This window comes from Oratosquilla oratoria, chromosome 43 (genome assembly GCF_046742065.1).
Source record: "Oratosquilla oratoria isolate Oo_2021 chromosome 43, ASM4674206v1, whole genome shotgun sequence".
Taxonomy (NCBI): Eukaryota; Metazoa; Arthropoda; class Malacostraca; order Stomatopoda; family Squillidae; genus Oratosquilla; species Oratosquilla oratoria.
In genome coordinates, this window is record NC_134819.1 from 34550470 (window position 1) to 34622558 (window position 72089).

The window sequence follows — 72089 nt, forward strand, 5'->3', positions numbered from 1 at the left end:
GTGGAAGTCCTTTAAGGACGAAACGTTAGTAATAAAACTCCTACGGTTTTTTGGCGTTTACCTCATCACCCTTCCCACTCATATGTGTATAGGTTTATCTAGTTTTAATATACAGGACTGAAACTATGCTTATAGAGTCCTGACTCTTTATCTCCATTCATCAAATTTTGTTATACGAACGTGCACGCGGATATGTGGGTCTTGGATCACCTCTTGGATCACCTTGGATCACCTTGGATCACCTCGGTCTTGGATCACATGTTGGACACGTAATCAACAGCATTTGACATCCTGAATGAGAGCTCAAATCTCAAATACGGCCCGATCCATGGATAATGATGTGACCTTGCATACATAAAGTTTCTTGCCCACCGGAGTTGGAGTGCCGGCTCACGTTACAGCGATCTTTTCAGCCTTGACGAGATCCAAACACGGATCGCTGAATATGGACCTTGCGCTGAAGTAGCGTCCAACAGCTGCACCACTGCACCGTCGAGAGTGTATCTGTTTGTGTTTGATGTGAGTACACATGTGTACTTGATATGAGTGTGTGTGTGTGACAGAGAAAGAGAGATATCAGTGAATACCATTTTAAAAAAATGCACCTAACTTGAACTTACCAATACATAATATTTTGTTCGGACTTGTGAGATTGACTTAGGTTTATTCGTAAATAATTTCTTGTTCAACATCACATATCAATCATTAATATATTTATAAACATTTTTGTAAAACACCATGATGCCTTTTTTGAATTCTATATCATGAAGTCAAGGGTTCACATATGTATTGTGATTATTTGAATGTGTTGATCTGCTCGAGGCCTGCGCAGTAGCGACAGCTGAGGGATAGAAAACCCTGAAGGATTGGGAAAGTGTAACCAAATAGAAATTTAAGGAGGACAGTTCTGTGGACTGAATGTTGTCTATGTTATAACAGAGGCTAGGAAGTCCATAAGAATTAATAATTGGCAGATTGGAGTCGTTGTATGGGTAGTAATACGTCCAAGATGGCGTCTCCAGTGGTGATCAATGCTACTTCCAAGCATACAGCCACGGTAAGCTCTTTAAGTATATTATATTACGTATATTATAGTATTTGAGAAGGTTCCTACTGAACTTGGGCCTTGCTTGATGTTGTTTTTATAACATTTATTTTTATGGAAATGTATTTAGATGGTACTTATTCATGTCCCACTATCGTTTCCTCTTACTTCGGTGCGTATCAGTTTTATTGGCATTAATATTGATTGAAGTAGTTTTGATAAGTTAGCCTGGTAGTTAAGGTGAGTCTCTTCCTTAAAGGTTTTGCTAGTAATGTACATAAGCATGTTCCTCATCTCTAGGGATCAGGGCTTTGAGTTACCTAACGACTATGTGGCACTATAGCAGACGAGAACAAACACGGTTGCATGATCCGATGGGGTTATGAAAACTCCCATAGACATCGGTACATGTAGTTTCACTTTATACTGATTGTATGTCATTTGGTCGTTTGGCTTTACGAGTATTTGGCATTTGGCATGAATGAAACAGTTCAGGTGTACTGTATTCTTGAAAAATAACAAAAAATTATACTTTGCATTGCACTTGACTGTCAATAAACTGACACTGACTGTTTGGAGTTGATAGACATTCAATTAAGTTCTTGATACATTTAAATTAAGTTTTCAAAGTAGGTGTAGAGTCATGTTATGCAATGGAGACAAGTTAGGCCAATTTAAACAGGGACGAAAATTATATGACTTGTAATATTTCATTGCTAATAACAACCACATCTGTACTTGGGAAATGTATCACACTGAAGAGGTGGTGAAAGAGAGATTTAAGTAGAAAAAAGGGATATTAGAAGTTATATTTTTTAGTTTGGTTTGTAGTGTATATATATGTGCTATAAACAGATAAACAGGATATGCATTATATTTTCAACATAACAATTTATAACTTTAAAAAGTTCAGATTATTAGCTACTTGTATGTCAGTGATGTCACATACTCCTTTTATATACTGTGCAATTAGTTAACTATGAAAATTGATGTTGGGAACAAAGCAAACGTTAAGGATGTGTCTAGGATATATGCTTTAATACAATAGCTTTATTAATGGAAATTGAGTATATTAGAAACCTGGAAATTTGAAAGTAGGTATGTGCCATACTACCTTATAATGCCCAAATTTTTGTCATGATTCATAATTCTTCTTATGACCAACAATGGGCACTTGTGGTCCAGTGAAACTGATGTTGGGTAGACTCTTCTCCCCAGCACTCGTCCTCAAATTGTATCATCGCCTATGCCTCCATTTGGAGATGCAGCCATAAGAGGATGATACTATCACCTTTTCAGCACTTTATTTTTTCTCTGCCTTTTCAAAGTTTGTAGATGTATTTTATTTTCTTTACAACAAATCATAGAATCTGAATCAAGATTGATTTGTGTGGTGTAACCCTCAATATTGTGAGACAGCTTAAAAGAATATAGGTTAGCTCATGTAAATATGTACAGTGTACTCTGATTGTTAGTTATATTAATTATTTGTATTTATTGATTAGCTTTTGTATTTCTATTTTTAACACTTTGCCTCTCTCACTATGTACTCTAATGGTGATTTTATTCAGCTGTGGGAAGTATCCTGTGTAGGGTTAAGAAGTTAACTTTGTACTGCGGAAAGTGAGATTAATTTTATTTTGACTTATCAGGTACTGTAGTTATTTGCATCAGACTTAGAATCAGAATGGTCTTGTGAGTAATAAATTGCATTAAGTTATTTTTAGTTTATTTACAAATTTTTAAGATTCCTGTTGTAATCTGAACTCAATATGTTACAAAATATGACTTTGGTGTGTGTGGATTTTAAGACGAGGGAAACACTACCCAGGCCATAGAGATTGAGAGAATGAATGAATTGTGTTTGCTTGGGTCCAAGATATCTTACCAGCTTTGATTGATCTTTACCTCACTTTTTTCACACAAGGAAAGCTGACATTCAGCAACTGCTTCCTCTACTTCATATCATCCAGTGACATAAAAAAACCCACACTACTGACAAATACAATTGACAGGAAATCTCATGGTCTGGAATGAGAAGTATGAAATTATGGGTGGGGAAATAAAGAAATGCAGCTTTCCGAGTAGATACATGTGTAGCTATATAGACTAGACCTTGAACCAGTTCAGGAGCTAATATTGTCAAGGGAGAATCCATAAGCTATTTCATAGCTAGGGATGATAGTTGGAGAAAGATGCAGGCTCCCACAGGTGAAAACTGCATATCATAGGTGAATTTCAGATGTATGAAGTAGTCTTGTAAATAGTCTTACTCAGAAAAGCAAATTATGTAATCTTATAATTTTTTTATTTCCAGGTGATCTTTCTACATGGCCTTGGTGACACTGGGTGAGTTCAATACCTTTTCTCCCATACCAGAATTATCTCTTCTTTCCTTTCTCTTCAAGATATCCACCTCTCTCTTTATCTGTCTTGCCCTCTGTCATATATTCTTCAGTTAGTCACTTGATCTATTGTCCATAGTTTCTCTTGCAGGAGGCTCATGGCTACTAGGTAACTGGCAGGAGGCAATGGAGTGGCCTCTAAGTCACTTATGGAAGAAACATTGTTGTTTGGGTGTGGCTAGAATAGGGTTTTGTAAAATGAGGCTCGGTGTCTTGTGTGCGGTAACTGCATCTGGGTCAATTTGCTTCTGTGGCCAGTGTTACTTTTTCCTGAGGGTTATGAGTGTCTTCTGACACCAATGTATAGGAGGAGCTAAATTGTGGAGGTGGGATCTTATATAAGACTGCTTCAGAGATCATGGGTGTTAGCAGACACTATTATTACCTGCCAGAGCTCCACTAAGGCATTGGAATATTCAGTTTTGCTGTCATTTCATACATAAAAAATATGTATCATAATAATAATGACAACTGACAGTATAGGGCTAATGAACTTGTCTTTGACATAGTAAAACAGGGTAGTCCTTTGCTCAAGAATAATTACAAATACTGTTGTAAAGTGAAACACAAGTTATATTTTTGGCCATTTCTAGAATAACCTGGTATGCATGAAAAGATTTTTGGTTATAAAAATAGAAAATATAATACATACAAATATATTATGCTTATAATGTGACATACATAAAATATTTACCAGTCTATCTCGGTATTGAAAGGGAGATAGCCAGCCAAGGCATTCACCCATCCATCACCCATTTGTTTTCCTTTGATCTTATTCTTTTTTGGATGAAGGGTCATCCCAGTGCACTGCCTTCTGTCTGGGTGAGAAGCAGTGCAATGGAAAGAACGAGTGAGGAAAGGCTAGCAAAAAGAATAGAAGCCAGAAGGGGATACAGTGAATTTGGAGGAGAATAATGAGATAGATTGGGTGAAGAGGCTCTTGAGTAAAAAGGGAATATTTATTGAGCAGGGAAGGGAGAAGTCAAGAGGTAAGTGTTAATGGATGATAAGTTGACACAGCCTAAAGGGATTACTCTTTGTCTACTCTCTTTTCATACGAGGAGACATGATGGATGATTGCTAAGTAAATGAAGTGGTGAAGCACTGCTGTAGATGTGCTGCAGCTTGGTGCATTGCTGTTTAAAAGTTAAAGCAAAATAACTCATAAAATGTTAAATTGGAAATGAAAAATATAATTTGCTGATGCTAGAGTTACTATCTGTACAGTTGACATATGTACAAGTTGCCATGCACTTGAATTTTCTTATTAACATTTTCATAAATTTCCAAAGTATTTTGCTTGTTTTATAAAGAGTAAGAGTTGTTAATATCCACAAAAGAGCAAATTGTTTTGAAACCCCCCACCTCCAGGTGGAGTTGGGACACCAGGAAGCCAACATATGGTTTCTGAAACAGGTCCAAAAACTAGTTCTTCCTATAAACAAAAGTCTTGCTAAGCCAGTTTTTTTTTGTGTCATTGGACATACCTAACCTACTGAGTGGGTGGGTAACTTGTTAGTGTAGGTCATGGACTTGGTCATGGATATCCTGCTGCAAAGATGCACGTTTGTTGCCCATATATTTAGATTTTAGAAAAGTCTTTGACAGGACAATGCAAGAGATTTCTGTAGAAAATGGAAAATGAAGGTGGCATCAGTGGTATTCTTCAACAAGATATTGATGCGAAAAGGCAGATGAAACTAATGTCAGAGGATCTGTCTTTATGTTGCCTATGTCTCTCTTGGAGGAGACCCATTGACTTTAGGAAACTGGTCACAGCCACATGTTTACCCCATAAATTGCTATGAAGAGATTGTCACTGTGTTGATCTATGTGGTTAGTGGGTGTAGGACAGTGTTAAGTGCTATGTGTTTCGTTTGATGGTTGTATACAGTTTTATGTTGATACTGTTATAGTGCAAGATGGTGAGTTAAATGTAGGCATGCTACAGGAGTTTTAATTTATTTTGGGAGTGATTTCTCAGCAGGGTTAAGGATGAGGGTTTGAGTTGTGGGTTTTAGGGCCACACATAAGGTGGATGTTGGAGGTTTCAATATCGTCAGGATTCTCTTGGTTTGATTGGGTGAAACTTGGGGGTTTGTTCTATGGATTGTAGTTCTTTTGCGCATGTAACTTCAGGTTATTCTGGACTGCAATTGTCTTTAGGCTACTCTAAAATTCATATGTTCTGAGTCTGAGGCAGAGTTATTCTTTTTCAAATTGGTACAGTATGCAGTCTGATGAAGGTGGAGTGTGATCTTGGTTGCAGTTTGCTCATTTAACTAGGTTCAAGTATGGAGAACCATGTGCAAGTTCTGAGAAGTGTCCACATGTGCTTTCTGAATAGTGACATTATTCTCTAGTGTGTCCAAAATGCTGGTAATTGATACAGTAGTGTGGGCATGGCGAGTACTTTGTCATATACAGAACTCCCTCATCAGTGACAGGTACCTTATACCTTACATATCCATTGCTACCCAAAACTGTTTTTACTGATTTTTGTTTGGAAGGTATCAGCTGATTTCACTGGTTTGCTATTGCTATATTATGCTATGTACCACTTATATATGCAACTTAAGGGTGTTAGGTAACTGAAAAACAAGTTATGCTGTCATTTTGTTGCAGGAGACCCACATTAATGTTATTTGTTTTTATGTATTATTGTTTTTTTTATATGATTTAATGTCACAAATTACCCCATATCAGGAGGCTTGGATGGTGCCCCCTACAGAGGACTTTGTAGCGTGGAATTTAATGAACTATGTCCTTGGTTCAACTTCGCCAGTGGCAGGGTTCAAACTGCCATCCCTCACAGCAAGTAATGATGCCCTGACTCGCTGAGACAGCAAGCTTCCATGTTATTTATACATACATACATATACCAAGGCTTTTTTCCCCTTACAAGGGAGGTAGCCAAAAAGGAAAAGGGATAAAATCATTCCCACCCATTCCATCCCTGAATACACTCCACACCCCTCCACCCTCCCTCTTATCTGAGCACCTCCTGGATGACGGGTCATCCCTGCACCTTGTCCACTGCCCTGGGTCAGAAGCAGTGTCGCAAGACACAGCACATCCACAGCAAGGCCGCTTCATTAAATCAGCGACCCCCCCTCTCCGTCCCCCCATGCATAAAAGGAGAAGATGGGGAGAAATCCCTTCAGGCTGTGTCAAATTTTACTCACCCATACTACCCCACCCCCCATGCCCATGCCACCTCATGCATCACAACATCATCCATATACAACCATTCTCCATTCACCCCTGTCTTCTGTCCTCTCTCGTCCTTCCTCAACAGACATTCCCCTCTTCTCCATAACATTAAAAATGCCTTTATTGAATAAATTAATAGATAAAAATCGAGACTGGTTTGGAGTTTTTTCCCAACATAAAGATAACAGTATGAGGTAACTTGTCAGCATGGTGGTGGGCATGGTATTAGCTATTTGTGCAGTAGTCCACCATATGCCTTATCAGTTTTTCTACTGTAGATCAATTCACTTTGACAGTTACACCAACATTTCTTAAAATGAAGATCTTTCACAAATGTGTGATGTTTGTGATATAAATTTTCTTTGGCTATGTACGTAATATAAGCACTCTTCACTTTGTCACCCAAAGGATTCCTGGTATAATTCCCTCTAGTGCACGTGTGCAGTGCTGTCTTTAAGTTTTTCAGCCAATCAGCTTAATTTATCTTTGGGACTCGCCTCACACTGCACATCCAAATTCATTTCAACCATGGCTATCTTATGCGCTGGTTATCCTCTGATTTGTGCCAAGATTTTTTACCAAGTTTTATAACTAGGTATGGTTTCCTTTTCAAGTTAGGTTGCCAAGGGTAATGTACTCACTCAAGGTTGTCAAAAATCAATATTATATAGTTTTATTTATATGATTTTGGTTTTGTTTACCCATCATCCATAAGGAGCTAAGATGAGAGGGAGGAATGGGGGTGGAAATAGTGGGAGTGGGTATTTGCCTTTTGATCTTCACTACCTTCCTTATAAGGGGGGAAAAGTCATTGGTATATAGATAGATAGTTTTGTTTATATAAAGATTCACTCATTTTCCTGCTAATTATGGAGGAGTATTTTGGAATCACATGAATCAATGAAAAATTTGTATTGAAACCCTTGATTAGTTGGGGGAGGGTAGGATAGGGAATTGGATCTCCATGGGAATTTTGCAGGGTCTGCTACACTTAAACATTCCCTTTCACTTCTATTTCTCATTATTCATGGTGGTTATGTACTTTTTTTTTTCCCTTCAATTGTCAAACCAATTCTTTCTGAGTCAAAACTGTTTTTAATATATAATCCCTGTTCTCACTACTTGGCCTGTCAACCATCATCACCATCATTTCTCTCACTATCACAATTTTCTAAGGATAGATGGAAGCAGTTTGTGGTGGTGGAGTTTGAAAAAGAGGAAAATGAATGTAGATGTGACCAAAAGGTGATTAGAGGTACAACCAGATGATGATGGGTTGGAGGCGAGTTTAATGCATGAAAGCCTGGAGAAAATAGAATACTAAGTATTTGGGGACACAGATGGCAATAAATAGAGTTGGAGATGAATAATAGAGTAAGGAGGCAAGTAAATGTGGAGAGGAATGAAAATGTTTATGGAAAATTATCTTTGGATGAATGCAAAGAGACGGTTGTTTGAAGTAGTACTAGTGCCCACAGTACAGTTTGGTTCAGAGACTTCTTAATATGAAGAAGGCTGAAAGGAAAAGCCTAAACGTGTTTGAGATGAAGTGTTAGTGTTGGGATGGATGAGGTTAGAAATGTGGAAGTGAGGTAGTGATAGGTTGTAAAGACCATTTTTGATAGGGTAGATCATAGTATGCTGAGATGGTTTGGGCATATGGAAAGAGCGAGTGGTGAAAGACTTATAAGAGTAGTGTGGTAGGTAGAAGTGGATGGCATGAACTTGAAGGCTGAGGTGGATGGATAGGGATGAAGGGGGAATGGATACAAGAGTAATGTCTGACAAGCAAGATTGAGAAAATATACAAAACGTGCAATTAATTGGAGAATGGTTGTAAATATATAAAGATATTATATGGCCTGGAGGGATGCATTTGTCTACTCATTAAATTGTTTCAAGTGAACTAGATGGTTTGCCATATGACGAAGTGATAAGGTTAAAAGCTTAGGGTGTAAGACTTTGCTGTGGAAGTGTTGTGTTGCTACGTTGACTTTGATGAAAGTGGTGGTGAGGAGTTGATCTCTCATCTATGAGGTGTAAAGATGAGGGGAATGACAAATGGCCACCCCACTTACAAAGGGGGGGGAAGGATTTTTTGGTATGCATATATTTAATTTAATTTCTTAAGATTCTTAAGATTCATTCTAAAACTTCAATTGTCACTTTCTTTTTTCTTGCTTTTAAATTTATTGAAATTAAATTGATTGATTTTTCTATGTTTCAGACATGGCTGGGCAAGTCCTATGGCAGCTATTCGCGCACCTCACATCAAAGTTGTATGTCCCACTGCGTGAGTATTGTAATAGACACTTTGCATGAACAGTCTTCTAAAGCATTGTATATGTAATTCTCTCTTTTTCTGTCTTCCTATTTTCCTTTTTCTTTCTCATTTTTTCTTTTTCCTTTTGCTCTTTGTTTTTCCTTTCTCTCTCTCTCTCTCTCTCTCTCTCTCTCTCTCTCTCTCTCTCTCTCTCTCTCTCTCTCTCTCTCTCTCTCTCTCTCTCTCTCTCTCTCTCTCTCTCTCTCTCTCTCTCTCTCTCTCTCTCTCTCTCTCTCTCTCTCTCTCTCTCTCTCTCTCTCTCTCTCTCTCTCTCTCTCTCTCTCTCTCTCTCTCTCTCTCACTCTCTCTCTCTCTCTCTCTCTCTCTCTCTCTCTCTCTCTCTCTCCCCCCTCCTGTATATCTCCTGTCTCCCTCTCTCTCTCCTGTCTCTCTCTCTCTCTCCTGTCTCCCTGTCTCCCTCTCACCTTTCTCCCTCTCACCTCTCTCTCTCTCTCTCTCTCTCTCTCTCTCTCTCTCTCTCTCTCTCTCTCTCTCTCTCTCTCTCTCTCTCTCTCTCTCTCTCTCTCTCTCTCTCTCTCTCTCCCCCCCCTCTCCTCTCTCTCTCTCCACCTCTCCTGTCTCTCTCTCCCCCTCTCCTGTCTCTATCTCTCTCTCCTGTCTCTCTCTCTCTCTCCTGTCTCTCTCTCCTGTCTCTCTCTCCTGTCTCTCTCTCCTGTCTCTCCCTCTCTCCTGTCTCTCCCTCTCTCCTGTCTCTCCCTCTCTCCTGTCTCTCCCTCTCTCCTGTCTCTCCCTCTCTCCTGTCTCTCTCTCTCTCCTGTCTCTCTCTCTCTCCTGTCTCTCTCTCTCCTGTCTCTCTCTCTCCTGTCTCTCTCTCTCTCTCCTGTCTCTCTCTCTCTCTCCTGTCTCTCTCTCTCTCCTGTCTCTCTCTCTCCTGTCTCTCTCTCTCTCTCCTGTCTCTCTCTCTCCTGTCTCTCTCTCTCTCCTGTCACACTCCCTCTCTCTCCTGTCACACTCCCTCTCTCCTGTCTCTCTCTCTCCTGTCTCTCTCCTGTCTCTCTCCTGTCTCTCTCCTGTCTCTCTCCTGTCTCTCTCTCTCCCTCTCTCTCTCCCTCTCTCTCTCCCTCTCTCTCTCTCTCTCTCTCTCTCTCTCTCCTGTCTCTCTCTCCTGTCTCTCTCTCTCTCCTGTCTCTCTCTCTCCTGTCTCTCTCTCCTGTCTCTCTCTCTCTCTCCTGTCTCTCTCTCTCTCCTGTCTCTCTCTCTCTCTCTCCTGTCTCTCTCTCTCTCTCTCTCCTGTCTCTCTCTCTCTCTCCTGTCTCTCTCTCTCCTGTCTCTCTCTCTCTCTCCTGTCTCTCTCTCTCTCTCCTGTCTCTCTCTCTCTCTCCTGTCTCTCTCTCTCTCTCCTGTCTCTCTCTCTCTCTCTCTCCTGTCTCTCTCTCTCTCTCTCCTGTCTCTCTCTCTCTCTCTCCTGTCTCTCTCTCTCTCTCCTGTCTCTCTCTCTCTCCTGTCTCTCTCTCTCTCTCTCCTGTCTCTCTCTCTCTCTCCTGTCTCTCTCTCTCTCCTGTCTCTCTCTCCTGTCTCTCTCTCTCTCTCTCCTGTCTCTCTCTCTCTCCTGTCTCTCTCTCTCTCTCTCTCCTCTCTCTCTCTCTCTCTCTCTCTCTCTCTCTCTCTCTCTCTCTCTCTCTCTCTCTCTCTCTCTCTCTCTCTCTCTCTCTCTCTCTCTCTCTCCTGTCTCTCTCCTGTCTCTCTCCTGTCTCTCTCTCTCCTGTCTCTCTCTCTCTCCTGTCTCTCTCTCTCCTGTCTCTCTCTCTCCTGTCTCTCTCTCTCCTCTCTCTCTCTCTCCTGTCTCTCTCTCTCTCTCTCTCTCTCTCTCTCTCTCTCTCTCTCTCTCTCTCTCTCACACACACACACGCACACACACACACTTCAACGAATGGACGGCTTAGAAGACGTTCTGAAGAAAAGTGAAGTCTGTGGATCCCAACGCAAAGAGAAGTGCCTAGTGTTTTTGCAGGGTGGGGGGGAAATTGCTCGTGGAGTAGTGGGAACGTAGGGAAAGAGGAAAAGGGGAGGGATTACTGAGGGAAATGGAAGGAAATGAGGAGGGAGTAGACTTTGACCAGCCAGACAAGCGGAAGGTAAACAAAAGACTTAGCGAGGATCAAATGTCTAATAAAAATGTAAAGATTAGAAGTATAGAGAGGAGCAATACAGAAGAAAGTGACGAGAATATGTTCCAGGGATTTAAAGAGGGTGGGGGGGACACACCCCCCCCCCCCCCCCCCCCCCCCCGACTGATAAGACTAGAGGAGAGAGTTGATAAGGTGATCGAGGACTTGGAGCGTAAGTTAGGTAACGTAGACTCCATTTTTCAAAGAATTGAAAGGTTGGAACAACTAGAGAAGGCTAACAGAAACTTAACTGAAGAAATAGAGGACCTAAAAAGACAGTTAGGAAATGTAAAGGAGGAGAATGAGAAATTGAAGAAGAATAGTAATGAAAACAGAGAGAAACTAGCTACAGAAGCTAAAAATTGGAGAATAACTCAAGAAGGGAATAAGGTTTCATTCACTGACATAGTCAAACAGCAATTGAAAGAACATAATGAAGACTCAGTTATTAAAGTGATGAGACAGAAGGAGAATATAGTAAGAGAATTAGCTGACAAAAAGAAATGTATAATTATATTAGGAATGGAAGAGAAACATAACCCAGATAGAACTGCAAGAATCAAGGAGGAAAATGAAAGAGTAAGCAGTTTATTAAAATTAGTCCAGGAAGATGAACCAGAAATTATAAAGGAAATTGAGGAAAAATTCAGACTCGGAAAATATAGTACAGATAAGACCAGACCAATTAAGATTAAATTCAGGTCACAAACAACAGCAGAGAAAATTCTATCCAAGACAGGGAAACTAGCAACAAATGATCAATATAAAAAGGTATGGATAAAAAGAGAAATGAATAAGGAGGAAAGAGAGGCAGAAAAGCAGAAAAGAATTGAAGCTAAGGCAAAAAACGAGGAAAGAACGGAGTCAGAGAAAGAGAGATTCTATTGGAGAGTAGTGAACATGAAAATGAAGCAGTTCGACATACTAAAGAAAAACATAAGGGAAACAGAGAATACAATGGAAGTGGCAGAAAACTAAGAGTGTCTTACACAAATATAGATGGATTGATAACAGGATTGAATGAACTGAATGATTATTTGAAAGAAAAAGAACCGGACATAATGGGAATTGTAGAAACAAAATTAAAAGGCCCACTACCACCCAACAGTGTAGGACATGATACATACAATTATTGGATTAGAAACAGAGAGAAAAAACAAGGGGGTGGAGTTATGTTCCTGACTAAGAAGGATATAAACGTGAAAGGTGTCATATATGGAAAGAATACAGTAGAGATGATTATGATAGAAGTGGAAGACCGAGATAAGAAGAGCAGAAAATTTGTGATCAATTATGTGCCTCCGAAAACAGCCTCATGGGAGGAGAGTGAACATAAAAGTATGTTAGAGGACACAAAGATAGCATTAACTAAAATAATGGAAGACGGAGGAAGAATAGTTATGATGGGCGACTTTAATTGCAAAGAAATCTGCTGGGAAGAAATGACAGTAAAGAGTGGTGATGACTCATGGGGAAATGCTCTACTTGAGATGATTACTGACCATTCAATGACACAATGGATACAAGAGAACACTAGGTATAGAAATGAAGAAGAACCATCGAGGCTAGACTTAATAATTACATCTGAACCTAGAATAGTGGACAAGATTGAATATAAAACACCAATAGGTAAAAGTGACCACATATTGATTGAACTGGAACTTAATGAAGAAAAATATATGACAAGAAATGAACAATATAGAAAAGGAAGAATGATGTATGAAAAAACAAACTTTGATAAAATAAGAGAATTCTTCCAACAAGAAAACTGGGAAGAAATATACAAAGAAGAAACAACAGTGGAAGAGAAATGGAATATTTTGACAAAAATTTACAAAAAAGGAGTGGAAAAGTATGTCCCAAGACAAAAACAAGAAAAAGAATATGTAAAATGCTGGTACAACAAAAGTTGTAGGGAGTTAAAGGACAAAAGAGACAAAGCCTGGAACAGATGGAAAAAAGACAGAAGACCTGAAAAATGGAAAATATATACTGGTTATAGAAATGAATATGTACAAAAGTGCAGAGAGGAAAAAAGAAAATATGAAAAAGATGTTATAGAAAAGTGTAAAGATCAACCAAAACTATTCTACAGATTTGTAAACAATAAACTGAAAAACAAACAAGACTTAGAGAAATTAAGACAAGGAGGAGTTGAATACACTGAGGAAATGGAAATGGCAGAAATTATGAACAAACATTTTAAATCAGTGTTTACAAGGGAAAATATACAACCTGAAGAGATTGAGTGGAAGGAAAAAGTCCCCCCTATGGAAGAAATAGAAGTAACAAAGAATGAAATATTGACACACTTGGGTAATTTTGATGTCAGAAAATCGCATGGGCCAGATGAAATAGCAAACTGGATTCTGAAAGAATGCAGGAATGAACTGGCAGACAAAATACATAGCATAATAAGCAGTTCCTTAAAAGAAGGAAAAGTTCCAGAAGATTGGAAAAAAGCAAATATAGTACCTATATATAAAGGAGGAAATAAAGAAGAACCTACCAACTATAGACCAGTCTCACTAACAAGTACAATAGCAAAAATATGTGAAAGAATTATCAAAAGTAGATGGGTAAAATACTTGGAAAAAAACAACGTACTAAATCCAAGGCAATTTGGATTCAGACAAGGACGATCATGCGTCACCAATTTAATATGTTTCTATTCAAGGCTAATAGATATAATACAAGAAAGAGATGGATGGGCTGATTGTGCATTTCTAGACCTAAAAAAAGCTTTTGACAAAGTACCACATAAGAAGTTGCTTAAGAAATTAGAATATGAAGGAGGAATACAAGGTAAATTGCTAAATTGGATGGAAGACTTTTTGCAAGAAAGAAAAATGAGAGTAGTGATAAGAGATCAGCACTCAAAATGGAATGAAGTAATAAGCGGTGTCCCGCAGGGAACAGTTCTGGCCCCAATAATGTTTGCTATATATATTAATGATATGGATGAAGGAATTGAAAGCTATATGAGCTTCTTTGCAGATGATGCAAAATTACTGAAAAGAGTGAAAACTGAAGAAGATTGTGAATCACTACAGAGAGATCTAAATAAAGTACAAGAATGGAGTAGGAAGTGGGAGATGGAGTTCAATACAAAAAAGTGTAGTATAATGGAATTTGGAAAAAGCAAAAACAGAATAACAGGATCATATAATTTGGGAAAAGAAGGAATAAAAAAAGTAGAAAATGAGAAGGACCTGGGAGTCATTGTTATGAATAATATGTCACCTGAGAAACATATAAATAAGATTTTTGGAGAAACTTATAATTTAATAAGAACAATCAAAGTGGCATTTACATACCTGGATGAAGAAATGGTGAGGAAAATCCTAATCACCCTGATAAGACCAAGATTGGAATATGCAGCAACGATATGGTCACCAAGTACAAAAAAATGTATAAAAAAACTTGAAAGAATACAAAGAGCAATTACAAAACTGGCACCAACACTCTCAAAACTATCATATGAAGAGAGACTACAAAAACTTAAACTACAGACACTAGAGCAAAGAAGAGAGAGAGGAGATTTGATAGCTATTTACAGAATCATGAAAGGCATAGAAATTACTGATAGAGAGAATCTGATAAAATGGGATGACAGAAATACAAGAGGACACGGAAAGAAAATAAAAAAAGACAGCTATAGAAGAGATTTTAAAAAGAACAGCTTTCCTCACAGAGCAATAGACAGTTGGAACAAGTTAGATGAGAAAGTGGTGTGTGCAAAAACAATACATGAATTTAAAAATAGTTTAGATAAAATGAGATATGAAGACGGGACCCCACGAGCATAGCTCCCCTTCCCGTAAAATACAACTAGGTAAATACAACTAGGTAAATACACACACACACACACCATTTTTTATATAGGTGATACTTTAGGAATTCATTGCCATTACTATGCACCAAGTTTTGGCAGAGGGAACACTATTTGAACACAGCCTCTATTGATTGTACAATGTTTTGCTTTTTGAAAAAGCTCCAATGCACAAAGTGTTGTACAACCAATAAAAGTTTCATCCTTAGATGGTGTTTTCTCTTTCAAAATTGTTAGTAGTGACCATCTTTGAACATATACACCAGGCACTTTTTTTTTTTTTCTTCTCCTACTGTCTTTCAATTAATTCTACTTCTGTTACTTCTATGACAACACCTGTTCAGTACAATGCTCTCCGTCCCTCCATTCCTCCATTAGGTCAGAAGTAAATCATGATGAGTTGGTCAATAGTTAAACAAATAATTGTAGTAATTTGTGTGTTCTTGTTTAATTTTAAAGTATCACAACCTCTAGTTAGTTTTTGAAACTTTTGGTTTTAATGAATTTTACATGTTTTAATGTGGTGTGTATGTTAAATGTGGTATTCTTTCTTGCAGACCGGAGATGCCAGTAACCCTGAATGCTGGCTTCAAGATGAATTCATGGTAAGTATCAGAAGTATATTTTAGTTGATAAGGTGTATATACCTAGTTGTGTTTACTAAATTGTAGTACAGACATATACCATGGGCTTTTCCCCCTTACCAGAGAGGTAGCCAAAATCAGAAGGCATAATTCCACTCCCATTCCACTTCATGTCCACCCATTTGATCTGTATCTCAGCTTATCTTTCTCTGAGAGTGGGTCTAAATTTTATTTTACTCGTGCTACATCTACGTCATTTAATACATGTGTTATACATAATAAAGTTTGATATGTAGCTACAAATTGATGGTGAAAGAAATGGGTTGAAGGATTCTATCCAATGTTGATACACGTAATAATTATTTTTCCAGGTTTGATCTCATGTCGTTAGATGTAGATGGTAATGAGGACACTCAAGGTATTAAGAAAGCTTGTGAAAATGTTCATCATCTGATTGAAGAGGAGGTGAAGGCTGGTATTCCTCATGAACGTATTCTTCTCGGAGGTTTTAGCCAAGGTGGAGCTTTAGCTCTTTATTCTTCATTCAGGCACACTAAAAGCTTAGCTGGAGTTGTAGCCCTGTCATGCTGGCTGCCATTGAGATGTGACTTCCCACAGGTAATTATTTATTGACCACAGTTGTGTCCATCACAATGGCCATTCCAAATTAATTTATTTTTCAACATTATCAACATTACATCACCCTGTGTGATACCATTGTTATATAACTTCACTTGAAATATGAAATTTCAAGGCATCTGTTTCTTAATATGATAAGACCTTTAGTATTGTTGCTTATGCACAAATTTTGTCACGGTTAATGGTTATTGGTTTTATAAAGATTAGTAGAGCCTGGGCTAAATGGGGTTGCTCTATAGCTAATAAAATTGTTTTATGGATGTATAGAATATGAGTAAATTTGATGAAGGTGGTTACAAGTATTTTATGTTATTATTGAGGCATATGTGCAAGTTGGGAATGGAGAGTGAATGAATGATTGAAAGTAAATGTAGGGTTTATCAGGGTTGTGTGATGCAAATATTGTTGTACAAGGTATATTTAGATGGGGTAGTAAGGAATTTAAGGATGTCGGAAAGGAGAAATTTAAATGTGCTTAAGAAGCATGGTGGATGTTTTGAGGATGAATAGAGTGAGAAATGAGGAGGAGACCAGGGTTGTTCAAGGAACTGGCAGATAGGGGTGATGAAAGAACACTGAGGTGGTCTGGGCATATGGAAAGAATGAGTTAGAAAAGAGCAACAAGAGAGTGGAAGGCAGAGGTGAATGGGGTGAACTTGAAGGGAAAACCAAGAATGAGATAGATGGAGTGAAGGAAGCTTTGAGTAGAAGGTGACAAGAAGGGGGGGTTGCTATGTAAATGAAACTGCTATCCCTGCTGTGGATGTGTTGTGTCTTCCTGCACTGCTGTCCCCCAACCAGACAGTTGATGGGGCACAGGGATGACCCTTCATGTACAAGGAGCTAAGATAAAAGGGAAACAAATAGATAACAGATAGGATTGGGTTTGGGTGGATGATTTGGGTGGCTACTTTCCTTATAAATGGGAAGAAGCCTTGTGGTATATAGATAGGAAGGAAAGTAAGAGCAAAAATGTTGAGTGCTAGGCAGAGGTTTGGGGTTGGAGGGATGTGGGAGATGAGACAGTTGTTTGTGAATGACACTGCTTGTATAAACAGGTGGGTAATAGTTTGGAGAAAGATGTATTGTGGAGACTAAGGTGATGGCCAGTTACATAAATTCAAGTAGGAAAAAAAAGTGTTGCTTTAGTAGATTATGATACAGGTTACTTTTGTTTTTATTTTCAGGCTGCAGTTGGCAATACTGGAATGGCAATTTTGCAGTGCCATGGTGACTGTGATCCTATTGTTCCCTACAAGTTTGGCCAAATTACCAGCCAAATTATCAAGAAATTTGCTGGTAATATCGAGTTCAAAACATACAGAGGGATGATGCATTCTTCAAGTGAGGAGGTGAGAAGTAATGCAGATTAACTTTATAGTTTCAGGGAGGTACTCAGTTGCTTCATATCATATTTTATCAGTTCTTTTTATTTAATTTTTTATACCAAAACTGTCTGACAAGGGTAATGTATTTAATTATATATCCATACATATATCAAGGTTGTGAATGGAGAATGGTTGTATATGGATGATATTGTGATGCATGAGGTGGAATGGGCTGAGGGATGGGGGGTGAGGAAGTATGTATGAACAAAATTTGACGCAGCCCGAAGGGATTTCTCCCCGTCTTCTCCTTTTATGCATGGGGGGGACGGAGAGGGGGGTCGCCGATTTAATGAAGTGGCCTTACTGTGGATGTGCTGTGTCTTGCGACACTGCTTCTGACCCAGGGCAGTGGACAAGGTGCAGGGATGACCCGTCATCCAGGAGGTGCTAAGATAAGAGGGAGGGTGGAGGGGTGTGGAGTGTATTCAGGAATGGAATGGGTGGGAATGATTTTATGCCTTTTCCTTTTTGGCTACCTCCCTTGTAAGGGGAAAAAAAGCCTTGGTATATGTATGTATGTACATATATCAAGGGCTTTTTCCCCACTTACAAGGTAGGTAGCCAAAGTTGAGAGGCATAATTCCACTCCCTTCCATTTCATCCCCACTCACTCCACTCATTCACCACTCCTCCATCCCTCCTTTCTTAGCTCCTCCTGGATGATGGGTCATTCCTGCATCTTGCCCATTGCCCTAGGTCAGAAGCAATGTAGCAAGACACAGCACATCCACAGCAAGGCTGCTTGATTTAATTGGTGACCACCTCTCTCTCCCCACCTGCAGAAAAAAAGAAGACTGGGAGAAATCCCTTCGGGCTGAGTCAAAATATCATTCACACATAACCACTCCCTAACCCCTCCATCCCCTACACACTCCCTTCCATGCATCACAGCATCATCCATATACAACTATTCTCCACTCCCCCATATCTTCTGTCTTCTCCTTTCTTTCCTCAACAGACATCCCTCTCTTTCTCAGTGCCCCTTTCACCCTATCCACCCATCTCATCCTCGGTTACCCCCTCCTGTTCACTCCATCCACCTCCTCCTTCCACACTTCTTTTACTAATCTTCACTCATTCTTTCCATGTGTCCAAGTCATCCTAATACTCCTTCATCAACCCTATTTCATAACTTCTTTTCCACCCCTGCTCTCCTCCTCACCTCTTTGTTTCTTACTCTATCCAACCTAGTAACCCCTACCATATTTCTCAGACATGTCAAACACATTTAAATTCTTCCTCTCTTATGTTCCATGTTTCTGCCCCATACAGTGCTGTCGGCACAATCACTCCTTCATTCAATCTCCTTTTAGCATCCATTCCCAAGTGTCTATTTCTCATTACACTTTTTAACCACTTCAGTATGATGATGCCCACATAGGTGTCATGAGACGTGAGTAGGTACATGAGGATGTTGACATCTTGATTATATATATATATATATTTTGTAGTTATACATGAGTTACCCCCAGATTCTGTGAACTGGTTTGATCATGTTTTTTTGTGTTTATTATTACTGAGGGGGGTCACTGATTTAATGAAGCAGCCTTGCTGTGGATGTGCTGTGTCTTGCGATACTGCCTCTGACCCAGGGCAGGACAAGGTACAGGGATGACCCATCATCCAGGAGGTGCTAAGATAGGAGGGAGGGTGGAGGGGAGTGGAGTGTATTTAGGGATGGAATGGGTGGGAATGGTTTTATACCTTTTTCTTTTTTGGCTACCTCCCTTGTAAGGGGGAAAAAGCCTTGGTATATATTACTCAGAGTTAAAAGAGAATGAGTAATACAGCAGTGACTATATTTTATGATGTGAGTAGTATGATGCATCGTACATATGGTAGCCGATGCTGTGTGCGAGAATTTGACTTATACTGAAGTGGTTAAGAGAGGTGGGGTAATGTGAGTAGTATGATGCATCGTACATATGGTAGCCGATGCTGTGTGCGAGAATTTGACTTATACTGAAGTGGTTAAGAGAGGTGGGGTAATCAAGGCATACACCCACCCTTCGTCTAGTTCATGTCCATCCAACACAAATTTGTTGCCCCTCGTATTTTACCTCAATATGAATGAAAGGTCATTACTGCCTCCTGCTCACTGCTTCAACCAGAAGCAATGGAGTAATACACACCAACTCCAGAGAGTAGACGAAGAAAGTCCATAGGGCCATGTATCCAAAGCTTCCTTCACTGTAACCATCCATCTCCTTCAGTCTTTCCCTCAAGTTCACTCTATCTTTGATCAGCCCTGTCTTTTTTTCAACCATGTTCTCCACCTCGCCTTTTCATTTCTCCCGTTGATCCTCAGAACCACCACACTTCTTAACCCCTTCCATACGGTGACGCCTACATAGGCGTCATGAGGAGCAAGTGGGTATGTGAGGATGCCGACGTCAGCGTCTTGATTATATCTATTGTAGTTGTACCTGCGTGACCCCCATATTCTGTAAACTGGCTTCATCATATTTTCTATGGTTATCAAAATTCACAGGTGAAATGATTAATACAGCGGTGACTTTATTTTTTATAATGCGAGTATTATGACGCAACATTGTACGTCTGGCAGCTAATGCTGCCCGCGAGATTTTGGCCTGGAGTGAAGGGGTTAAACACTTAATCTTAAACATTTTTAAACTTGTTTCTGCCTCTCTTAAATTCTAAGTCAGGGAGGAATGAATTGTCATCAGGGGTATGGGCACAAAGAGATTACATGAAAGGGTGACTGCCCATGATTCTTTATAGAACAGACTTTAAATTTAAAGAAGGCAAAAAGGAAGAGCCTAAACATGTTTGCAATAAAATGTTTCAGAAATATGGTGGGGATTATGAAATGAAGTAGAGATCTAGCCGATAGGATGGTTTGGGCTTATGGAAAGACCTGGTGAAATGTGTGGAATGCAGTGGTGAATAGAGTAAATTTGAGGGGTAGACTGATAATGATGTAGATGGATATGATGAAAGGGGGCTTTGGATACAAGAGGAGTGTCTGTTGAGCAGGGAAGGGAGAGACAAGAGATAGTTGGGAGTGGAAAATGGTTGTGAATAGATAGATGATGAAGTGTGAGAGGATTTATTCCTTTCTTCTATCTAATTTCTCGAGTGAGTAAAGGGGGGATTGCATTATGAAATGATGGGGTAAACCAGCTTTGCATGTGAGGCCTTACTGTCAAGGTGCATTGCCTCTGACACGAGCAGTAGGCAAGGGACAGGGCTAACCCCTCATCCACAAGGAGGTATGATGGGAGGGACAGCAAACGGGTTTTTAGATAGTGTATGATGAGTGAAGAGTGGGTATTTACTTAGACGCACACACACACACACACTCTGTAACTGGGAAAAAACATTTTTGGTATATCTTATTATAATGTGGACTTTTAGTTAATGTTGTGGAAACAAGCCCAAAATTCATCTATTTTCCAGTTGCATTGATTTTCTTTTTCATTTTCAGGAAATGAATGACATCAAGGCATTTATTGAGAAATACTTGCCACCAGTGTAATGATCATCAGTTTAAAGATACTTGAAAATTTTGGAATGTTATAAGAATGTTATAAATGATAAAAATGTAAGAGAGTTGATATATTAGAGTATATAAAATACAAATACTGCATCTTGGAAAAGTTCCAAAGAAGTGGATGTAAGAGCAAGAATGAAGAGCTGCGGAAGAAACGGATTGCAAAGACTGTGCTGCTCTTTGGTGTTCATGTGCTCAAGTATGCTGGTACACTGGTATCTCAAAATGCTTGGTGTGGTGCTTCACTGTAATACTGGTGGTACACTGATATCTGAATATACGAGGATATAGTGGTACAATGGGTATGAAAGTATGTTCACCTAAACTCCTGTATCTTGAAATACTTAGGCATGGTAAGGCATTGGCAGGCATGTTGAGTTGATCATGTACTTTGGTATACTTCCATGCACAGTAGTGTTGAGTCTTTGAACGTACCATGCACGTACTATACTGTAGCAGATGAGTCCTAATGGAAAGGCATACTTTCCACAACCCGTATGATGTATGAATCAAGGCTAAGATGCCCAATTTTATATGAATAATGTGTGCACCATTTGAAATACATCACATGCTCATCATTAAAGTAGAGGCAGTATTACAGATTATGTTCTGGGTAAGGATGTTAAAGTTTGAGGAAATTAGTCCTATTTTTTTGCGAGATAATCATAAATCATGTAAAGCTGTACAATCATGCTACTGTTGCAGTTGATATTTTGGCCAACTCATTTCCGTTACAAAGCAAGAATTTTATTTTTTTACGATCTTGGGCTGTAATTCAGTATTTGTTTCATGTGTTGAAAACTTGTGTGTAGCATGACCATGTTATAGTTCAAAACCTACTTCAGACTGTGCAGGCACCCTAATAAGTGTTGTCACTTCTTACAAAACATTTGTTCAGTGTAGGAGTGACAATACTTAATAATGTGACTGCATGTTTCCATTAAATGATAGCTCTATGAACAGGATAAATACAAGTCCGTTGGATTGCCCACATCCTGTTGCTGTAACTTAATTGTATGACCACATGACTGAAATTGGTCACATTGCTGCCATGTCAGAGGATGACATTTGAAGATGTCCGTTAAAGTTCAAGCATGTCAGTATCGACTAGAACAATGTCCAATAGTCAGTGGGATTTGTCTTGATTTGAAATACATCAGACACGTGGATTTGAAGTATTTCAAGCAGGTGTCTTGCATCAGAGGTTAAAGGACAAATGTTTAAAATAAAAAGCATGTTTCCATTATTGTAAACCCTTGATTTGAATTAAAAATTGTGCACTTTTCTCAAGTTTTTGCCCCCTTGGTCTTTATTTTCACTTCAGTAGATAGACAGTATTAATTTGGTAGTCCAAAATATGTTCTTATAACCTGGTGTTTGGTGATCTCAGCTGTATCCTCAATGTACTGCACTGGTGGGAGATAATGTACAGTCAGATACTTAAGTCTGTTTGGCTTCTTTGCATTACTACCACACTGATGATATTTCTTGGTGACCAGTCTAAAATGGTAGATGTGTGCAAATTGTTTCCAGCAGACATTAATTTGAAGCTCTGCTGTCTTAGATTAACCACTAAGGAATTGGAGTAGTGGTAGAAAAGGGAGGGACCAATAGGCTGTAGTAGAGTGCTGGATCTAAATTTCACACAGTGACAAGGCATTGATTTAGTTCATTGAACTTTACCCAAAACCGTCGCTGATATACAAATATCTACCAGTTGTTTGGAATGGGTGTTGTGGACCACAAACTGTTTGCCTCGTCCTTAATGTAACCCATCCTTCCATAGACGGAAGTATTTCCTATTCACACGTAAGAGAAAAATGTAAACAAAGTAATATAATGTTTTCACAGCCTGCATTTTAGATCTGAGCATTCCGTTGACTTTTGGCATAAGAATAGATATGTTATATGGATTAGGCAGACCATGGTTGTCCAATCAGTAGTTAAACTTATCCACTTGGTAGGCCTTGTTTGCTGTCAGCATTGAGTGGTGTTGATTGTATAGTCAACCGTTAAAGTGCACAGTCAGCTGGTCATGACTGTATTGAGCATGTCGATCTTGTCCAGTCTAAATGTACTTTTCACCAAATGTGATAGCTCAGAGATACAAATCTAATTGAATATTTCCCTGGCAGTCCCATAGTAAATTGTCGTGTTGATGAGCATAGTTTGTAGTTCAGTTCAGATGTTAATGGAGGTATAACACAATGTACTGACATGCAATACTGTAGGAGTGTTGAAGTCTTGTGAATTTGAAGGCCTAGAGTTTGAAATAAATACAGGTTTCATATCCCTGCTTGTATAGGAAATATATAAGGGAATGAGGCTTACCAATTTTTTCTTTAGCCCAACATATAGCAATATGAATTTTAACTCCCTCAGGACAGTGATGTACAGAAGAAAAAGAATTGTGGAGAGTGATTTTATTCTGTTAGGGAGGGGGGTGCTCCCCAAGTATACCGGATTGATCCTTTATATATTGCGGTGCACACCATAAGTTTTGTGGCAAACTGATTACATCTTGCTGAGAGTAGACTCCAGCATGGATTAAGCTCCAACTAAGACCCAGTTTATATAAGAATTGTCTATCGCATGTCAAAGAAAATATATACAATGTGCTGTAATACTGAAGGAGCTAAAATGATCAATGTGCTGTAATACTGAAGGAGCTAAAATGATCTTGGTCCTTTCAGAATGTTAATAAAAGATTTTATGGTTTATTCAGATTTTCATCAGAAAGGTGGCCATTGTACTGAAGGAGTTAACTAACAATTTCCTCTTGACACTCGCAAAATCCAACTCTGTAAATCAGTCTGCTGTTAACCCCTTCAACATAGACTAGATTTTGATGTGGCAAATGGCAGTCACCCTTACATTAAAGAAAAGGTTAAACTAATTGTTACTAGCTCCATCCACACTGGGCAGTCCACCTTTACACTAGCTGGTGCTATATTTTATTTCAAAGGCACCCCTTCAGTAAATAAGAAATTATACTTGGTTACCCTTATATCAACTGATGGTACATATGGTAGCTAGTAGACTTATTTTGTTTGTCACCATGGTAAGGCCCAATAGCAAGTACCTACCATGATCTTGCAAGATGGATAACAGAGTCATCTTACTGTTGTCTGTAATCAAAACCCATCAGTTGCCCTCGCCACTGTCTGGAGGTGCGACACTTAAGATTGGGCCCAAAATCTTGTATTTACTTCATTTCCAGAGAACTGACAACTGGTAACTTCCAGACAATGACTTAGAAATGGTCTTTCACTAATACATCACAGACAACACTCCAGTGTTTTTCCCCAGAAATCTGTGGGACTTAACCACTTTAGGGCTACAGGTTTCCAGTCAGCAAAATTTATGGCAATAATTATATCTCCATGGTACCACCTTCTAGAAAGAAGTGGTGTTAAGACTGGAGGAGGGTGAGAGGTGGTGGGACTAGGACTTCATCAAGACTTCTTTCAGGAGGAAGACCAACCCCTTCCTTATCACTTACTTATGGTGCCCCCTGGGATTGACTTTAATCAAGTGTTGTAGTCAGCTATAATGGCAGTTATAACCTTGGGGACCTTATTTCACCAAAGAGGTGGGGAAGTCTTGCTAAATATGAGGTTACTGAGACTGATAGTAAATTCAGCACCAATTTCCCTCTATAATAAATTCTTCCCATCACTAGTCCAGCCCTCAGGTCATAGTGCATGACGGTCAGGGGAAGAGATTGTGACCTCAGGAGGCCCCTAGTCACAATCCATATGGCAGATGATGCAGTCTACAACTGAGCAGCCCTTTTTAGTATTCCAGTATGCTCTCCCTACATGAGAAGACTAGAAATGGTGCCTCAAATGTAGTTCTCATCTTCACCTGGCTGGAGAGCCACCCAAGTAAGATGGTCACCTTTGTTGAACCAAACACTACAGTAAAGAAGACAGCACAGCAAGGAAGGAGCAACACCCCTTCCCAAATTAAAAGCCCCTCTGCTACAACCCTGCTCTGCGACACATCCCCATGAATGAAGCAATGAAGCCTCTCAAACCCAGTAACAGTACTATCCAATGGTGATGGATTCCCCCACCTAACTGAAGGAAATTATTGCCACAGGCATTGAAACCAAATGACACCAAGTAACCATTGACCACCACTCCTCTTTCACTAAGCAAAACTGTATTCCTGGACTAGTCCGACTTTATCATTTCCCATCTTGACCCAAATAGAGATGAAGTAAACCCTGAGTTGGATTGCCCAAAATTCTTGGTCTGAAATACCACCAGTGGACTAATTTATGAAGCAAAATGACCCTTTTATGTGAACAAAGACATCACTAAGAGTAGAAATCCCTAAATGTGGCTCCAAGGAAATGGATCCCCAATTGTGGAACTGGATAAAAAAAAAAAAACTTAGCCCTTGCTGATGCCATAGTCCAAATGAAACTTGCAACATTTAACAACACTATGGGAGTGCAGTAAGCCAATATGCCACAGCTGTGAAAGTGTTTAGTGAATGAACTTTTAGAAGAACCTCCATGTCAAGAAGTAACAAGTATACCAAACTAAGAAAATAAAGAGTATAAAGATATCCTCACACTGATATTGAATTTTGAACTACCAACTCCTAACTCATTTATATTTAGGATACCTAAAGTATGTTATGAGATACTATCTTTATCCATATTGCTGTTTTGACTGCCAGCACTAAATACACAAAGTAACAATGTTGCCATTTGGTAAGCATATTGCATGTACTGTTTAATTCCTGTGCATGGTCCCCAGGGCCCAAACCCAGCTAAATATATGAACTGTGGTCAAAACCACATTATCCTATTTTTATTGTCAATAGTTCACCAGCAATTCTGTTCTTATTGACAGTATTGGGCCCTACTTAGCATCTTCATAGTGCATAATATGTTGCTTTGAAAAAAGAAATCTGTATGTAGTATTGACTACACAAGTTTTATGCTGTCAATCTTTTATGGACTAGTGACATTCTTATGGACCAGTCACACAGCATTCCCTTAGAAATGAAGACTTCATTCAGAAAATGCTATCACAAATACTATTCTTCATTTCTACTGCCTTCCTTAAATTTCTCCTATATTATTTCCATGACTCCATCACTTTTGTATAATATTGTTTATTGCCAATGAATTACTGAGTACTGAAAAAGAAATCATCTGCTTGTGGGACACCTCGAACACCCATGGCTCTCTTCCCACCAACATAACAATTTCTGAGATACCACTATTATGCTTAAGAGAAGGACACATGTCTCACACAGGGCTGTCTCATGACTGGAAATGAGCCTCTCATCTGTCTATGTGGTAGATGCCCTAATACAACATGGTTTACACAACCCCTTGCAACAACCTTCTACCCACTCAAGTACTCATAATTGCAAATCACACCACACCCAGTCCTTTTGAAACAGTAATTACCCCATCATGTAAACTTTCTGACATCAAGGCTAACATAGCTTGAGAATGCTATATTTCCATATATACCTACTTTCTCTTAGCTAAACCAACAATATGAACCTAAAACATCTTGGCTGTGATGCTATATTGTCTATGAGAATATAGATATTGGTAAACTGTCTAATAATGACTACCATCTCTTGATGGTATTATGATATTGTCCATGATGATAGAATCTTGTGAACTGTCAGCAGTTTGAATGGGCTAGTCCTGGTCAGTCACTTGGTTAAATGAAATACTTTGCCATCTGCCACATCAATAACTCGCAATACTCAACAGGTTATAAAAACCCTATATAGGCATAGACTAAAGGCTGGAGTGACTTGAGGAATGTGTTTTGAAAAAATACTTCTGAAGTGAGTATGGAGTATTTTTATCCCTGTTGTGAAATATGCAAGACTAAGGAGAAAAAGGAAAGTTTTAGAATAGATTTTTCTTTTTCAACATTTTTTGGACTTTAAAGTTAAGGAAATGTGTATTTAGATTTTCATATTGGTTTTATCTTTAATCAGTTTGGAAAATATAATCAAGAAGATACAAGTGAATTTTTAGTTTTGACACCATAGTTGATAATGAAACTGTAAACGTAAATTTTTTTTTTAAATCAAGACGGATGGAGTTGATTTGAGAATTCGAAAAAAATTGACATCTATCAAAAACATAATAGTCATATTTCATGTTCTACCAAATGCCTTTTTTTTTATATACGAAACTAGGAATAATCAAGGTGTTCAATTTAACCTCTGATAATGATCCAATACAGGGAATGAATTTCAATACATGAGAACCTGAAGAGCTTCCATATATGTCTAAAGCAATAGCCAATTTGTAATTCCAAAGTATGAAATTACAGTGGAGTATGAGCTTAGTGTAGGTATAATTCATTGTTAAAGAACTCATCATAATAGCTATATACATTTATGTACTATATGAATTTTAAACCATTACAGTGATATCATGGTTAATCACTAACTTTTTGTTGGTGGGCATTGAAGACTGGGCTTCCAGAATTGCTTAACTTGTCTCAAACCAACTTGGCCATTGAGGGTACAAGAGGCTTGCAACCTCACATGTATTTATCTGGAAGATTTAATGCTAATCAAAATTATGATCCTTACATCAGAAGCAAACTCCAATCACTCATGTGGAGGCTGGAATATTTAAATGAAATCTTTAGCACTTTCTGCTATGAAGTATGAATGTAAATCACAACCATGATATCAATCACAGGGGCAAGGCCTTCTTCCCAAGAGGAGTGTCAGCTGGTACTTGACCACCTTGTGACGTCCCCTGAGGATGACTCCCAATAGTGAAGTTAATGCTAAGTGTGAAGTGGGACTGAGACTGATTATATTTAGTTACTGTGAAAATTTTTCACTTGCTACCAAACAACATCTTTATTCTTCTGCACATAACTAATGTAAGTCTGTTGGTGGTGGCACACATTATATTGATACCTGGAAGACCTTGTCATAACCTGTATGGTAGTTAGTGCTGCCCCAGTGCTCTTGCCCTGTACTAAGACTTGGAAGGCTGTATATCTCGGCAGCAATCAGCATAACTGAGCAGCTGTCTTTAGATTCACATTGCTCACTCTGCATGGGGAGAGGTCTAGAAAAGGTTGCCATTTCAAACTTCACCTGCTTGAGGAGCAGTCCTCAGTAAGGTAACTTAAATTGTGGCATAAATAATGATACTGTAGAACCACACCAGAACAAGAGCAGCAGCAGCCCTGCCAGATGCAACAGATCCCCTCTACTCCCACTTTGCTCTGTGTCACTTGTAGATAGGAGGTATTACATGGTGAGGTTAGGGTCATTCACTCCATCAATCAAATGTCACTGAGTTTCTTTTATTAAAAACCAATAAATGGGAGAAGGATTTGTGTGTAGCACCTCCCTCACAATGGGGAATGACACAGCCTCTGTTCCTCACCATGGTGGCTTAATCCAGCTTAATAAATTAGTATGGATAGTGCAAAGTACATGTGAAGTGATGATCATGTAATAGCTGTGGTTGTGAATGGAGTGTGAAACCAGTGTAATGAGCTCGGTTATGATTAGGTGCCAGCACTAGTACAACACTGGTATACTGCACTTCTGATATCTGCTGTTGCAGAGAGGGATTGGGAAGCCATGAAATTTTGACTTTAACAATTTCCTTGCACATCCAGGGGTTTAAAATGGGCCTCCTGTGCAAGGCAATGCTACCCATTGCTCCAAGATGGTTCTGTACATTTACAGATTGAGAAGAAGCTTGTGGCAAAATGGGCAGGACAATATTAAAGGGGTTGGGGGACTTGGAGATGTGTGGTCTGAATGTGTGAATATCCGTAAGATGAGGTGATATATTGTGAAGATATAAGTGACAACAAAATGAAAGTGGAATGGAACTGGGATGATGTGTAATGTCACCATGGATATTCAGTATAATGTATATACCTAGTTCCAGTATACAGGAAGATACACTCATTGAGTCCTGTTTCTTAATCTTCACTTACCCATACCTCACTTTAAATTTGTGTGGTTCCAGCTGTGTCATATTTTCCCCTAGGGTACTCCAGGAGTTATACGTATATATGGAAATTTTTATTTTGTCACATCTTTCAGATAAGCTGTCTTTTAGTTTGTAGTATTGATGGAGTTAAGAGGGAAATGAAAATTATAACTTGTCTCAAGTATCACCTACTGGAAAACTGCAGCCTCACTGGCAGGCAACTGTCCTCAGGCCTTCCCATAGACCTCTTTTGGAAGAAACATCAAATCAATGTATGTTTTGTATTAGTATGGAACTGTTTCTATATCACTGGTTTATTGTAGAAGGAGGAGAGTAGTTGTCAGTTCTTATGTGAAAAGGTGGAAGAAATAGAATTACAGTTTATAGAAAGACCTTGGGAGCTGAAGACTGCATGTAGCATGACTATATACCTTGGGGTTGCACTTCCAGATGATGGGTTTAGATGGGCAGCAAGTAGAGGATACTTGCAGGACCACCATTTGCAGGTACTTGTTGGTCCCACAAAATGAAAGTAAAAACATTTTAAAATATGGAAACTATAGTACAGATCATTTGCAATATGATGCTACTGGGAGTTGGTAGCTGCAGCTGAGTTGCTTGCAATGTCAATGGATTATGTCCTAGAGTTATGGAAAAAAATGCTCATCCTTTTGGGCTATAGCCATAAGTCTTCTTACCTAGTTATGTTACAATTTTGAAGTGTTGGTTGGAAACTAATCTCCACTCAGAAAAGAATGTTGATTTCCTACCTGCAAGGCTGGAAACCAGTTCAGTCGCTATTCTTTGTATTTTCTCAGTCTTGTTTATATCCTTTAATTTATGCAGAGATCATACTACTACTGCATAATAATTTAGTCTAGGGAGTATCAGACATTCTATGGCTTTTGTTATTTGTTCATTCATAGTATGAAAAGCCACTTTTATCCTTATCAAATGTAACTTAAGCTCACTGCAAACCATGATACCCCTGAGGACAGTCCCAGAACTAGAGCTGAAATGTTGGGTATTAAACCTCACACACCAAGTCTGGTGTTTACTTTTTCATATAATATATATATATATATATATATATATATATATATATATATATATATATATATATATATACAGTAGTGGGATTCAGCCTATATTTGTGTTATTAAACTACATTTTATTATAATTATGGACATACATACATACACGCACTCTCATACAATATAATATTGTTAGTAGTTAGAATATTTAATTGATAACAATAATATAAAGAAAATGTATATATATATATATATATATACTGTATATATCATGTACACACACCAGGGGCTTTTTTCCCCCTTACAAGAGAGGTTTTAAGTCAAAAGTTAAGTACCTACTCCCACCCAAGGCATGTATATATATATATATATATATATATATATATATATATATATATATATATATATATATATATATATATATATATATATATATATATATATATATATATAAAATACAGAGAGAAAAAGAAAAGAGTGTTGTCTGTTGAACAGGGAAGGGAGAAAACAGGATATAGGTGTGAGTGGTTGTGTATGTATGATATCTTGATACAGCCCAAAGGGAATTCTCCTTGCATCCTCTATTTATCAAGGAATGAGGAGGGAGGGTCACTGTGTGAATGAAGCTGCTGGCCCTGCTGTGGTTGTGCTTTGTTTTGCTGGATTGCTTTTGACCTAAACAGTGGGCAGGAAACAGGGATGATCCTTCATCCACAAGGAGCTATAATGAGAGGGTGGTAGACAGGGGTGGAATGGGTGGAGATGGGTGCATGCTTTGGCTGGCTATCTCCCTTGTAAGGGGGAAGTAGCCCTTAGTATAGAGACAGATGGAGGTGATGGAATAGCCTCCTGGCTAGTACAGTTGTAGCACACTGGCTTTGTAATCATAGGGTTGGCAGATCGATCCTTGTCTGGGATCATGAGCTTAAGCTGTTTACTGGGGAGGTTACTGCTGTGGCTGGGCACCATGGTGGGGGGTTGAAGCTTGCCTCGACTGATGGTTGGGGCCCCGACGTGGCATCTGTTCAAAACTCTTGCTGTGGTACAGAGGTTAGGAATGACTTAATCCACTCCGAGTCATGCTTCCTGACTGCTGTTCACCTCAGGACCTGTGGTGACTTGGGCATTACTGTGTGTGTAATATACATCAACTCTCTCCAGGTATCATCACTGCAGTGGCATACTGTGGACACCGTCTCCTGCATTCATGTATGAAATGTTCTGGGCCACCGACAAGGTTGAGATCCGAGTTGGTACCAGCTGCACAAACCATAAAAAGAGAGAGAGAGAGGAGGAAGAGAGAAAGAGAGAGAGCAGCTCTGCTCTTTATCGTGCAGGACAACCACAAACAGATACCCATTTTTGGTCCCATATATGTTTATACACTGTTTATGTGTACATGTGCATTTGTATCTACTGATCATAATGTTACATCTTAGGAAGAAATGAAAAATGAGACTTAGACCAAAATTTTCTTTACTAAAAAGATAAGAATATGAGCTGATGAAATAACACTTTTCCAGAACTAGTCTACATATTCTGTAGACAAAAATAAGTCCTTTTCCATTGACATTCTCATCAACTCAATGGTTCATACACATCATTTATTTTGTCAATCATAAACTTAAAGAAGAAAAGCAAATTATCATACTGATGGGTATATGGTAACTTTAGAATCTTGGTATGAATTTCTACCATAAAATAATAAATTGCTTCAATGGTGGCCAGATATGTTTTGGGTTTTCCTTTCTGATATCTCCAGAACAAAGTGTTTTGTGATGTTAACTTGACACACTGTAAACCTGTTGCAAAATAAAATAACATAAATAGGGAAACCAAAAATCTTTTACTATAAATTTTATTAACATTGTATAAAGTTCCTTATACTTATAATTATGGAAAAATATGGAAATGTAGCATGCATCAGCAATTTATATGCTTCCTTATCCTTATTTGGATTTTAAAGCACAAAACAAAATTGGAGTATACTGAGCCCTCTATATGTGGAAGGAATATATTCCATATATTGTGAATTGGCATGTCTTTGCACATCAAACACCCTTCTCCATCAAACCCCTTCACACACTGACCCCATGACAAAATTCATCCCAAGGGAAGCAAGAACCCCACTAGCATAACTGTTAGGCCTGACCACATAGGCAAACTGCCCCAGATGCAACCGTCACACTGAAGACAATGAACACCTCAATTAACGCTGCACCATCCTAGCCTCACCCTGACAACATAATATTTCTTGAGTGGCTTATGGGGTGATCTAATGACTGTTACTAATTACCTGGGAGCCTTGGGTTTCCTGCAAAAGAATTCTGAGGCAACAGATTGACTGATTCATTCATTCATTCATTATCACTAGTAAAGAAAAATCACTAATTTGGATTATGCTGTCACCCCCAAAAAGTTAACTGAAGATAAACTAGCAGTATCACTGGGAAAGTGGTAAGAAGCAGTCTTCCTATGGTTCAAGTGAAAGTCATGAGGATGTGTCCTCTCATCTCACATGCCTTGCCAATTCACTATGCAGGTATTGGATGCTTTGGTTGGGAGATATTATGAAGAAGAAAAAGAAGAGGATTTTTTTTTTTTAATTTATAATTAAGATCGTCAACTATAAATCTAAACTTACCTTTAATTCTCTCATCACAGTATATTCTTTTTGTCTGGTTCCAAGTACAGTCAATGAAAACAACTTTTTCAAATGGCAATATTTTTGCTTTCTTAGTACTGGGCTCTTTTTCGCTTGTTTCTTCTGTATTACTTATTGTGTCTAAAAACTGGTCAAGCTTAATTGCTTCATTGCTGGGAAATGCCAATATAACCTTTAAATAAGAGAAGAGATACAGTGGCAATTAAAAACATTGGGAACAGAGGTTTATATCTGATATAAATCTAGAGGCATTCTCTAAAAGCAGGATTAAAAAGGAGAAAAACAAAATAAAACATGAAGATGAGTAAAGTGATATGGATATCACATGACAGATCATAGATACCAGGTATTGGACTACCAAACCTTGCTGAAAATAAATCCTACCTTTTCTGCATAAATTTTCATGTATAAAAAATCCTATAATTCCTAGAAATCTAACAATTTCCCTTTATTTTTATTAATAATATGACTTTCTCTTTCAAACATAATATAATATTACAGACCAATAATATGATGAATATACATACGTACATATATATATATATATATATATACTAGAACAAATGTTGCTATCACCTCTCGTTACATATTTTGCTTACTATAAGAAAAATTTTGCCAAAATGTTCACTAACATAGTAATCATCTGAATTGTTTCTGAACAGTGTGAAAGCATAGCAATAAAATGTTCAAATTGTAAATGTCACAATGAATTTTTTTTACATAATTATAGTAGTGAGAAGCCTTTATTATATGAGTTTGGACAGTGGATGTTTAGAAGGTGATGGGAGGCACTACATCCACAAAGACAAAAATATTATAAGACTCAAAATTTTACCTTGTTTGATGCTGAGTATTCTGGTATATTCGGGTAGGTGTAGATCTGCACATGCTTTGGTGCTATGATGGCAGCATGGGCAGCTGTGCTCTTTCCATCAATCTCTTTTGGGTGCTTGATGATGTCTACCATACATGGCAGCTGTAGAAACAGAATGTATTTTGTTCAAACTTTTGGTTATTTATAAACTGTTACATCATTTACCTCTCCCTTCAACTTCATCAAATTTTGTCCTATTGATAGGACCAACAATTAGTACATACAAATGGTAGTTTTGTAAGACAGATATCAAAGAATGGGTCCTTCTAACACCCATCTTCAAAACTCATCAACACCTTCACCTCCGTCTGGTGGTCCAGAACCAACCTAGGAGCTGATACTCTCTACCAATTTCTACTGTATTTCCTCCACTTCCTAAAACAAGGAAAGGGCAACCAGTGATTGCTCCCCTCCCAATCCAATAAGGTGGTGATGTAGAAATAGTCTCAAACTTATGCAATGCATACAACAATCAAAATTTTCTTTCCAGTCCCTGATGGTTGTTGCTAGCCACTATGGGGGGTTGAGTTTCTGGTCAATGAAGGGACGGAGAGAGGGGGTAGCTGATTAAATGAAGCAGCCTTGCTACAGATATGCTGTGTCTTGCTCCACTGCTTCTGACCCAGGGCAGTGGGTGAGATTCAGAGATGACCTGTCATCCAGGAGGAGCTAAGAAAAGAGGGATGGAGGGGTGGTGGTGAATGGGAGTGGAGTGGGTGAGGATGAAATGGGTGGGAGTGGAATTACGGCTTTTGACTTTGGCTACCTCCCTTGTAAGGGGGAAAAAGCCCTTGGTATATGTATGTATGAATTATCATTATTATCATTAATAATCATAATAATGGCAATAATAATAATAGAAGTACTAACAATAATAATAATAATAATACCAATAATAATAACAAAAACAATTACAAGTTAAATAACTTGGTAAAAGGGAGTTGTCTGTTGAGCAGGGAAGGAAGAGGGCAAGAGATAGGTGTGAGTGGAGAATGGATGATAAATCAATGCCGTCCAAAAGGATTTCTCGTTGTCTTCTCTAATCATTCAAAAGATTATTCACCAGGAATTCATCCACCCAAAGTACTTATCATTTGAGAATGAAATGTGATCTACAAAACTGGGGATCATCATATTTATTTCAGCCCTTTACACTGCAAGCATGGTAAGGTTTGAGTAAAAATGTTACATAATGAACCCTTTCCCTATGCAGATGGTTTCCAACAGCTGAATTAAATTGCTTGGTGGCAACCAGAACAAATGTAGGTGAAAACCATGATCAAGGTATTTTCAACTGTTCATGCCTGGGCATCCACCTAAGTGATGACGCCACTTTCCAACACCACATCACACAGTCAGTGAAAAGAGCAAGAGGGATGGCCAGCTGGGTACTAAGGACTTTCTCCTCAAGAGAGGTACATGTAATGCTTAATCTCTGGAAGGTGCTTATCCAACCAATCCTGGACTATTGTAGCTAACTCTGGTCACCACACAAGCACTGAGACATCCAGAAGCTTGAAGCTGTCCAAAGGAACTACACCAGGCACATCAAAGGGATGAAAGATCTCAACTATTGGGATCACCTGGGAGCACTGGGTCTCTACTCCCAACAAAGGAGGAGAGAAAGATATAGGGCCATTTATACATGGAAAATCCTAGAAGGCCTTGTTCCGGACCTCACGCCCTCAACAATCAAGCCATGCCACAGTGTAAAGCATGGGCGTAAGTGTGAGAGACAAACTCTCCCACCAAGAGCCCTGGGAAGGCTAAAGACCCTACTGGCATCCAGCCAAGGTCACAAGGGTCCAAAAATCTTCAACACCCTCCCAAAAGAGGTGAGAAAGAAAACCAAATGCTCGGTGGACAGCTTCAAGCATGCACTGGACAGCTTCCTACGGAAGATGCCAGATGAGCCCTCAGTGCCAGGCTACACCGCCATCAGTAGGTTTTCTTCAAACACAATACCAGACCAACTGGCCCTTGCAAGGAGGGACAGCAGGACTGGCAGCAGCGGTAGACCATTACGGTTGTGAGGACTGCCCTCGAAACTCCACCAAGTAAGTAAACCAAGTGGGTCAATTTAACCAAGTGCTCTGCTATTCAGGGTTTCCCTTGTCTAAACTAAAAATCTCCCAGCACTACAGCAGCGATGAGAATAAATGTAAAATTTCAATAGCAGTAAAAAGGTTAAATTCAATCAGTGTGTCACCTATGTATGCAAGTAAATGTTGTGTTAGATTATTTTGCAGATCTAAATGTTTACCTCAAGTTGTGGAATTTTCCCTTCTACTTCTCTAACAGGTACGTAGCAAGTATAACAGAAGTATTTCCTTGATTTATTGCATTTTGGGCACTCACTCCTACTTTCAAGTTCATTTAAGAAAGTACTATCTGCTATAGACAAATCATCAAGAGGACCAGCCCCCTCAACTGGCCTAATCAACTTAATTTGTTCAGATATAAGCTTACGCCGCAGTTCAGCCATAACTTCGCAATTTGTAATTGGAGTATACAGATATTAAAAATCATATGATGTTCTCCCTTTTCTCTTCTTTTTTGTGGGTTATCTTAACACTTCCTTGATACACTGTTTCTCTTGCTGAACATTGTAATTGCCGTGGATAATAAGCTTCCAGCTGATGATTTTGTCTTGTTTGTTTATGTTTACCTGAACGTTACTGTTTCAACCCATTGCGAAGAACACTAAAAAATGCAGAGGACTTGAGGAGGAAGCCAATGTCTTTAGGGAATCGGACGAGTTATTGTTAGAATTTGTCGACCTGGTCTAGGTCTCCATAAGTGAGGCGGAAGAAAATAGAGAAAAATAAGATTATTTAGACAAAGACGTGAAATGTTAGAAATAAATATAGTAAACTTTCTGCCGCCAAAAGGGCAGCCACACTGAAATAAATTTCCTGTCAGTCATTGGGCTACGTTTCTGGCGACGGTTTGCGACGAAGTTCAACAGCATCTGTGACTTGTGTGACAGACAGACAGCATAGATGTAAACAAACCGTTACTAACAATCGGAGAAGGAACAAAGATCGTAATGGTTACTAGAAAGAACAGAGAATTATTGTGTTTGCTTGAATAGATAAGCTGCAGGATAGTTTGGGCTCCACGTCCAATAACAAGGTAAAATTATGAACATCTGAAATGATATTGGATTATAATAGCAGTCTCGTTTTCTTGGATTTGAAATTAAGTTACTAATAATTGTTGCATGCCTGAAACCCAATGGCAACGTAGGAAGTTAATTACTCTTTGTTATCACATATTAAGATCGTGGAACTTGAGTTTGAAAATTAGTATTTTTGTATATTTAACCAGCTCTTTCAGATATGATTAATTCCGTGTTGATATAATTATATTCAACAATAGAATTATTATATTTATAATATTATAAGTAAAGGTATATTTTTTTCTATTCCTAAAGATGAACAATGCAGATTCTAGCAGTGATGAAGAACAGCTTGGTGATGGTATTGGCATTGGTCAGAGTCAGAGAAGAACTGATTCTTTAGCTAGAACAAATGCAGCTGATCAACTTGTTCAGCGCACATTGGCAACATATAGATATGAAAATGCAATGGTCAAAACTGAACTTCTCTCCTGTATGGAGAGACATAAACGAGAAATTCAAGAATTGGAGCTGAAATATAAGAATAAGGTGAACAAGAAGGTTTCGTTTGTTATTTATGTAAGAGCAATGACTTTCATCTTTTTACACAAAATCTTGCCCTATTCAGGAGTGATATTTTTGTATACATGTCTCCGTAGATTAAGTGTATAAAGCTAATGCCATGATATAAAAGGCTGTAGCAAGAACATACATACATATACCGAGGACTTTTACCCCCTTACAAAGGAGGTAGCCAAAGTCAAAGGTATAAATCCACTCCCACCCATTTTATCCCCATTCCCTCCACTCCCGTTCACCACCCCTCCCTCCCTCTTTTCTTGGCTCCTCCTGGATGACAGGTCATCCACACATCTCACCCATTGCCCTGGGTCAAAAGCAATGCAGCAAGACACAGCACATCCAGAGCAAGGCTGCTTCATTTAATTGGTGACCCCCCTATCTGTCCCCTCATGCAGAAAAAGAGAAGATGGGGAGAAATACCTTTGGGCTGTGTCAAAATATTCACACATAATCCCTCCCTAATCCCACCCATCCCTCACCCATTCCTTTCTGTACATCATAACATCATAACTATTAGAAGAACATAACCCTTCAAAAGCCGAATTGACCCCAAAACAACACATTCCTCATGACTCCTGCAGATATCAGCCCAAGAAATCTCTCCCATGATAAGCAAGAGCCACATTTACATGACTACATTCAGCCCATTACCTTGTAATGAAACACTACCAACAAAGAATGTGCCTGCCCATAAATTCCAATTGCCCTAAATGTAATCACCTGCACTACCTCTCTTGCTCTACCCAGACAGCACAACATCTCTTTCTTGAGTGACTTGTGGGTGGGTCAGTCCAGTACCCATTGCCGGTCACACTAATTACCGATATGTAATATAATTCACCGAAATAAGGCATTAGGAGTCTAAAGAATTGAATTTCTCGCCTGTACAGACTGTAATTTGGCAAAAAGAATCACACTTGGACCAATAACCATACCGAGATCAAAACAGGAATTACCGAGATCAATCTGAAATTACCGATACAGAGTATTAAAATCACCGATATGGAGAATTTACCTTTCACCGAGATCAACTTGGAAATTATAAATAGGACTAGGATGTTATTATATTATTATTTATTACATCGGTTTTATTATTATTATTTATTATTATTATGCCCAATGAGGCATCAATGTATCGGCTACACAGGACGTACATGACCTTGAAGCGGGATTGATCTTACAAGAAACGAGTTTCGTGGTTTTCGAGTGGCGTAGTGGATAGCGTGAAGAACGTCGCTCTTATCGAATATATCGGGTCATACCCCCAAACAATCAGTGTCCATGGCAATGCAAGAAACGGGTTTAACGATGAGTATGTCCGTCTAGACCCGACTGTTACGGAAAGGATTCGGGATGCTGTTTGTTCTGGGAGGAAACCCCGTGATATATACACCGACATGTTGCTAGAAAACTCGAACTCGGGTCCGAGAGACTCCCAACAGGTCCAAAACACGAAATATCGGAAAGAGTGCGAGGTCAGAAAGCTAAACGGAAATGACAATTACAGGGTTAACACTTCTGATGACATTCAGGGTTTGATGTCTAGCATACACGACCATGACTTCGTACAGGAAATCATCCACGCCAAGGGCAAACCACCTTCCATCATCCTATACACACCAACACAGATGGAGGATATGATAAAGTGTTGTACAACACAGCACGCTGTAGTTGGTGTAGACAGGACATTTAATCTGGGTCCATGCTTTGTGACGACTATGGTGTTAAAAAATGCAAAACTGTTCAGGAAAAGTACTCAAGCACCCCCCCATCACATTAGGACCAATGTATCTTCACTGGGATGGTTCGTTTGCTACATACCACTCGTTCTTTTCGCACGTAGATACGCGTTTCGAGAAGGCGAGTATTTCGAGTGTTGAGCTTGGCTTCGACGATGTCAACTTCGGCTGTGACGAGGAGAAACCCCTAATTAAGGCTCTGAAGTCGTGCTTCCCAGGAGCCAATCTCCTACTCTGCACCAGACATTTGAAAGAGAATGCGGGGAGACAACTGAGGGACAAAGGCGGAGTCGATCAAAAGGTCCATAAAGGAGGTGCTAGAGAAAATTTTCGGTTCCGACGACTTGATAGAGGTGGACGAAAGTTTCACTTTCGATTCCAAGGTTGAAGAATTGAGTGCGCGATTCGATGAGATTGTGCCACAGTTTGCCAGTTACTTCAGGGGTAAGCTAGTCCCATCAATCCGTGAATATGTGACCAAACCGAGGCTGGAGAACAACATTCCCCTGAGGTGGACGAATAATAACTGTGAGTCAATCAATAATCTGAAGCTAAACCTTCAGTGGAAACCTCACAAAGTTGCCGACCTGGTGGAAAAGCTGCACGCTAATGTCAAGTTGCACTACAAAGATGCGCGTCGCGCACTATGTGGAGAGGTTAATTTCAGACTCGCCGATCCGGTACTCTCCCTTAGAGTGCCTATTGCAGTCTGGAAAGGCATGACATCAGAGCAGAAGGACAGGCATTTTGCTAAGCTGCTTAACTTCCGGTTGGTGGCGAAAGAGGAGGACGACTTTGTTCAATCCACTGATGGCCGCTTCAGGATTCCGAGGACCCCAAACTTGGCAAAAAAAAAAAAAAAAAAAACAGGTCAGAGGAAACGAGCACGTAATGTAAAGACGACATCGTTGTCTAAAAAGCATAAAAGTTGAAGATGCGAATTCTCACGTCAAGATCGATATCAACCCGGTTTCATTTTAAATATAATTTTTTTTTTTTTTTTTTTTTTTTGCTGGGCTTCGGTAGGTCGGGTCCTCGTCCCGCTTGGTGGGTGCATGTGGATAAGCCACAGCCACTTTTAGCCAAGATGCCTACCAATGATCGTATATCGGCGCATTAGGCCACAGGCCTATCTCGGTAATTGCTCGTATATCGGTGAACGGAAAATTCTCTATAAGTATCGGTGATTTTAATACCGGTAAATGTTATGTGTCGGCAAATTCGGATTGATCTCGGCAAGTCCTGTCTCGGTGTTTCCAAGTTAATCTCGGTGAACGGAACCCACGTGGCTATCTGAGCACAACTCCGACTGCGTTTTCGTGCCTCATAAATGGCTGCCACTGCTCGATCTCGGTAAATTGCTACAACGTGGTTTATAGGACATATTACTCCGAAATAAACTTCAAAATCTACATGAAAGTGCATTATATTGTAAAATATTAAGATAAAAACTAGTTTTCTATTTGTTCGACCGCGTGCACAGTTGATCTCGGCGAATTTACTGTACCGGTATAGCGATGGCGATCTCGGCAAATCTGACGCTCGAATTTCAATCAAATTTCGACTTCTGTTGGATTCTTTTTGCCAAATAAGAGTTTGTACAGGCGAGAAATTAAATTCTTTAGACTCCTATGCTTTATTTCGGTGAATTTGACTACATATCGGTAATTTCCATTTCATCTCGGTGATCCCGGTAATTAGTGCGACCTGCCATTGCTGGTTACCTAGGAGCATGTCTCTTACAAGAGAGACTTGGGGATAATGGATTGATCGATATGCCCTGGAAAATGGTGGCAGCACTGTAAATGAAAAGAAAAATACTTTGAATGTATCATTTCCATTGTAGGTATTAGAATTGGAGCAGCATGGTCAAGATGCATCAAAAAGAATAAATGAATTGCAGGACAAGTCAACAACAGACCTGAAGAATTTACAGCAAACCAACATCATGTTACAGCAGAAAATGAATGTAAGTTATTGATCCAAGTTGTTGTTGTTGTTGTTGTTGTCGTTCCCTAGACTGTCTGTCCGAGCAGTCCCGTCTCCCCAAGGAAGGCCACAGCCGAAACTGGGTTTTCCCACAAATCCTTTATAGAGTGTATGTTGTGTTGTTTGCGTGCATGATTGTGTATAATGCAGTCTTCCATTATGTGTTGTATGGTATGGGGTGAAGTGTTACATCCTGGAGCTGCAACGTCTACGTCGTGGGACCACCCCCCCAACCCCAAGAGTTGGGGGCCAATCAGCAGCAACCACCCCTGGCCATCAGCTCTACGCAGATTGATCCAAGTTCATTATTAAGGTTGACAACAGCAACATTGTGTGAGGTTGTTTAGTAAAGGGAGTCATGTGCATGCAGGAAGGCTCATGATGAGACTAATGATGAACACCTGGAGGTCGCTTCACAGGGCAGACAGTAAGAAGGATCATCTCACTGCATGTTTCCAGAGCCCATCAACACCCTCACCTCCAAATTTGAATATAGATCTACATAATACAAATTACATTCAAAACTAACCTAATGAGCATAACATTCTCCATAGCTGCAATTGTTTGTCAGTCATATATTTTTACTCCACATTGTATAGAACTCATGTTTCATAGATGACTCATCCTCTGAAATGATATTAGTACCATTATGGGTGGAGAAGGTGCATATTGAAAAAAGAAGCCTGGAATCATGGTGGAGGCAGAGGAGTTAGAAGGTGGTGGTTTGTTAAGTTTTGTTAATTTCTTAAAAAATGTGAGATAGGAGGTTGTTGAGACTTCATCTTTATATTGTAAAACAGCTGTAGAGGGTGGAGAGCCATGTTGATAATGCATCTAACTAAAAAAAAGGTCAATGACATACACCTGCATGCGGTGGACCTGTAAGAAGGACATTATAGATAAACATCCATTTACTGTCCATCTTCATAACCTGTCAACATCCTTTTTATCAGTCTTTGGACTGAGCTCAAGATCTCTGTCAGCTTTGACTGTATTTCTTTTACCATTTCACATAAAGAGAGCTAACATCTGGTGACTGCTCCCCTCCTACTATTGTAAATCACTAGTATAGAAAATGTCCCACAGTAATACAATACAAACAATCATGCAAAGTTTCTTCCTAGAAAGATCTATGGTTGGGCCTGAGGACCATTATCAGTCATTGTGGGGGTGCAGGTTTCCAGTCAGTGAAACTTAAGCCATCTTCCTCACCAGATTGTGGTCAGGCCATTGGCAGGTTTTGAAAATGGGCAGTTGGGCATAATGCAGAACCATCAGAAGTAGGGACTGGTACTTGTCATTGAATCTGATGATGAATGATATAAGTGGTATTAATAATTTTGTATTTTTTGTATGGTTTAGGCATTAGGGGAAGAGCTAGAGCAAGCTGATAATGCAAAGAAGCTATTACAAGAGGAAAAAAAGCACTTGCAATCAGAAATGCATCGTGCAGAATTGTCTCGGAAACAGGAAGCAGTGGCATGGGAAGTAAGTGATTAATGTGGAATAGATATTTTTCATTCTGTCTGTATTTATTATTATTGTTATATATATATATATATATATATATACAATATATATATATATATATATATATATATATATATATATATATATATATATATATATATATATTTTGCAACCATCTGTATTTGCATGACATTGTTTTCAAATTTTGTAGTAGATCTTAAATTAATTTCACTTAACTAACTACAGGGTGAAAAATCCAGGCTAAATGAGAACTTAAAAAAATTAAAACTTGAATATGATGAAGAGTGCAGTAATGTGCATTCTCTTACCCTTCAGCTGGAACAGGAGAAGCATAAGCACACACTTATGAAGGTACTGTGAGTGATTGGTTTATTTTATTTTATTTATTATTATTTTTTGTTTTAAGGGATATTGAGGTAGCTTCAACCCATTCTTTTCATTCTTATTGAATATGATATAATCAGCATGTTAAGGTCAGTACAGTATAGGTTAGTTTTGCAGTATTTAATTTATTTGCTGAAATAATAGTTTAATAAAGATTAACATTTATCTCTTGTGATCTGCTGTCACTTAGGTCAGTACATTATAGGTTAGTTTTGCAATATTAGTTTTATTTGCTCATATGATGATTTAATAAAGATTAACTTTATCCCTTGCCAGCTGCTGTCACTTATTGTTAACTATAAGAGACAACCATGGCATGAATATTCATTCCCCTGCATTTAGTTGTGCCAGTATAAATATAATGATGTGAATTTTATGATTGAAATATTATAGGGTCGTTTGGATGAGGTGGAACAGCAGCTACAGGTGGAGCTCTTAACAGCTAAAGGAGACGCTGAAAAAGCAGTCAAAGAATTAGAGGAACAGAGTCAGATTTCAAAGAAAACTATTGAAGGTACCTTTTTGATTTAGGGGGGACGTATGTAGTCTTATCAAATGTTTATGATGGAATTTGCTTGTGTGTGTCATCAATAATTTTCTTGTTGGGTATTAAAAGTCTTTCTTTATTTCTTGAATTTATTTATGCACTTCAATACATAGTAGGACATTAGTATGTGGATCCTACCTTGGAGATTAAGAGCAGTGTTATCTTGCTTTAACCTGTAGCACAGATTCCAAACAAAAACCTCCGTCTTCATTTGTAAGTGCAGCCCCAAGGGGCCAGTATATGATCTACGGAAGAATCCCAGAAATTTACATTGTATCACTCTTCAACTTCCATCTTTTCTATCTTCACAATTTTTCTTTTATTTTTTCATGTAAGGAAGTCAGAATGCCAACACCTGCCCTTCCACAACTCCTTGTAGCTGTAAATAGATATATAGACCTATGGGGATGAATTACAGAGTAAAATAACTGAGAAAATGTTATGATAAAATGAAAGATATTATGAAAAACAGGTTTTTGGGGATGAATGCAAAGAGAAGGTTTTACAAAGAGGTGATTGTATTCATTGTGCTGTGTGGAGCATACATACATATACCAAGGGGTTTTTCCCCTTACAAGGGAGATAGCCAAAGTCAAAGGCATAAATCAATCCCCACACACTCCATTCCCATTCATCACCCCTCCTGCTCTCTTTTCTTGGCTCCTGGATGATGGGTCATCCCTGCATCTCACCCACTGCCCTGGGTCAGAAGCGATGTGGCAAGACACAGCACATCCACAGCAAGGCATCAACTATACACAGCCATTCTCCACTCATCCCTATCTTCTGTCTTCTCCCTTTCTTTCCCCAACAGACATTCCCTTCTTTCCCAATGCCCCTTTCACTCCATCCATCCATCTCATCCTTGGTCGCCCCCTCATGTTCACTCCCTCCACCTCTGCCTTTCACACCTCTTTTACTAATCTTTCTTCACTCCTGCTTTCCATGTGTCTAAACCATTCCAAATCTCTTTCAACAACCCTGTCACCCATCTCCTTTTTCACCCCTGCTCTCTTCCTCACCTGCTTGTTTCTCACCCTATCCAACCTAGTAATCCCTACCATACTTCTCAGGCATTTCATCTAAAACACATTTAAATTCTTCCTCTCTTATATTCTATGTTTCTGCCCCATACAGTGCTTTCAGCACAATCACCCCTTCATACAATCTCCTCTTAGCATCTATTCCCAAATGTCTATTTTTCATTACACTTTTTAATCCCCCAAGGCATTTAGTTGCTTCTCTCAATCTACATTCTACCTCCACCTCCATTCCTCCCTTTCCCACCACATTCACACTCAAGTATCTAAAGCTATCCACTTCATCCAGTCTCTCTCCCTTAATACTCATTTCCAATTTGCTGCCTTCCTCTCCCTTTGTACATCTCATCATCTTACTTTTACCCACATCTTCAACTTCCTTCTTTCACACACCTTCCTAAACTCCATCACAAACTTCTTTAATCCTTCCTCTGATCCTGCTGTACACAAGTGCAGTGTCATCAGCAAACAACAACTGGTTTATATCCCACTTTTCTCCATTTTCTTTTACCATCTCCATTCCCTGGCCCACTACCCTTCCATTTACCTCTGGCACCTTGAACAGCCAAGGGGACATGACACATTTCTGGCAAAGTCCCACTTTTACCTCAAACCACCCACTCTCTCCATTTCTGATTCTGACACAGGCTTAATTACTCTCATAAAAATTCTTGACTGCTATTAACCACTTCAGTATGAGTCAAATTCTCGCACAGCATTGGCTGCCATATGAACAATGCATCACACTACTTGCATTATAAAATATAAAGTCACTGCTGTATTACTCGTTCTCTTTTACTCTTGAGTAATAATACATACATACATACATATACCAAGGCTTCTTTCCCCTTACAAGGGGGGTAGCCAAAAAGAAAAATGCATAAAATCATTCCCACCCATTCCATCCCTGAGTACACTCCACACCCCTCCACCCTCCCTCTTATCTGAGCACCTCCTGAATGACGGGTCATCCCTGCACCTTGTCCACTGCCCTGGGTCAGAAGCAGTGTTGCAAGACACAGCACATCCACAGCAAGGCCGCTTCATTAAATTGGCGACCCCCCCCTCTCCGTCCCCCCATTGCATAAAATGAGAGGACGGGGAGAAATCCCTTCGGGCTGCGTCAAATTTTGCTCACACATACTACCTCACCCCCCAGAAAACATGATCAAACCAGTTCACAGAATCTGGGGATAACTCATGTACAACTACAAAAAATATATATAATCAAGACGTGTAACCACTTCCGCCTCGTGACATCTATGTAGGCATCATCGTACTGAAGTGGTTAACAGCTTTCCTCCTATCCCCTCTATCTGCAATACCTCCCACAGTGCCTTCCTGTCTACCCTAAGCCTTTTCCAAATCCATAAAGGCCCAAAAAACATCCTTACCTTTTCCTAAAGCTTTCTCACATATCTGCCTTACCACAAAAATCTGATCCACACAAACCTTACCTGTCCTAAACCCATACTGTTTTTCACCAATTACTCTCTTTGTTCCTCTCCTAATCCTCTCATTCAAAACCTGCCCATAAGCCTTCCCAACTACACTTAAATTGCAAACAATTCAATCTCGAAAGCGGCCAGACTAGACCTCACTATTGGTCAACCTTTGCCCCGACCTCATCAAGGACATATAACCTGAGTCCCCCTTTTCCCTGTGCCCTAAATGTACCCCTCTTAGCTATATTACTCATGCACTCCACACTATGTATCAATCTGCTGAGGAGAACCACAGTCGGTAGTCAAAATATATAGATCTTCTGTCTTTCTTTTATAATTTTCTGACAGTCTCATATATATAAAAAGAAAAATTAGATTTATATAAACTTGAAAAAGAATTCCCCTTTAATCAGACCTGACAAGAACTGTAGAAGAAGAGAGAAGTGCTTTGGTGAGGCAGAAAGAGAGAAGTCTCGAGAAGGAGCGCAGTTTAGAAAAGAAATTGGCAGAACAAAGGCAGATTCACCTGACAAGTAATCATCAAGTTAACCAACAGAACCTACAGTTGCAGAAAGAGCTGAAGGTTGCAAAGTGTAAAGTATTGTTTGTTATGTACACATGTAAAATATTTTATGCAATCAAATTTAAAAAAATTATACTGGGTAGGCTGTATTTGATTAATGTTCTGTCTTATTTCCTTTCTCTGAAGATATATGAAGAAAAGGCACTATCAGAATCTCTGAAACACAAACAGCAAGTTGTGGAACTTGAACATAACATTCAGGAAATCAGGTTAAAAATGTATGAGTCAGAGAAAGCCAAAGCTGTCTTAGAGGTGAGGTTGTTGATAATGTAAATGTAGATTAGTGGTATATACATACATATTCTAAGGGCTTTTTCCCTCTTACAAGGGAGGTAGCCAAAGTCAAAAGACATAAATCCACCCCAACCCATTTCTTCTCCACATACTCCACTCTTAATTACCACCCCTCCTTCCCTCTTTTCTTGGCTCCTCCTGGCAGATTAGTGGTAGGTATCTTAAACTATAAAATATATTATATTTTTTACCATTATTATTTTAATGTTAGTGTGGTTAGTAAAAAGTGTTTATAGTAATGAGGAACAGTTGCATGCAGAAGGAAATTTTCTCCCTGTCTTCTTACTTTTCTGCACGAGGAGACAAGATGACACTTCAGAGATGACACTTCATCCACGAGGGAAACAAAGGTGGTGGATGGCAGTGTAATGGGGAAGAGTGGGTACGTGCCCTTGACTTGGCTACTTCTTTTATAAGGGATAGAATGGAAGGGAGTTAGGGAATGGTTATATCTGAATGATATTTTGATGCAGCCTGAAGGGATTTCTCCCCATCATCTCTTTTTTTTGTGTGAGGGGATGGGGGAGGGGGGGTTGCTGATTAAATGAAGCAGCCTTGCTCTGGATGTGCTGTGTTTTGCTGCATTGCTTCTGACCCAGGACAATGGACAAAATGCAAGAATGACCTGTCATCCAGGCGGAGCCAAGAAAAGAGGGAGGGAGGGGTGGTGAATGATGAGAGTGGAGTGGATGGGGATGAAATGGGTGAGAGTGGAAATATGCCTTTTGACTTTGGCTACCTCTCTAATAAGGGGGGAAAAGCCTTTTCTCTTTCTTTCTCTCTCTCTCCCTCTATATATATATATATATATATATATATATATATATATATATATATATATATATATATATATATATATATATAGATATATATATATATATATATATATATATATATATATATATATATATATATATATATATGGACCATTATTAATGTTAATGTGGCTAGTTAAAAGTGTATACAAAGATGAGGAAAAGTAGGAAACAGGAGAGCCTCATTTGTTATGATTAAACAATTGAATTGTGAGGAAATTTACCTCAGCTGATTGCAGTTGTCAGGCAGTGGCCAAAATGAACATGTAAGACGATGGCAGTACCAAATAAGTTGTGATAATTTGTTTGATAATTGGGCTATTCCACTAATGAATGAAACTGTGAAGTAGTCAAATATATGACAGTACTACTACTGGCTGGGTTAAAGTAGCAGAATTGGTGCTACTTTTTTATATGGTTTAATTGTATATGTGATAATTTACCAAAGTTGTTTCCCACCTCCACAATCTTAACTTTTGATGGAAACTGATCTATGGCAAAGGTCTTGTTGTTGTTGTTATTATTATTATTAATATAGTGGACAAGATGCAGGGATGACCCGTCATCCAGGAGGTGCCAAGATAGAGGGAGGGTGGAGGGGAGTGGAGTGTATTAGGGATGGAATGGGTGGGAATGGTTTTTATGCCTTTTTCTTAAATTTGGCTAATTTTGAATTGATCATATTTTTCTTAGCCATGTTGAAACGATGATTAAACAAAACATTTTACTGTACACCAGGCTAAGGTAAATGAATATGTGGCCTTAGAAGACACAATTCAAAAGGAGAGGGAAGAAGCCTCAGAGTTGCGACAGAAGTTGCATCTTGAGAGAGTGGAGAAGGAGGAGGTTCTCCAGAAAAATAATGATCTGCAAGAAAGTATAAGATCTTGTGATAAGATGTAAGTATTGTTTTATTTTTTCTGAATAGCTAGCTTGATATAATTATTGCAAAGAAAAAGAAGACCATCAGGATACTATTTTGATTGAATTAATGTAGTAGAGATTATAAGGAGAGTAAAGGATGAAGATGATTGTAGGTTGTTACAGGATGATCTAGAAAAGATATGTGAATGGGACCAGGGATGGGAAATGAATTTTAGTGCAAAGAAATGGAAATGGGTAAAAGTAAGTAAAGGCCATCACTCAAGTACTCTGTTGCTCCAGGTCTCTTGCAAAAGACCTGCAATCCTAAAGTGACTGGCAGTGGTCACCAGTTTAGCCTATGTCGCTCAAAGAAGAGATTTTGTGTTGTTATTCATCTTAAATAAATTATAGGTGGATGGAGTGAACAGGACAGGGCAACCGAGGATGAGATGGATGTATGGGGTAAAAGAGGCATTGAGAAAGAGGGAGATGTCTGTTGAGGAAGGAAGGAAGAAGACAGAAGACAGGGGTGAGTGGAGAATGGTTGTGTGTGGATGATGCTGTGATGCATGGAAAGGAGTAGGTGTGGGATGGGGAGGTTAGGGAGTGGTTATGTGTGAATGATATTTTGATGCAGCCTGAAGGGATTTCTCCCATTTTCTCTTTTTCTGCATGAGAGGATGGAGTTGGGGGTGCCAATTAAATTAAGTGGCCTTGCTGTGGATGTGCTGTGTCTTGCTGTATTGCTACCCAGGGCAATGGGTGAGATGCAGGAATGACCCATCATCCAGGAGGAGCCAAGAGAAGAGGGAGGGAGGGGTGGTGAATGGGAGTGGCATGGGTGGGGATGAAATGACTTTGGCTACCTCCCTAGTAAGGGGGAAAAGCCTTTGGTATATGTATGTATGTATGTATTCAGCTAAGGTGGAAAAGGGGCAGTGTAGGACGAGATGTTCAGTGTCTTCTGTGTGATGGTTTCATCTGGGGGCAATTGTCTGTGGCCAGATTTATTCGGTGTTGATATTGTTTTAATGCAAGGTGATGGCTGAAACAATATGTGCTAGAGTAGTTCTTACTTGTCTTGGGAGTGATTCCTCAATAGTGTTGATGTCTGGGAAAATATAGGGTTAGGGAGTCTATCTAGGAAAGCTTTTGTGATTTTATTGTATATGTGTTTTTGTATGGACTTGATGTGAAGTACTAGGGTAGGTTATGGTAAATGTTTGATTAGTATGTTGCTAGGGTTTTTTTTTTAATTGCACTCACTGTGCTTGTGTTATATAGTGTGAGATGTGAGAGGCCATTTTTAATCTGTAAGATAGGATATGAAACAATAAGGGCAAACGAGGAAGATGATTTGGGAAGATTGGTTGTGGAGGGTTTGTCACTGGAATAAACATAAAATCTTCATCTTTTATGAATATCCATCTATTATAAATAATGTGCATGGTAGTTTACTTTTTTTTTTCCAGAATTGAAAATGTCAGGGCAGAGTTGGATGAAAGCAAAAAAGCCAAAACCCAGTATGAAATGACACAAAACCAGGTGTTGGCTGATGTGCAAATTGGACACAAGGAAGAGATTGAACAACTTCAGGGTCGCATTAGTTCACTACAAGAACAGTTGAACCATAAGAACAGAAAATATCTGGAGGAATGCAACCAACTCAAGCAGGTATGGTTTCATATTAGAAAAAAAAAATATTGAGGTTTTTGAAGACCTTTTTATGTGGCTGTAATCAGCCCATGACTGAATTGTTTCAGGTCATGAAAATGAGCATCAGTAGATATATTTCATTGTAGATTCAAAATGGGGTAAAAAAAAATATGATAAAGGTCTAAATTCTAGAATGTATCATTGAAATGTGTAGTTTTCATATTATATTTATAAAGATGTGTATGCAGGTATATGAATGATTTTTTTTTTTTTTTTCTATTTTAGAAAGTTAGCACATATGGAAAGCTGATTAAGAAACTCCGCCATAAGCTTGAACTTGGAACACTCCAAGTTGAGGAACTGGAAGCTCAAAGGGCTGCTTTACAAGAAAATGTACCACCTCATGTATATCGTCAATTGCAACAACAGCTGGAGGCAATGACGAGGAAGCACAATGAATTCTCTGCTTTTATTCGAGGAATGAATGAATTTAACTCTTGCCTACCAGAGGTGAGATAACTATTGTAATTGAATTAGTATTTAAGATGTTTTGTCTACCACCATGGACATGATGTGGGTACTTAGTTTGTGCAGGACTTTGTAACATGAAAAGAATTGATATGAGATGTGCAGGCAGGGGGGAGGGAAGCCATGACACCATGACTCTGAGATGAAATTTAAAAAAACTACTCAGCAACATGGGCAACCATAACTGTTGCTGCTTCTTAGTGGAAATAATATTGAAAAAAATCTTAAGCAGTTCGTGTTTTAGTATTGAATTAGACTTAGATTTGAGTATTATCAATTATATTTCCATTAATCACATTATCCAATATATTATTCTGTATAAAAGTTTGCCATCCATATACAGTAAGTATTGTTACACCTAAAAGTACTCCAAATAAAAGCAAATTAGGCAAATTAGAAAAAAATCCATTTGAAGTACTTTCTACATCTTCATACATTAGTTGTACTTGTAATAGCATTCTTTATATTAGTTATGTATGAAAAATATTTCATATCTAGTGCAAGGCCCCCATTTTGACTAGGAAGTCAAAAGTGGGAGGGAGCACATCTGTGGAAAAATCCTGGATGTGCCACTGGTTCAAATTATATTTGCACTTGACAGAACGGTAATCCAGATATCTGGTTAGATGTTTACCACTTCAGTACAAGTCAAATTCTCACGTACAGCATTGACTGCCATATGTATGATGCATCACTCTACTTGCATTATAAAATATAAAGTCACTGGTGTATTACTTGTTCTTTTTTACTCTGAGTGATATTAAACACAGAAAATGTGATCAAACCAGTTCACTGACTCCAGGGGAGAAAAAATATACAATCAAGAGGCCAACACTGGCATTCTTGTGTCCCTGCTTACACCTTATGACACCTACGTAGGCGTCATCTTACCGAAGGGATTAAAAATCGAATCAAGTGTATAATTGCTCTTGGATCTATACTTGGAGAAGGCTGTAAAGTTTCTGGATAGATAAGAAAACCAAATCAGAGATATGAACAAAATTGTCCACAAGTGAATTATTTGTTCAGACATGAAAGTTGAAAACTTGAATTGAGTGCCTCCAACTAGTTCATGTTTATGCCTATACTAAGGCAATACAGCACCTGCTCACTGCCCTGGTCAAAAGCAATGTAGCAAGACACAGTACATCCACAGCAAGGCTGCTTCTCTTAATCAGTGACACCCCCCCCCTCGTCCCTTCATGCAGAAAAAGAGAAGACAGGGAAAAATCCTTTCAGGCTGCATTAAAATATCATTCGCACACAACCGTGTGCCCCTCCCTTTATTGCATAACAGTATCATCTATACAATCACTCTCCACTCATCCCTATCTTCTTGCTCAACGCTCCCTTCACCCCATCCATCCATCGCATCCTAGGTTGTTCCCTCAAGTTCACTCCCTCCACCTCTGCCTTCCACACCTCTTTCACTAATCTTTCTTCACTCATTCCTTCTGTGTCCAAACCATCCCAATAATCTATCTGCCATCTTCTTTTCCACTCCTGCTCTCCTCCTCATTTCTCACTCTATCCAACCTAGTAACCCTACCATACTTCTCAGACATTTCATCTCAAACAATCTAAACTTTTTCCTCTTTGTCTTTCAAAGTCTTTCAAAGTCTTTGTCTTTCAAAGTCTCTGCCCCCATACAATGCTGTTGGCACAATCATCACTTCATACAATCTCCTCTGCATTCATTCCCAGATGCCTATTTCTCTTAACACTTTTTAATCCCCCACGGCATTTATTTGTTTCTCTCAATCTACAGTTTATCTCCACCTACACTCCTCCCTTTCCTGCCTCATCCAACTTCAAATACCAAAAGCTATCCACTTCCTCCAGCCTTTCTCCTTGTACATTTAATCTCCTTGCTTTTACTCGCATTTACCTTCAACTTTCTCCAATTGCATACCTTCCCAAACTCCATCACTAACTCCCACTACATATTAATTAAGATCCCCTCCAACTTAGTACCTCATGCATGAAAAGTCATCCCCATCCCCTGCCACCACTTGCATTGAAAGCAGTGCAGAAAAACCCTTAATTCAGCTTTATGATATTTCCTAGATCTGACTTCAGTATTAGTTTCTTTAATTTTGTGAGATGAATATTTCAAAATATGCTAGATATGGCTTCATATTCCTTGTTTAATATTTTATTTTATTTGCTTTTGATTACAGATGTCTGATCTTACAGCTAAAATGAACTTGGTTGGACAAAGGTTAGCTCAACTGGAAGAATCTCAAGCACAGTGTTTCTCTGAACTAGAATCAGTCTAATTTTAGTGGTGGTGGTTGTTGACTTTTATTTTAATTTATTTTCTTTTCCTTGCATTGACGTGTGTTCCGTACTTTGATGGTTCAATTATTAATTTGTATTTAACCTTTGGGTTGTGACCCAAGTTTAGGTTACCTAGTCATTTGAGTTAGCCACTATGTGTCTTCAGTCTGTGCAAATACGTAAAAGTTATTACCCGGTACACATAACATGTTACTGATCCACACTTATGGCTTACTTTTATACTGCATTACTGCTAATACCTTACAGTTAAGTCTTACTTCCATTTTAAAGGTAATTCCTCTCTGGGACCAACAATGGATACATGCAAGTGGTAGTCATGTGAAACTGATATCAGAGAGAACCATCTCTGTGCCACCTGTCTTCAAAATCTATCAGCACCCTCATCCATGTATGAAGATTCAGCCCTGAGTGGTTGACACTTATTTTCCAGACTGGTGCTAGGATCTCTCTGTGTGTCACGTTTGTCTGTATTTCATCCACCTTTTCACACAAGGAGAGCTGACAGCAGGCAACTGCTTTTCTCATTATACTACTGTAAGCCAGTGACAGAAAAACAGACCCATATAAATACAACACAGACAAGAGGCCAATGTATATACAGTACATATTTTTCCCAGATAGATCTGTGGGAGGGCCACTGTGGAGCTGTAGATTTCTAGTTAGTGAAACCTGAGGAAACTATTGTTGTTATTATTAATACAGTTCTCCAGATTACTTCTGTATATCAACAAACACAAGGGCCTAGGACAGCAGTAGTGTCCCACACCAAATGCATGCTAATTGGCCCAATCTTGTCCACTCAGTTCTTTCACCAAGGGAAAGAGCTGAGCCCCATGTCATGCTAAATTTGGACCCTGCAGCTTTGTGAAGCATAAGGATAAATCATGCCTTTTCAACATTGGCGTTTTGACCAAATGTGCTGTATGAAAAGGAACATGAGGTATGAAAGATAAGCTCTACAGGGTAGTGACTGCATAAGTTTTATGCAGTCAGTATATTAGGGGACTTCAATGACACTGATACAGACCAGTTGTGCAACATTCTTTTAGAATTGGAGATTAATTTCCACTCAAAGAAGAATGCTGATCATTTTTAACTTCTACTATCCTTTCTTCCTGCTACCCTCCATAAATTTCTCCTTTATCACCTTTATGACTCTACTTCTTTGGTGCGATGTTTTCCATAAAGTTAGAAGTGCTGGTTGTCAACAACAAAATACATTGTGAAATATATAACATTGGGTCACATTTGGTGCTAAAAAGTAGGTTTCAGCCAAGATATAGTCCATGTAATGTTGTAGCTCTCAAATGTAGTTCAGATCTTATTATGTTGGTTATTGCACTTCTTAATTCTATTCATTGTTGTCTCAAGTTTCAATGACTGGAAACTTGTGGTCCCATAGTGGTTGTCAGTATCTCTCAGGCATTCCTTTAGATCTCTCCTAAATGAAACATTGGCCTGCTGTGGAGTGTTAGTGTATGTCTGTATCTCCATCACTGATTAATAGGAAGAGGATGGCTCTTCTGGGCTGTGAGCTCTCCATATGTGACCTCAGAGTTTTACCTCTAAGTGGGAATGAAGATGTTTGTGAAGAAAAGTGGCTGGGAGATAATTCTCTTCATTGGCACTTCTACAGGATCACCACATGATGATGCCCATTGTTGAATCCTTTATTTCCTAATGCATTGAAACAAGAAAGTGATATATGGTTCTTTTTACTAATATACATTCTCCATGTTAATAGTATGATTGATTTAATGTTAAATGATAAGCTACAGATAAAGATTAGATATGAAAGCTGTTCACATAAAGTACAATATAAGTTTAAAAGAAGTCCATCCACTCCAGATCCAGTCAACGGATATTTTACCCAGAAATATGTTTTTTCTAAGTAGCAAACTGTGTATGCCTTCCATGTTAACAGTATGATTGTTTTAATGTTAAATGATAAGCTACAGATAAAGATTAGATATAAAAGCTGTTCACATAAAGTACCTCATGAATCCATCCACTCCAGATCCAATCACTGTGTGACACTCAAATGTTTTAAGTAGTAATAGAGTATATAGCAAAGTCCCTTTCCTTCTTATAAGGGGGTCTGAATAGGCTTAGATCACATGTGCAGCAAACTAAGTTTTATTTTTGTAATTTGTATTGCTATTTGAAAATGTTCTTAGGGAAGTTGTATGATTGTACCTGGTACTCTAGATGTAGTCACCATACAGAAGACACTGAGCACCTTGGCCTATGCTGCCCCGCTCTTGCCCCATCCAAACAACAAGACAGAATTTCTTTGAGTGACTTGTAGACCTAGGATTGACGAGTCTTCTGTAAGAGATCCAGGGGCAATGGATAATTGACTGATATGATTGTATATTTTTTACACGAGTGCAATTGAATGTTCTATATACCTACCAGATTTGTGTTCAGTTTTTATACACTATTTTGTATGAGTTCAGAGTGATAAATGAAAAACAGATAACCATGTTGTTTTATGTTCTATTTTTTTTTATTGTAAAATACATACATATACTAAAAGACCTTTCCCCGTATAAAGGGGATGGCCCAGCCAAGGAATACACCTACCCTTTATCCATCTTATATAAATTTATTTTCCCATCTATTTTAGCTTTAATTCATGTGGATGAAGGGTGAACCACACCTGCTCACTCTTTGGGTCAAAAGCAATGCAGCAAGACAAAGCACCTCCGTAGCAGTGCCTGACAGCCACAGCTGGTTTATTCCGACCACTTCATTACATGTTGAACCCCCCCCCCCCCAGTTCACTAAAAAATTTACAGAACAGACAAGAAGAAATCCCATTAGGCTATGTCAACTTATCATCCATTCACAACCACTCTCCATTTTCACTTATCTCTTGCCTTCTTGCTTCCTTGCTTGACCAACATTCCCCTTGTACACAGGATCCCTTTCAAGTTGGTGCTTAACAGGCTTGGGAAGGCAATGTCTCTTAACAGGATTGGGTTGTAGTTATTGATTATGGTACTTGGATCCACTGATAACACTAATGGTGGCAATTATTACCTTCTGTGGAGAGGATGTGTAGTTGCTCAGGTGTTATCATTGTAGACGGCTCTTAAGGGGGGGGGGGGCAGGCTTGTCGCTTCCCTCACAGGGAAGTGTTACAGGTGATCTCCAAGTCACTTGAGGAAAGAATAAATGAAGAAATACTAATGAAAGAGAGTGTGGAAGGCAAAGTGAATTTGAAAAGATTGAGAAAAGGATAGATGGATAAGGTGAAGAGGGCCTGCCTTGGGCAGGGAATAAAGTGGCCAAGAGGATGCGAGTGGAGAATAGTTGTGAGTGGATGGTAAATTGATGTGTTCTTGTCTGCTCTGTAATTCCTTGAGTGGATGAAAGGGGAGGGTCACCATGTAATGAAGCAGTAAAGGTGTCACACACTCCCCCCTATCGGGAGGCTAGGATGGTGCCCCTCACAGAAGGCTTTGTAGCGTGGAATTTAATGAACCGTTCCCTTGGTTCAACTTCGCTGGTGGCAGGATTCGAACCGCCCTCACCTTGACCTTTGCCGCAAGTAACAACCCACTAACCCACTCGGCCAGCGAGCTTCCGGATGCCAATCGTCTTTCTTTCTTCCGAGTTGTACAATATCTACTGTGATGCAGCTTTCCTGCCAGGGTTTAAACCTTTTATGTGCTTGTGGATGTTCGCAGTATGATAGAACCCCCGTATTCCAACATTACTAAGTATAGTGTTCTTGCAAATTTAGATACATTTCTTTTTGCTACCCTAAAGTGTTGCAATGCAATAGTTAGTGCAGAGTTAGGCTGTCTCCGAACATGTCTAAGGGCAGCAGCTATAGTCAGTTCTTTGATTCTGTACTCAATACTGGGTAGATTCAGCTCCATTCTCATAGTATCAATTCTAACTTTTCTTTGGCAACCCAATATAATCCTCATTGCTTCGTTTTGAATGACTTCAAGCTTATGTATTTGTTTTTTACTGTACATTAGTAGAACTGGTGCCGCATAGTCAATCAATGAACGAATTGTGCTAATGTATACCACTCTTAGGACAGGGATTCCTGCTCCATTACCCTTCCATGCCAGAGCCTTTAAAGGTCATAAGCACCCTTTGCAGGATTTCTTAAGCTGTTTATTTCACGCACTTTGCTGTGTGATGTGTATCCTTTACACATTCCTAAGTATTTGTATACATCAACTTTTTTTTTAATTAGTTTGGTTCAAAACCAAGTCAAACTGATTATTTTGAATTTGAATTTTGGTTTCCTCATTACAGATAACTAAACCCATCTTACAACAAAGTGCGCCAAGGTCATTTAGGGCTTCTTGCAGTATTCTCATATTTTTGCATTGCATTAGAATATCATCTGCATATATGATAACCTGAGTGCCGCTGGGAAACTCATGTTTTGCTATGGCGTTCCTTAATACATTAAATAGAGTAGGACTCAAAACATCACCTTGTGGAGTTCCCAACTCAAGCTCTTTTTCTATAGAATATAACCCTTGTACCTACACCCTTGCCTTTCTATCACTCATTTAATTTTGTATCCATTTAAGTAGTTTCCCAGTGACTCCCAAGTTCACAAGTTCTTCTAGTATCACCTCTTTATTTGCAGCAGTATAGTGGCAGTCCAATCCATAGAATAGTAAGTTTATTTGGCAATGAATCACATACATGAAATGCAGATAATAAAAAGAACACAGTTTGAAAAAACAAAAACAAAACGTAACCTTATTTCCATTGTGGTCCTCATTAGACTGTTTTTCCACACTAAGTTACACAGACAACATATGTAGGGATTAAGGGGACCAGAGACAGTCATGACACAAACATTAATATTGATTTGCTAATACTACTAAAATGTTTGTAACACGTAGGTTATCGAAACCAAAACTTGAGCACCATCACAATAAAGGAACATTGCATTATGTATCAGGAACAACAAAATATTACTAAAAGTTACCAAAACAATATGAGTGAGTACCAGATCGGTGTAGTAACCTTAGTGATATGCTACATTATTCTACTGCTGTAGCAGCAAGTGTAGGACAATAAAGGGGGGGACCATTCCAGGGTAAAAGTAAATGTCAAGTACCACAGGATAGAAGGTAGCAGACCATCAACAATATCAACATGTTATAGTAACACTTCTCACCAACTGGACAAAAGAACACAAATACATACCTCATCTCTACATCAACAACACTCTAATACCACACACAAACACACCGAAAATTCTTGGTGTAACATACGATACATCCATGTCTTTCAAACAACACCTCACAAACATAAAAAACAAATGCACACCTAGACTTAACGCACTTAAGTCAATCACTGGAACAACATTTGGACAAAACAAAGAAACTAATATAACAATATACAAACAATGCATACGCTCAGTGATGAATTATGCGAGTCCTGCATGGGCTCCTAATCTCAGTGAGACACACCACAACACCCTTCAAATCATACAAAACAAAGCCCTAAAAACAATTACAGGCTGCACAAATACATCACCTACAGACCATTTACACCATGAAACAAAAGTCCTCAAAGTCAAGGACCACCTCGACATGAGAGGCACACAAACACTTGCTGCAGCCACCACAAACACATCACACCCGCTACACTACATAGCAGAACACCCACACACACCAAGAAACATTAAAACTACACCCAAAGACCTTTATTACACACAGATACTCTCTTCTCTTCCTCCACAACCACCAAATACCAGCCTCCGGAAACATATTCATAATCATATCACTCACCGCTCCATTAACACACTGAAAGACAACACACTGCTGCATGCCAGACCCCCTGATATCCACCCTTCTGAATCCTCTCTCCCACGTAAGGACAGAGTCCACTTGGCCAGACTGCGATGCGGTCACCACCCAGCACTTCTAAGCTACCAGAAGAGGCTGGACGACCGTGTTGTGAACAGCTGCCCAGGATGTAACACTTCACCCCATACCATACAACACATAATGGAAGACTGCATTATACACAATCATACACGCAAACAACACAACATACACTCTATAAAGGATTTGTGGGAAAACCCAGTTTCGGCTGTGGCCTTCCTTGGGGAGACGGGACTGCTCGGACAGACAGTCTAGGGAACGACAACAACAACAACAACATGTTATAGTGAATGCTACATATTAATTAATTACAAAATTTCCCTGTACCTCAGGATGGAGTGGGCAATTACACATTAGTTTGAGCACCAGGAAGTAGTACATTATAATCTGAAGCATCAGAAGTAGGGTCAGGGGACCAATACTTGTATGAGTAAAACAACAAGGAGCTTGAGGGAAAGGTCCAATTACCTTGTTGCCTTGTACCCTGATTCACCAGGCTTGTATTATGATCAGATCGTAACTGTTCTCGGACCATACCTGAAACATATACCTTACTATGACAAGCAAAACAAAGGTGGAAACCTGTTTTGAACATCAAACATTGTAATTGTTATGCCAAGTTAAACCTGTGAAGGACAAAAGAGGAGGTCAGAAGAGTTATAAATTAATGTAGATTTGGATGGTATTACTCAAGGAGTCTGGTACCCCTCACTAGGCTAGTAGTACATAAAATCAAGGCTGTTCTTGGTCCATAGCTGAGACATATAGTAATCCTTGATATTTTCTTGAAAGTAACCTTGCTATCTGACTGCTTAATGGACATAGGTAGTTGAACACCTGTGAAATGAAAGTTGTTTTTGGTGAAGGAACCTGCATGTATTACAGTAAAAGACCCTTCACTGTTCCAGGTTCGGTTCTCAGGAGATAATGTAAAATTACAACTCGCATATGAGGGAGCAGAATTATGAACGACATTGGAAACACGGTTTAGTTTCAGCTGCTGGACACGATATTTTACAGGTAACATTCCTACTTTGCTAAATACTTCTATACCAATATGACTATGTTGAGGTAAATTCATCACAAATCTAATGATCTTATTTTGGGCAACCTGTAGTCGAGACTGTTTTCCGCGACGAAAAAAAATTGTCGGATTGACGGCGAAGATTGGAACTCCGGACAAAAAACACAATTTTCGTGGAGTTCAACTACGAGGGAGTAACTTTTTGTACTAGTAGGGAAGGGGAAAGCTCGTGGTGTAGTAGAAAGGGGAGAAGGGGAGGGATTACTGAGGGAACTGGAAGGAAATGAGGAGGGAGACGAACAGGCTCCCCCTGACAGCAGAAAAAATATAAACAAGAGGTCTGCTGACGACACAGAGGAAAAAAAGAAATATCAGTAAAAGCATTAAGGTTAGAAATATAGATAAGAACAACACAATGGAAAGTGAAAATAATAATTTCCATGGATTTAATGAGGGGGGATGCCAACCTTCCCCGACAAGCAAGTCTAGAAGAAAAAATAGAGAAAATGACCGAACACTGGGAGAGTAGGTTCGGTCAACTTACACGGATAGCGCAGAGAGTTGATAAATTGGAAGAGTTAAAGAAGGAGAACCAAACCCTAACTAAAGAAATAGAAGAATTAAAAAGACAGTTAAAAGAAGTAAAAGATGAGAATGAAGAATTAAAGAGTAATAATTAAGAGAAGAGTCCATAGCAAAAGAAGTACAGGGTTGGAAAAAATTCAAGAAAATAACAAAATTGTATTTAAGGATATAGTGGCACAACAGATGAAAGATCAAACTAAAGACACAATTATTAAAGTGGTGAGGGAAGAGAATATAGTGAGAGACTTAGCGGATAAAAAGAAATGTATAATTATATTGGGGATGGAAGAGAAGTATAATACAAATTGGACTACGAGAATAAAGGAGGAGAAGGAGAAAGTAAATAAGATATTGGAAGTAGTCCAAGAAGATGGAACACAAAGAGTGAAAAAAATAGAAGAAGTATATAGACTAGGGAATACAATACAGATAAGACCAGACCAATTAAGATCAAATTCAGGTCACAAACAACAGCAGAGAATGTCTTAGCAAAAACTGGGAAACTAGCAAACAGTGAACAATTCAAACAGATATGGATGAAAAGAGAAATGAATAAAGAGGATGAGAAAGCAAAAAGACAAGAAGCTAAGGGAAAAAAAACGAGAAAAGAACTGAGACAGAAAAAGAGAAATTCTATTGGAGAGTAGTGAATATGAAAGTGAGAAAATGGTACATAGCAGAGAAAAACAGAAGGGGAACAGAAAACACGATGGAAGTAGCAGAAAATTGAAAATGTCTTACACAAATATAGATGGCTTAATAACAGGATTGAACGAACTGAATGATTACCTGAAAGAAAAAGAAACGGACATAATGAGAATTGTGGAGACAAAATTGAAAGGTCCAGTACCACCCAACAGTGTAGGACATGGTGCATATAATTGTTGGATTAGAAACAGAGAGACAAAACAAGGGGGTGGAGTTATGTTCCTGACTAAGAAGGATATAAATGTGAGGAGTGTCACATATGGAAAAAATAGAGTAGAAATGATTATGATGGGAGTGGAAGACAGAGATAAGAAGAGCAGAAAGTTTGTAATAAATTATGTGCCTCCAAAAACAGCCTCGTGGGAAGAGAGAGAACATAAAAGTATGTTAGAAGACACAAGGATAACATTAAATAAGATAATGGAAGATGGAGGAAAAATATTTATAATGGGTGACTTTAATTGTAAAGATGTCTGCTGGGAAGAGATGACAGTAAACGGTGGAGACGACTCATTGGGAAATGTACTACTTGATATGAAGAACCATCGAGACTGGACCTAATCATCACATCAAAACCTGAAATAGTGGAAAAGATTGAATATAAAACACCAATAAGTAAAAATTACCACATATTGGTTGAAATGGAACTAAATGAGGAAAAATACATAAAAAAAATTAACAATATAGAAAAGAAAGATTGATGTATGAAAAAAATTTGATAAAATAAGAGAATTCTTTAAAAAAGAAGACTGGGAAAGAATATACAAAGAGGAAACAACAGTGGAAGAGAAATGGAATATTTTGACAAGAACTTATAAAGGAGTGGAAAAATATGTCCCAAGAAAAAAAAAAAAAAAAAAAAATGTAAAGTGCTTGTACAATAAAAGTTGTAGGGAGTTAAAAAGACAAAAGAGATAAAGCTTGGACCAAATGGAAAAAGACAAAAGACCTGAAAAATAGAAAATATATACTTGTTATAGAAATGAATATGTACAAGTGTGCAGAGAAGAAAAAAGAAAATACGAAAAAGATGTCATAGAAAAATGTAAAGACCAACCAAAACTATTTTACAGATTTGTAAATAAAGTGAAAAACAAACAAGATTTAGAGAAACTACGACAAGGAGGAGTTGAATACACAGAGGAAATAGAAATGGCAGAAATTATGAACAAACATTTTAAATCAGTGTTTACAAGGGAGAACATACAACCTAGTGATATTGAATGGGAGGAGAAAGTCCCCCCTATGAAAGAAATAGAAGTAACAAAGAATGAAATAATGAATCACTTGAGTAATCTTGATGTTAGAAAATCGCATGGACCAGATGAAATAGCAAACTGGATTTTGAGAGAATGCAGGAATGAACTGGCAGACAAAGTACATAGCATAATAAACAGTTCCTTGAAAGAAGGAAAAGTTCCAGAAGATTGGAGAAGAGCAAATGTAGTACCTATATATAAAGGGGGAAACAAAGAAGACCCTACAAACTATAGACCAGTCTCTCTAACAAGCACAATAGCAAAAATTTGTGAAAGAATTATCAAAAGTAGATGGGTAAGGCATTTAGAAAAAAACAACCTACTAAATCCAAGACAATTTGGATTCAAAGACGATCATGCATCACAAACTTAATATGTTTCTATTCAAGGCTAATAGATATAATATTGCTTAAGAAATTAGAAACTACAGGAGGAATACAGGGCAAACTGCTGAAATGGATGGAAGACTTTTTGTAAGAAAAATGAGAGTAGTGATAAGAAACAAACACTCTAATTGGGATGAAGTGATAAGTGGTGTTCCACAAGGAACAGTGCTGGCCCCAATAATGTTTGCTATATATATTAATGATATGGATGAAGGAATTGAAAGCTATATGAGCTTCTTTGTGGATGATACAAAACTGTTGAAAAAAGTGAACACTGAAGAAGATTGTGAATCACTACAGAGAGATCTTAATAAAGTATGGGAATGGAGTAGGAAGTGGGAAATGGAGTTCAATACTAAGAAGTGTAGTATAATGGAATTTGGAAGAAGCAAAAAAAGAATAGCAGGATCATATAAATTGGGAGAAGGAATTAAAAAAAAAGTAGAAAATGAGAAGGACCTGCGAGTCATTATTATGAATAACAGGCTTGAACGAACTGAATGATCACCTGAAAGAAGACGGGACACCACGAGCATAACTCCCCTTCCTGTAAAATACAACTAGGTAAATACACACAATTGTGTTATAAAAAACCAAAATGACTTTGACAGACTAACACTTAAATGACAAACATGCAACAACAATTACATATGCATTAATTACACTTATACACTACTTGGTGTTGTAGTGGATAGATCCAGGGACGGAACTGAAGCGGAATACAGATCGAGCCCCGATCAAGACTTGGGTAATCGAAAATACGCAATCAGCACAATTTTACATGTGCAAGAAGAGGTCCGTGCGTGGTGAGCGGGACATCGCATTAATTATCCATATGTGGATCCATATATGAGGTATGAAACTTATTTCGGAAAGATAATAGCTGTCGATCACGTATGGTCCATGCTGAGTCGTACGGAGAAATGCACAAATGTACATGTAAATAAATAAATTAATAGAAAAACTAATAAATGAAAATTATAGAAATAACTAAAGAAATGGATCAAATAGAATAAATAAATTAATAAGATAAACAAAATGAGATAGATAATGTTTGACTTATACTACAGCAAAGAAGAGACAGAATATTATACAATGTAATTAGATAAATGCATACACTCGTAGGTATGTCAAAGAATAGAAAATAGGAGACGGGACCTGACGAGCGTTGCTCCTTTCCTTTATACTACAATTAGATAAATACACACCCAATGTTTTATTTAAGGTCGGAGTGCAATAGATGAAGTAATTTTTCTAAACCACACACTACATTTTAGAAATTATTTTGTAAAATATCCCAGCCGGTTCCACCATCGTAATGGTTGTATTATTTTTATTTTATTAAAGTGCATGTTTACGGGAGTGGATTTCCGAAGATTTCCGTAGATTCCCGAGACGTGCAGCCATTCATCACACATCAGCGGAACCTCATAGAAGTCATTGTATCTAAATAATAGCGCCTTAGAAATGATTGTTGCGTACACACTCGCGGTTTCTACCGAAAAACTAGCAGGATTTAATTGAATCTGAAGAAGAGAAGTTAGACAGTGAAGTTGTTCATCCGTCCAGCCCATAAATACGACACCAAACGTCAAAAGATGAACAGAAAATGACTGAACATGCCGAAGTTGACCTTGATGGTGATGAAAATGGGAAGTCCAACCATAGTATACTTACAGTAGTGAAGGAAGTGGGTAGAAACAGGATCAAGAAGAGAAAAACTAGGAATACGGTAGAAAGAATAGGAAACATTGACTGGTATATGTAGAGATAGGCTAGGCCTGAGGCGAAACTAGATCATCATCTTACTCTTATTGTTAGCCTAATCAACGAATGGGTGCTGTGGCCATAGGCCTAACCATGAGTATATTCACCCCCACCCCCTGGCCAAGCCAGGGGGTGGGGGTTATCTGGTGGATAGCCATAGGCCTAGTGCCAATCATGGCAGTCTCAGTCTCATGTCACGTAGGTATAGGCCAATAACATACGCCATAACTTGGAAGTATTGGGACTGCCAAATTCAGCTCCATGGTCTATTATAGGGCCTAGGCCAGGCGTGGATCCAGGAATGTTATTTGGGGGTGGGGGGCGAACCGATAAGCGATAACCGATACTTGAAACACGACCCAAGAATAATGCTGTTGGCTTGGAGATTGGTCCAGAAATCTAAGTCTGTTTAGCTCGTAATTGTATGTAAAATCATATACAATTCACAAATATAATTCAAATGATAAATTCGCACTAAAAAGTGTTTATCCAAGGAGAATCAAACTCGAGATGAGTACCATAGTCGGGGCGTTGGGGGGGGGGGGGGCGCTCCCCTTGTATCCGCGCCTGGCCTAGGCCTAGGTATGTCATTTGTGTAGGCTGCCTGCACATTTTGTGAATCTGCACATATGAATATTCGTTGAATGTGCAGCACCAATAATGGATTCATAATTGAGTGCACATATAAAAAATCCATTAGACATGGACACATTACGAACCTAACCTTTTAACGAATCTTTATGTGTGCATATGAAATGGATTCGTTGTCTGTGCGTCCAAATGTGGATTCATAATTGGTGTTGCACATTTTATGGATATTCATAATTGTGCAAATTCGCAGAATGTGCGTTACATAGGCAACCTAGGCCTATAGTATATTGCCTGAGGTGGACTAGGGTTTATCGTGTGCTCAGAACGTCCCTAAGTTGCTCTTCAGAATCGTGAACTAGACCATGAGATGAGGAAAAAAAAGTTCGAGTAGACTTTTGCTACTCCGGCAATAAATGAGAAAATCATGTTTTTTTTTTAGTCTTACATCCAAAAGACAAATTACAAATGGTGATGAAAATGGGAAGTCCGACCATAGTATAGTTACAGTAGTGAAGAAAGTGGGTGATGAAATTGTGGCTGAAATTGGCATGCAGTGTTGCATAAGCGAAAAATTCAACTAAATTCATAAAAGACATCACAAAGACGAGAATATACAACCAAACACCGGGCACCAAAGCCGGTGTTCATCGTATTCCGTGCTCGGGATGTGATAAAGTTTACATCAGAGAAACATCACGCGACCTGAATACACGAATACGTGAACACCGTTACGACGTCAGGCAAGATGTCACCACCAATGCATGAGTGACACATAGAAACAGGGAAAACCATCTTATGGACTGGAGGAATGCAGAGCTGCTGATACGAGAACCAGACAAGATCCGCTGGAAGTGTTTAGAGGCAGCGATCTTTCAGGGAACGAACACTATTGAACAAAATAGGGGCATGTTCAACATCTCACCCCACATAATTCCCCTAATACCCATGGCCAGAAAAAAAGAAAAAAAGAAAAAATTAAACCACCCTTTGTGAACATTTTGCCCCCTGGACGTTTGGGCCAACATTCTCAACCTTTCCAGTGTTCAGCCCCCCCTTCTCCTCCTCCTCCTCCTCTTCCTCCTCCTCCTCTTCCTTCCCCCCTACGTCTTTTCTCTCCCCGTTCCCTCCTTTCCCTTATTTAATCTCAAGCATATGTATCTCAACTTGTACTTGAAAAAGCTGTAATAAGCGAAACGTCGTACAAATAAAGGCTCCGTCCTCATACGGTGTTTAACTCGTCAGTCTTGTCGGCAACTGCTACTTTCATGAATAAATTTATAATCTTGAAATATAAAATTGACGAGGAAGACATTCATTGTGCCATGAATGGATCAATTTGGACTAATGGTATAACCAGTATAAATTCACACACACACACACACACACACACACACACACACACACACACACACACACACACACACACACATATATATATATATATATATATATAGATATATGTGTGTGTGTGTATATATATATATACATACACACACACACACACACACACACACACACTTTCAACGAACGGACGGCTTGAAGAACGTTCTGAAGAAAAGTGCCGATTGTGGATCCCAACGCAAAGAGAAGTGCCTTTTTGTATTTACAGGGTGGGGGGAAATTGCTCGTGGGGTAGTGGGAAAGTAAGGAAAGAGGAGAAGGGGAGGGATTGCTGGGGAAATGGAAGGAAATGAGGAAGTAGAGGACTTGGCCCAAGCAGACCGCCTAAAATTAAAAAAACGACCGCAAGCCCAACTGGAAGACGACGAAATGTCTAATAAGAATGTAAAGATTAGAAGTATAGATAGGAACAATACAGTAGAAAGTGATGAGAATATTTTCAAGGGATTTAAAGAGGGTGGGGGGACACAACCCCCCCCCCCCCCGACTGACAAGACTAGAGGAGAAGGTTGATAAGGTGATCGAGGACTTGGAGAGTAGGTTAGGTCATATGAACACCATTTTACAAAGTGTTGAAAGATTGGAAGAACTAGAAAAGGCGAATAAAAACTTAACTGATGAAATAGAAGACCTAAAAAGACAGTTAAGAGATGTAAAGGTGGAGAATGAGGAATTGAAGAAGAATAGTAAAGAAAACAGAGAGACAATAGCTAAAGAAGCTAAGAATTGGAAAACAACCCAAGAAGGAAATAAGGTTTCATTCACTGACATAGTCAAACAGCAATTGAAAGAACATACTGAAGACTCAGTTATTAAAGTGATGAGACAAAAGGAGAATATAGTAAGAGATTTAGCAGACAAGAAGAAATGTATAATTATATTAGGAATGGAAGAGAAACACAACCCAGATAGAACCACAAGTATAAAAGAGGAAAATGAAAAAGTAAGCCAATTACTAGAATCAGTTCAGGAAGATGAACCAGAAATTATGAAACAAATCGAAGAGAAATTTAGACTCGAAAAGTATAGCACAGACAAGACCAGACCAATTAAGATTAAATTCAAGTCACAAACAACGGCAGAGAATATCTTATCCAAAACAGGGAAACTAGCAACAAGTGAACAATATAAAAAGATATGGATAAAAAAGGAAATGAATAAAGAGGAAAGAGAGGAAGAAAAGCAGAAAAGACTGGAAGCTAAGGCAAAAAACGAGAACAGAACGGAGTCAGAGAAAGAGAGATTCTATTGGAGAGTAATGAACATGAAACTAAGGAAGTTCGACATACAAAAGAAAAACATAAGGGAAACAGAGAACACAATGGAAGTGGCAGAAAACTAAGAGTGTCTTACACAAATATAGATGGATTAATAACAGGATTGAATGAGCTGAATGATTATTTGAAGGAAAAAGAACCGGACATAATGGGAATTGTAGAAACAAAATTAAAAGGCCCACTACCACCCAACAGTGTAGGACATGATGCATACAATTATTGGATTAGAAACAGAGAGAAAAAGCAAGGGGGTGGAGTTATGTTCCTGACTAAGAAGGATATAAACGTGAAAGGTGTCATATATGGAAAGAATACAGTAGAGATGATTATGATAGAAGTGGAAGACAGAGATAAGAAGAGCAGAGAGTTTGTGATAAATTATGTGCCTCCAAAAACAGCCTCATGGGAGGAGAGTGAACATAAAAGTATGTTAGAGGACACAAAGATAACATTAAATAAGATAATGGAAGATGGAGGAAGAATAGTTATGATGGGCGACTTTAATTGCAAAGAAATCTGCTGGGAAGAAATGACAGTAAAGGGTGGAGACGACTCATGGGGAAACACTCTACTTGAGATGATTATTGACCACACAATGACACAATGGATACAGGAGAACACTGGGTATAGAAATGAAGAAGAACCATCGAGACTAGACTTATTAATTACATCTGAACCTAGAATAGTGGACAAGATTGAATATAAAACACCAATAGGTAAAAGTGACCACATATTGATTGAACTGGAACTTAATGAAGAAAAATATATGAAAAGAAATGAACAATATAGAAAAGGAAGAATGATGTATGAAAAAACAAACTTTGATAAAATAAGAGAATTCTTTCAACAAGAAAACTGGGAAGAAATATACAAAGAAGAAACATCAGTGCAAGAGAAATGGAATATTTTGACAAAAATTTACAAAAAAGGAGTGGAAAAGTATGTCCCAAGACAAAAACAAGAAAAAGAATATGTAAAATGCTGGTACAACAAAAGTTGTAGGGAGTTAAAAGACAAAAGAGACAAAGCCTGGACCAGATGGAAAGAAGACAGAAGACCTGAAAAATGGAAAATATATACCGGTTATAGAAATGAATATGTACAAACGTGCAGAGAGGAAAAGAGAAAATATGAAAAAGACGTCATAGAAAAATGTAAAGATCAACCAAAACTATTCTACAGATTTGTAAACAATAAACTGAAAAACAAACAGGACTTGGAAAAATTAAGACAAGGGGGAGTTGAATACACTGAGGAAATGGAAATGGCGGAAATTATGAACAAACATTTTAAATCAGTGTTTACAAGGGAGAACATACAACCTGAAGAGATTGAATGGAAAGAGAAAGTCCCCCCTATAGAAGAAATAGAAGTATCAAAGAATGAAATATTGATACACTTGAGTAATCTTGATGTCAGAAAATCGCATGGACCAGATGAAATAGCAAACTGGATTCTGAAAGAATGCAGGAATGAACTGGCAGACAAAATACATAGCATAATAAGCAGTTCCTTGAAAGAAGGAAAAGTTCCAGAAGATTGGAAAAAAGCAAATATAATACCTATATATAAAGGAGGAAATAAAGAAGAACCTACCAACTATAGACCAGTCTCTCTAACAAGTACAATAGCAAAAATTTGTGAAAGAATTATCAAAAGTAGATGGGTAAAATACTTGGAAAAAAACAACGTACTAAATCCAAGGCAATTTGGATTCAGACAAGGACGATCATGCGTCACCAATTTAATATGTTTCTATTCAAGGCTAATAGATATAATACAAGAAAGAGATGGATGGGCTGATTGTGCATTTCTAGACCTAAAAAAAGCTTTTGACAAAGTACCACATAAGAAGTTGCTTAAGAAACTAGAATCTGAAGGAGGAATACAAGGTAAATTACTAAATTGGATGGAAGACTTTTTGCAAGAAAGAAAAATGAGAGTAGTGATAAGAAACCAGCACTCAAAATGGAATGAAGTAATAAGCGGTGTCCCGCAGGGAACAGTTCTGGCCCCAATAATGTTTGCTATATATATTAATGATATGGATGAAGGAATTGAAAGCTATATGAGCTTCTTTGCAGACGATGCAAAACTACTGAAAAGAGTGAAAACTGAAGAAGATTGTGAATCACTACAGAGAGATCTAAATAAAGTATAGGAATGGAGTAGGAAGTGGGAGATGGAGCTCAATACAAAAAAGTGTAGTATAATGGAATTTGGAAAAAGCATATTTTCTCTTTTCCTCTCTCCACACTTGCACATATTCATTTCTATAACAAGTATATATTTTCCATTTTTCTGGTCTTTGTATTTTCTTCCATTTGGTCCAAGCTTTATCTCTTTTGTCTTTTAACTCCCTTCAACTTTCACTGTACCAGCACTTTACATATTCTTTTTCTTGTTTTTGTCTTGGGACATACTTCTCCACCCCTTTTTATACATTTTTGTCAAAATATTCCATTTCTCTTCCACTGGTGTTTCTTCTTTGTATATTCTTTCCCAGTTTTCTTTTTGAAAGAATTCTCTTATTTGATCAAAATTTGTTTTTTCATACATCATTCTTCCTTTTCTATATTGTTCATTTCTTTTCGTGTATTTCTCCTCATTTAGTTCCAATTCAACCAATATGTGGTCACTTTTACTTATTGGTGTTTTATATTCAATCTTTTCCACTATTCTAGGTTCTGATGTGATTATTAGGTCTAGTCTCGATGGTTCTTCTTCCTTTCTATACCTAATGTTCTCCTGTATCCACTGTGTCATTGTATGGTCAATAATCATCTCAAGTAGAACATTTCCCCATGAGTCGTCTCCACCCTTTACTGTCATCTCTTCCCAGCAGACTTCTTTGCAATTAAAGTCGCCCATCATAACTATTCTTCCTCCATCTTCCATTATCTTATTTAATGTTATCCTTGTGTCTACTAACATACTTTTATGTTCACTCTCTTCCCACGAGGCTGTTTTTGGAGGCACATAATTTATCACAAACTCTCTGCTCTTCTTATCTCTGTCTTCCACTTCGATCATAATCATCTCTACTGTATTCTTTCCATATGTGACACACCTCACGTTTATATCCTTCTTAGTCAGGAACATAACTCCACCCCCTTGTTTTATCTCTCTGTTTCTAATCCAGTGATTATATGCATCATGTTCTACACTGTTGGGTGGTAGTGGACCTTTTAATTTCGTTTCTACAATTCCCCTTATGTCCGGTTCTTTTTCCTTCAGATAATCATTCAGCTCATTCAATCCTGTTATTAATCCATCTATTTTTGTGTAAGACACTTTTAGTTTTCTGCCATTTCCATTGTATTCTCTGTTTCCCTTTTGTTTTTCTCTAGTATGTCGCATTTCCTTACTTTCATATTCACTACTCTTCAATAGAATTTCTCTTTTTCTGACTCTGTTCTGTTTTCGTTTTTTCCTTAACTTCTTGTCTTTTCATTTTTTCCTCCTCTCTTTCCTCTCTATTCATTTCTCTTTTTATCCATACCTTTTTATATTGTTCACTGTTTGCTAGTTTCCCTGTTTTTGCTAAGATATTCTCTGCCGTTGTTTGTGACCTGAATTTAATCTTAATTGGTCTGGTCTTATCTGTACTATATTTTTCGAGTCTATACATCTCTTCAATTTGTTTCATTATTTCAGGTTCATCTTCCTGATCTAATTCTAGTAAACTGCTTACTTTTTCTTTTTCCTCTTTGATTTTTGTGGTTCTATTTAGGTTATATATCTCTTCCATTCCTAATATAATTATACATTTCTTTTTATCTACTAAGTCTCTTACTATATTTTCCTTCTGTCTCATCACTTTAATAACTGAGTCTTCAGTTTGTTCTTTCATTTGCTGTTTTATTATGTCAGTAAATGCAACTTTACTGTTTTCTTGGATTTTTGTCCAACCCTGTGCTTCCTTTGCTATGGCCTCTTTATTGTCTTTATCATTTCTCTTTAATTCCTCATTCTCCTCTTTTACTTCTTTTAACTGTCTTTTTATTTTTTCTATTTCTTTAGTTAAGTTTTTGTTCACCTTATCTAGTTCTTCCAATTTTTTAACTCTCTTGGCAATCTTTGCTATGTTACCGAACCTACTTTCCCAATGTTCGGTCATTTTTTAAAGTTTTTCCTCTAGTCTGCTCTTATCTATATTTCTAATCTTTACATTTTTTGTTAATCCCTTCTTCTCCAAAATCCTCAGTCCTTCGTTTGTTTA

The 72089-nt window shown here is 38.5% G+C and overlaps 3 protein-coding genes across 3 annotated transcripts; 2 read left to right on the forward strand and 1 right to left on the reverse strand.

Moving 5' to 3' along the window:
• The first annotated feature begins 779 nt into the window (after positions 1-779).
• Positions 780-23402, forward strand: Apt1 (Acyl-protein thioesterase 1). Its single transcript, XM_076180113.1, has 7 exons — positions 780-1057; positions 3363-3394; positions 8891-8956; positions 15505-15552; positions 15903-16149; positions 17358-17522; positions 21007-23402. Exons 1-7 carry the CDS (start codon positions 989-991, stop codon positions 21055-21057), a joined length of 678 nt encoding a protein of 225 aa, XP_076036228.1. The 5' UTR covers positions 780-988; the 3' UTR covers positions 21058-23402.
• Positions 23403-31534: 8132 nt separating this feature from the next.
• On the reverse strand, positions 31535-36276 carry LOC143021904 (tRNA-uridine aminocarboxypropyltransferase 1). Its single transcript, XM_076179728.1, has 4 exons — positions 35878-36276; positions 33576-33716; positions 32720-32912; positions 31535-31877 (listed from the first exon to the last, which is right to left on the reverse strand). Exons 1-4 carry the CDS (start codon positions 36097-36099, stop codon positions 31654-31656), a joined length of 780 nt encoding a protein of 259 aa, XP_076035843.1. The 5' UTR covers positions 36100-36276; the 3' UTR covers positions 31535-31653.
• A 263-nt stretch (positions 36277-36539) lies between these two features.
• On the forward strand, positions 36540-55466 carry LOC143021903 (uncharacterized). The gene is made up of 12 exons (XM_076179727.1): positions 36540-36749; positions 37051-37284; positions 40903-41025; positions 42408-42533; positions 42762-42887; positions 43314-43434; positions 46366-46535; positions 46662-46787; positions 48383-48543; positions 49981-50182; positions 50450-50674; positions 52873-55466. Exons 2-12 carry the CDS (start codon positions 37051-37053, stop codon positions 52969-52971), a joined length of 1713 nt encoding a protein of 570 aa, XP_076035842.1. The 5' UTR covers positions 36540-36749; the 3' UTR covers positions 52972-55466.
• The last annotated feature ends 16623 nt before the right edge of the window (positions 55467-72089 follow it).

What these genes read in the sequence shown, in the direction of transcription:
- Apt1 (XM_076180113.1), top strand. Translation starts at nt 989, where the DNA reads ATGGGTAGTAATACGTCCAAGATGGCGTCTCCAGTGGTGATCAATGCT. An exon ending in TGAGATGTGACTTCCCACAG is followed by an intron (nt 16,150 to 17,357) that starts GTAATTATTTAT and finishes TTTTATTTTCAG; the next exon opens with GCTGCAGTTGGCAATACTGG. An exon ending in TGCATTCTTCAAGTGAGGAG is followed by an intron (nt 17,523 to 21,006) that starts GTGAGAAGTAAT and finishes TTTCATTTTCAG; the next exon opens with GAAATGAATGACATCAAGGC.
- LOC143021904 (XM_076179728.1), bottom strand. Translation starts at nt 36,099, where the DNA reads ATGGCTGAACTGCGGCGTAAGCTTATATCTGAACAAATTAAGTTGATT. An exon ending in GGAAAATTCCACAACTTGAG is followed by an intron (nt 33,717 to 35,877) that starts GTAAACATTTAG and finishes CTGTTTCTACAG; the next exon opens with CTGCCATGTATGGTAGACAT. An exon ending in AATACTCAGCATCAAACAAG is followed by an intron (nt 32,913 to 33,575) that starts GTAAAATTTTGA and finishes TCTTATTTAAAG; the next exon opens with GTTATATTGGCATTTCCCAG.
- LOC143021903 (XM_076179727.1), top strand. Translation starts at nt 37,051, where the DNA reads ATGAACAATGCAGATTCTAGCAGTGATGAAGAACAGCTTGGTGATGGT. An exon ending in TTCAAAGAAAACTATTGAAG is followed by an intron (nt 43,435 to 46,365) that starts GTACCTTTTTGA and finishes CCCTTTAATCAG; the next exon opens with ACCTGACAAGAACTGTAGAA. An exon ending in AGTTGCAGAAAGAGCTGAAG is followed by an intron (nt 46,536 to 46,661) that starts GTTGCAAAGTGT and finishes CTTTCTCTGAAG; the next exon opens with ATATATGAAGAAAAGGCACT.